The sequence below is a fragment of the Mesoplodon densirostris genome, chromosome 16, assembly GCF_025265405.1.
Source record: "Mesoplodon densirostris isolate mMesDen1 chromosome 16, mMesDen1 primary haplotype, whole genome shotgun sequence".
NCBI classification, from domain to species: domain Eukaryota; kingdom Metazoa; phylum Chordata; class Mammalia; order Artiodactyla; family Ziphiidae; genus Mesoplodon; species Mesoplodon densirostris.
In genome coordinates this window covers 62,172,124-62,244,212 of record NC_082676.1, presented here as the reverse complement: position 1 = coordinate 62,244,212, position 72,089 = coordinate 62,172,124, and positions in this window count along the sequence as shown.

The window sequence follows — 72,089 nt, the reverse complement described above, 5'->3', positions numbered from 1 at the left end:
TTATAGATTGTGGTTATATCTTACTATGGTTTTAATTTGCATTTCCCCAATGGCTAATGATGTTGAACATCTTAGGCTGTCTGTATATCCTCTTTGTGTGTCTGTTCACGTCTTCTGCCCGCTTTTTGATTGGGTTGCTATTTTTTTCCTTTTGAGTTTTGAGAGTTCTTTATATATCCTAGATATTATTCATTTGTCAGATACGTGGTTTGCAAATATTTTCTCCCAGTCTGTAAATTGTCTTCTGTTCCTCTTTATAAAATCCTTTGCAGAACAAAAGTTTTTAATTGTGATGAGATCCAATTTATCAATTTTTTTTCTGTTTGGGTCATGCTTTTATTTTTAAAGCTACAAAACTCTTTGCTAGCCCTAGATCACAAAGATTTTCTCCTATATTTCTCAAAACATTTTATACTTTAAAATTTTACACTTAAGTTTGTGATTCATTCTAAGTTAATTTTTATATAAGATGTGATGTTGAGGTTAAAGTTCCTCATCTTTTTCCCCCTACAGTGTTCAACTGCATTAGCGCCATTTGTCAAAAAATGTAGCTAATTTTTTGAACCTTTATGGTATGTTGATGCTGACCTAAGAAGCACTTTTAAGCATCATTTTATGTAATCCCCACAATTACCCTACAAAGTGGGAAATGTGTTCCAAATTTTATGGATGCAGACACTGAGTATCAGAGAGATTGTGTGACTTTTCTGAGGTCACACAGCCAGAGCCAAGCCTCAAATCTCTGCCTTGCTCCAGCCCAGCCCTTCACCACCTCTATTTCATTTTCTGAATGACTGTCTTTATACTTGTGCTCACCATATCATCACAGAAAATTCAGATTCACTTCAAATCAGTGCCTATCTTGGGACCTCTCTTCGGGCTGTAGTCAATCAAATTTTCAGGAGGTGCAAGTGTAATATAATATGGAATATCTGTTCATCATTTAACTCAGGGAAGTCTTTCCCCCCTCACTAATATCCATGATAAAGCATATGCAAATGTCTGTAATTGAACATAATTAAAATAATGAGAGTTGAAAGAATGTGATATTCAAAATAAATGCAATAGGAGCTTGGACATAGCCATTATCCTAATTCAAAGTGATTACTTTATGATTACATTATCAGGGCCTCTAATATTTCTGTCTTTAATATAATTTTATTTACTTTGGGGAGGCAGGTGCTCCCTGGTTGGGAAGGCTTCCTGTCCTAGGTCTGTTTACCAGCCACTCCACACTTGTTAGGGGAAGGCAGTGCCATTCTGACAAGAGCCACACGCCTTTGCCACCTTCCTGTCATCCTGCCCATGCATAACCCTGCACTGAGATGACTAAGAGAGTGCAGTGGTACCAGACAGCCTGGCATTCTGTGAACACATCTAAACCTGCCCAAGTGCGAGCAAGCTGGAGGAATCAAAAGCCACGGCTTACATCCCAGGGTGTGCCTGTCACGGTGCCGCCCTTGTACTTTTGTAGTCTGAGTGATTCAGAGAGATTGCCTCTCTCTGCTTTCTCTTGAGTGTTTTAGATAAAACTCAGGTGCATAGTCAGAGCTTACAGAGGCTTAGACATTGTCTAATGCAGCTCTTTCGTGGGTAAGAGTGCATAGTATAATACAGAGACCATCACTTTGACCGCTGCCGTGAACTCGCTGTGTGACCTTGGGTGAGTTACCTACCCTATCTGAGCTTCAGTTTATTTTCTTTAAATGGGAAGACGAAAACTTAGCTTACAGCATTTTTCCCTATGAAATGAGAGAATATTGTGAAGAATTCAGCATTGAACGATGCTTAACAAATGCTGGATGTTGAATGTCCTGGGAAACAGAGACAATTTTAAGTGTTTTATTCAAAGTTATTCACTGCAAGAAATGAGATTGGGGATGAGAAGGTGAGACCGTGGGCTTCTGGTTCAACACAGGTTCATTGACTTTGGGTGGGTGCCAGCAGGGTGGGGACTATGGGCAGAAGACTATTCCCATTCTTTTCTGTTCTTCTGCACCACCAACCCTTAGAAGACAGTGGCATCCAGAGATGAGTTTAAATTCTTTGGAGGCGAGGAAAATGATCTCACTCACTTGCCTTGCCTTCCTTGGGCTCGCTGACTTATGCTGGTCATGACAGTGCCCTCTGCTGAGTCATCCAGATAGAGGCTAGCACCCACATGACAGAACTCTATGAAAAGTGAGGGTAACCCCCCAACACACACCCAACACCCCTGCTTTAGAACAGATGGAGCCACTTAGAATGAGCCTGGGCTGAACCCACAGAAAGACAGTGGGATGTGGTGTGTCCTCCTTGGTGAATCTCCCCAGAACAGCTTGTATGAAGGTTTCCACTGGCCCCCATTGAAGGGAGTCAGCTGGCCTTGGACCATGATCATAATGGTATACACCATGGGCTGGGCACTGGAGTATTTCACATACATACTATGACCAAACTTAATCACATTTGAGGATCCCAAGCCCTTTTACTCCCAGTAACTGGATTCTGCTTCGACCTATTCAATTTATTCCCTTTCCTTGCTCTCCCAAGAGATTTCTTCTACAGGCAGACTGGTTCTTCAGGCTGCAGAATCAGAAGGAAAGAGAATAAGAGCACATGGGCTGCAGCTTTGGGGAGAGATAACTTGGAAATAGCTGCAGTATCTGAGGGAGGTGAGTGGGGGGTGGGGCTTGCAAAGAAGTCCTGGTTTTGGTTATGCCCCCATCAAGGTTCTCATAAACAAAAAGAAGAAACTGAGTTTATTTTGAAAGCATTCTTTGTGTTCTTGAACTTCCCCCTCCAGTTATTGAACTTGGACCATCTGAGACCTGATGGTCAGGTTACAATAACATTGTGTTATAGTGACCCTGAAACAATCCTTAGTGGTTAATTTTAATATTCCCAATTTACAGATGCGCACCAAGGCACTAGCTCAGGACCACACAGTCAGGAGGCAGATGCTTAGGGTTTGAATCCAGACCTCTCTGGTCTGATTGTGCCGCTTTCCTGCCCACTGATGAGCTGCAGCTCAAAGTCAGAGAGCAGAGCAGCATGTCCCAGGCTGGCAGCGCGTAGAAGGAATTAAACAGTGATCATCATTGCAGCGCTGTGCTGGACAATGGCAATTAGCCTCTAGTTTGTTTGGATTAATATCTCTGGAGACCTTTATGAAGTATTATTTATTGATAAGGAATGTGCAGAACAGCCCAATAGGAGTTGGGAGTTTTGCCCTCAGTGTTCTTGGAGGAGCATCTGTATGACATGAGCCTCTCTCGTGATCTCAGATGTACTGCTATTTGGTTTGGGAAATTACTGTGTAGTTTCTGGGTTTTCTTTTTCTTTTTTTTTTTTTTTTAAGGTTTGTAACTTCTATGGGGAAGTGTGCTTTGAGGGACGAGCTTGCCTTGGGAGCTGGACGGACCTGGACAAATTACAGCCCTGCCAATAATCAACACTGTTGCTTTGAGTAAATAAGGCTCTTAACCTCTTGGAGCTTTAGTTTCCATCTGGGGGCAGGTTTGGGAAATTCGATATGATGTATGTGAAGTTCCAACATCTGAGGTATGGAAGGCATTTAAAAACAACAATCATTATTGTCACAATTTAAAAAATTTAAACCCATGTTAACATGAATTGCCAAGCACAAGCACGCTGGCCCTGAATCAAGTAGTGAGAAAAAAAAAATACTGAGATTCAAAACAAAAATTGAAAATAAATTGCCCACTAAGTAGATATTCTGCACAGTAAGAGCTCAGGGTTGAGCTTAAATACACAGAGAGACGAACTGTAAAAATCCTTCAAATTGCAATCATTAGGAATGGGATCAGGTTGAATTTACCTTGACACAAAACATTAAAAACCCTTTTAAAAAGAAAAAAAAAAAAGGAGAGAGAGAGAGAGAAACAAGGAGAATAACTTCCGTCTTCAAAGAACAAAGAGTTTTCGAATTCTTTAGAAGGCTCTGTTTATGTGAAAAGGATGCAGCTGCAGCATGGTTTTCGACAGAGGGGAAAAAAAAGGTTAACATTGCTTAGGCAACTCTCTTCGACAAATCTCCTTCTGTAATTGACTCAAATTTTATCTGTTCATTAAAGTGAGATCACTAATGGGTAACCCTTTCGTGGCCATCACTAAGTACCATGTACCATGAAAACCGAGAAGCCTGAATTCCTTTGAACAGTAGCACACAACTTGAAGCTTTTCAGATGACCTTCCTGCAATTAGTGTGAACCACTAAGCCTTCATGCACGTGCCTGTGTGTGTGTGTGTTGGGGTTTTCACTGTAGTTTCTCTAGAAATTCAATGAGGATCTAAAATTCACTGTCAGGAGGCACTATGTAGACTCAACACAGCAGCAGACCTCCACTGACCTGTGTCAGTGTGAAGACACAGCTGCTCCAGGCAGGGCCTCTGGCTTTGAGCTGCTGTTCCCCTTTCTCTCGCCCCCAAGCTCACTCAGACCCACAAGGACCGTCCTGTCTAAACTGAAATGGATACAGAGCATGCCATGCCCACAAGGTTGAACCAGTGACCTTATGTCCTCTGGGTTCCTTTTCCTGTCCACTTACACATGATAAATAAGCAGAGGTATATGGATACAGGGATCTCAGAGTGAAAGTTACTCACTGGGCTTGGAGCCATATAAGCCCATCAGTTTCTCTTTCTTTCTGTAACACGTGAGTGAAAAACCTCAAGAGAGAAAATTCCTGTCTGCCTGCCTATCTGAAAAGGCTGTGTACGTACGTATATGTGTATGTGTGTGTGTGAGAGAGACAGAGACCCCCCCACCCCACGCACAGACTAATTTTAAGCCTATTTCTTTACAAAGCTCTCAGTAAATCCATCTGGGTCAAGGAGGCGGAAAACACAACCACGTCTGTAGGATTTGCTTCTTACCCAGCGAGCATGAGGCTGTGTTCATTGAAATGTTGGCTGTTATTCTATTTGACTTCGCTGATGTTCTTAGGTTGATATGTTTAAGATTAATGAGGCATTCGCTCTCAATCAAGGAGCCATAATCAAGAAATACCCATTTAGCTGCAGTGAGTTGTGTGGCTGCATTAATTAATATCATTTGACCTTTGTATTTTGGGTGGGATGATGTATCACTGCATTTTCCTGAGAGGTGCCATAAAATTGATAGCTCGAATATTGCTGCTCATATGGCTGAATGGTTCGTTTAAGTTAAATGCTGTGCTTGTAATTAATATAGGATAGGTGAGTCTGGGCAGATGATATATATTAATTCTTATTTAGTGAAGCAGACCCTGCTGGGTGGGAGATTCAGTGCTTGGTGGCCTCATCTGGAGCACTGTTGCTGAGCGGTTGGCTCTGGCAGGAAAATTCTCCTGAAGGTACCTCTTGAGGAGTCTTTTTCTAACTCAGGGACCATGTCTACACAAATATTTAAATATGCAACATGGAACAGAGCTATGGGGGCTTGTTGGACCCTCTACGTTAGTGTTTCTTCAATTATAATGGGTGTATTGCTCAAATGCAGGCTCCAGCTCATAACGTCTCAGATGGACTGAGATTTTTGCATTTCTCCAGGTGATGCTAATGCTGCTGGTCCAGGTACCCCAAAATTAGTCGCATGTTTCTAGGCCAGGGATTGGCACACCTTTTCTGTGAAGGTTCTGAGAGTAAATATTTTTGGCTTTGTAGGCTGTTCGGTCACTGTCACAATGACTCAACTCTCATCTCTGCCCTGGAGTGAGAAAATAGCCATAGATAATATGTACACAAATGGGCATGACAGTGTTTCAATAAAACTTTATTTATAAAAGCAAGTGGCTGGCTGGATATGGCCCTTGGGCAGGAGCATTCTGGCCCCTACTCTAGACCATAAGTTCCACATGAGCATGGCTATATTTTATTCACTACTATGTATCAGTGCCTAGCAAAGTGCTGGGTGCATGATGGGGAATGCAAAAACTAAGAATGGAGTGAGCAGTTTCCACATTCCACATTTGATGGCCAGAGCAGATCAAGCTGGCCCCCAGTATGAGTTATATCCATGGATTCAGGAGCCCAGAGCCCCAGGCTGAGACTCCTCTCTGCTCTCACTGGCTGTGGGTCAAGGTGGAGGGGAGGGAAGAGGATCTGCCCCCTTTCCAGAACCACTGGTTGATTTTACATGAGTTCCAAATATACTCCAATCTTCTCAAAGCACTTTATGGTACATCTCCATTTATATATTCTGTTTGCAGAAACTGGATCACAGATGCGCATATCACACTATAACCTGCTTTGAAAATTCAACGATGTTTTAAAAACGTCTTTCTACATCAATAAATATTCTTTACACCATTATTTTTATTGTCTGTACCACATTCCATACTTTATCTAACCAGTCTTCTATGGGAGGGCATTTATGTTTCCTTTTTTTCCAGTTGCAAACTGTTAATCATGGTTGCACATATGTCTTAGAGCCACATATTGTCCACATATTGTCTTAGAATAAATTCCCAAATAAGGAATTTGTGGAATGGCAAGCATTTTTAAGGTTTTTGATACCTTGAGACAAATTACCCAAAATTACAAATCTTAGACTCCTACCAGAAGTTCATGATAGTACCTGCTTTCATGAAAAATTTTGAGGAGGAACTTAGAAAAAAAAAAGATAAAATCTGTTTAAGGATGATTATTATGTCATGTGAAATAGGGAATGCAGAAATGTGTGGGGGAGGGAGACAAATCTTTGTGTGTGTGGATGAAAATAATCAATAATCTGCAATAGGAACAGAAAAGAGTTTTATGTGAGACAAACTGAGGACTATAGCCCAGAAGACAGCCTCTCAGATAACTCTGAGGAACTGCTCCAGAGAAGCAGGGTTTTCAGCACAGATTTATGTCTTGTCAGAACAAAGAACATCAACCAAGTCAGGGATAGATTCCTACAGGCTTTCGAAACAACAGATCAGAATGTACACAGAGAGGCAGTATGGCCTTGGCACCTGGGAAGCGAGTCTTATCACTGAGGGAGGACCAGCACTGGCGTCCCCGGGAGGGAGACATTTAATCTTTATTTTTAACTTGGACATTCTTTACTTTTGGTCAGTGCGCCCTTCTCTTTAATAATTAAAGCAGATGTACAACGTATGTTTGATAGGCCACAAACAGGCTGTTCTAGTTAGCATAACATTAAAGTTAATTCATGAATAAGCCAGAATAACTCCTCCATACCTCAAGATGTGAAAATTTATTTTATCATGGGTCTAACTGTTGCCCTGGAGCCTTGACTTTTTTTTTTTTTTTGCGGTACGCGGACCTCTCACTGTTGTGGCCTCTCCCGTTGCGGAGCACAGGCTCCAGACGTGCAGGCTCAGCGGCCATGGCTCACAGGCCCAGCCGCTCCGCGGCATGTGGGATCTTCCCAGACCGGTGCACGAACCCGTGTCCCCTGCATCGGCAGGCGGGCTCTCAACCACTGCGCCACCAGGGAAGCCCCGAGCCTTGACTTTTGAATTGAGTTCTCTGACATAGGAGGACAGTCAGAACTCAGATGCTCCAGGCTTCCTTACAAGCAAAGATTATGTTCAAGCTTGGTGGCCAGGCTTTACGCAGACAGAAGAAGAGGTCTTGGACTCTTACATCACACTGATTTATGCAGCATCATAACAAGAATGAAGTAGGATGGGGCTGGGTCAGTCTCGCCGTTTCATTACAAGGGAAGAGTCACTGCACTCACTGCAGAAATGGTCATCTTTGCAAGGGCTCTGGGATCTCTGCAGTCAGGGACTTTTCTCTGCATCCTGCATGGCACCCATTTATCATGGGATATAGACCCCACAGAAGCTGTGCTTCTTCTGAGTAGAAAACCATGAGAGCCAAGGTCAGGACACTTACTGCGGACAAGAGTTGGGATTCTTTAATGTCATATTCAGAATTGGCTTTGCAGCCAGGCTGGAGGAGTTTAGGGAGGTGTGAGGTTGGTGTATATTTTTCAATGAGCAGTGAGAGTTTTGGTGTGTGCAGTGGTGGAGGTTCCAGCGGGACACTGGAGGTGTCGTCGGACCCAAGTTTGTGTGCCGGAAGCACAACGAGGCCAAACAAACTGAAACGTCGGAGTTTGGAGCAGAGGAAGTTTTACTGCAGGGCTGAGTAAGGAGAACAGCTGGCTCGTACTCAGAGACCCAGACTCCCAGCTGGTTTGCGGGGGAAGCGTCTTTATGGGCAAAACTTGGGGGGAGGGCTGCAGGGTGTGTGACTTTCCTCTCATTGGTTGGTGGGGAGGTAACTGGGTGGTGACCCAGGAATCTCAATGATCAGTCTTCTGGTTCCAACCAGTCTGGGGTTGAGTGCTTGTGCTCAGCCTAAACTCACCATCCTCCACGTGGGTGGAGACCTTCCTTGCTGGAGAAGAACTCAGAGATCTGTGTCAGATTGTTATGCACACGCCCCAGGAAGACTGGGACCCACCCCCATGCTGCACTGTTGTTTCTTGATGCCTTTCCTTTGTTTCTGCATTCCCTCACTCCTCTAATTGGTAACTGTTTGAATCTGCCCTTTGCAACCCAGAGAAGGTCTAGGAGGCTGAAATCTTTTTCCCACAAACAAGAAATGGGGGACACGGAAAGGCTTTTGTGCTTGGGAGGCTACCACCGGGTCCTGCTGGGTTTCAATCCCCCCTTTTCTTTGATACTCCTCAATCTTGAGGGGAAGATTGACAAGCATGGGAATAGCATTTTTTTAAATTGGTGTATAGTTGCTTTACAATGTTGTGTTAGTTTCTGTTGGGCAAGGAAGTGAATCAGCTATGTGTATACATGTATCCCCTCCCATCCCCCGCATCCCATCCATCTAGGTCACCACAGAGCACCGAGCTGAGCTCCCTGTGCTGTACAGCAGGTTCCCACTAGCTAGCGTTTTGGATAGAGAGGTTAATCATAAACTCGGCAGAGTAACTCAGTTTTCGGGGGACTCCGTCTCAGTGGCACACTCAAATTGTATAACTTAAATGAGGGACTATTTACCAAAGCATGGATAGGGTGTGGGGAAGTCACACAGATTATTCTGTACCCTGGGCTGGTAATAGAGGGACAGTCATGGCCTCAAGGATTGAAGGAGCAGAAGAGGGAGCAGTTACTGGGCCTTTGCGCAGAGAGAACTGGGGGGTTTAATTGAGGGGTGCAGCCAGCTCACAGTTACCCTGCAGGGAGAGGGTCTGGGGAGTAAATATCCCTCCCTCCCTCCCTCCTTCCCCCTGCTGGTGCTCCCCACTGAAACCAGAGGAAACCAGAAACCCACCTGGAAACCAGAGGCGTTAGTTTGTCCAGATCAGCCTCTTGCCTGGGCACAGGGCACAGTGGAGACGGATGGAGCCTGGCACCCTCTGGGTAAACAGAAGGTAACCAGCTCAGTGTGGCAGCATGGATTATTGCATTTTACTCTGTTTTCTATCTAGGGCAATGCATTTTGGTGTAGACCTGAATATGAGAGCTTCATGAATTTGTAACCACATGATATGATTGGAGATATGATTTTAAAAACAATAACAGCAGCAACCCCAGAGTCTAATCAAATGCCAACTATGGGATACCAATATGGCAGTCTCATGACTGTAGCAGGTAAAGTGGCACATGCCTGCACTTGACCTGATAGATTTCTTCTAGGTTGCTTCAAGAGCTCCTTGAAGAATCACCAAATCTGTAGACTGACTGGACATTCAAATCATTTCTCCTGGGTCCCAGATGATAAATGAATTCTGCCAAGGAAAGCAAAATATTGATTTCATTTTTAAAGATGGAAGAGAAATGGTTTTCACATTCATCCCAAGGCAGCCCATCCAAGAGCAAAATGAGCCTTGTTCCTATCGAGTTTTCCCTTAAATCGAACTCAGTTTGCCAGAGCATCAGAGTCAATGTGTAAACCTGTTTTGTTTGGTCCTTGTGGTGTTTTATGTTGTTGTCCATTAATCTAGTTTAGTTTTCCTTTTTTGCTTTCTATGAATCGCTTGCTAACTTTTAAAAGGTTAGAATATGTGATATGAAATCTGAATTCCGACTTCTCTTGAGAAATATGAAAATTTGACAATATTGGGTTTTTATTCCCACTTAGGAAAAAAAAACAAACAACAGTGGTGCTAAGAATGGGTTTCCCTCCTTAGTTGGTGTTTCCCCGGCCGCTGCCAGTCAGCAGTCCTGAGCTGCGTTAGTAGGTGTGTGAGTTTTCAGTCTCTATAAACTCTGAAGTCCCTGCAGACAGGACAGAGTCTCAACCCACTTTTATTCTGTTCTGAGGAGAATTCATGGACATAAACTAGCTTCTCCAGATGTGGAAGCTTTTTCCTGGAGTGACTTACATTTCTTTGAAAGTCTCCAATATTCTCAACATCAGACCTCATTGCAATTTTTTTTTTAATTTAGGGGATATTGGAGTAAACTACACTGACGTTTACGTTTGCATTTCCCATTTTTAAAAAAAGGAAGAAAGTGAAGAATCATCAAAAGCAAATCAGTATAAATCAGATATAGGGCAGGGGCAGGGTTATCAGGGGGTCTACGTAGGCAGACTTGAATCTTGGGTGTTTAGGCTTCAGTGTATGTATCCAGGTCTGGTATCTTTTCAACAAGGTGATGGAATTCTCCTTCTTTGAGTGGAATGTATGTGGGTGCCCAACATGTAAAACAGATCAAAGCTGAGGGGTTTTCACTGAAACACAGTTGAGGGGAGGGTACGGGGCTGCCTTTCTCACCCTCCTCCACACTTCCATCCTGGGGGTGGAGGAGACCCACTGGTATCTCTATTGTACCCTGAAGTACAAAGATGCTGTCTTCCTATTCCAATGACCTTTCTGTTTGCAGCCCTAGAGAACTTGGTCAAATATCTGATTGTCCACAAGTAATATGCAAATAGTATTTTTCATATACTCCTTCTTGTCTGTCAGTGTCTTGCTTGGCACCTGTGTTAGATGTTACAATTATATAAAAATTCGTATATCATATTGCAGTCAGATTTTGACTACTTCAGATTTTGACTACTTCCAACTGACATCCCCTTGACTCCATAGGATTTTTTCTGGTTTTATGATCTATGAAACATCTCTCTAAGGAAGGCGCTGGCATATCTGAATTTCCCAGTCCAGAAGACCTGTGTGAGCAACATTTTGTGGAAAACGTTTATCCTGAATTATCTGAACTCCTCATCAATCACAGGCTGTCTTAGACCTCTGTCCAAGGAGCATGACAGAGTTCTTCAAGTGAAGAAGGAAGTTCAGGAATCATTGGCAATTCATTAGTCAGCTGCACACTCTGAATGGTGCTCTTTGTCTTCAATCCTTAGAGCTTGTGTCTAGCATCCTGCCAGCACTGCTCTTTCATTATTTACTCAGTTCCTCCCTCCTATTTTGTCTCTACCACAGGGCCTTTGAATATGCTTTTCTAACTGCCTGGAATGCTCCTTCATGCCTCTTCCCCAAACTAATCAAGTTTGCTTCTTCCTCTATCTCAGTTCAAACATCACTTCTGCAAGTGGAGCTTTCTCTGCTCTTAGACGAGGTCAAACTCTTCCCCATCGAAAGATCTCATAGCAATGTGTAAATATTTGCTTATTTCTAGGGTTATTTGATTTTTTTTTTAAAGCTCATGTTTCCTTGAAAATAGAACCTGAGATAACCCTTATGTGTTAAGGCTTTGTAGAAAGGCACAGTACCAGGGCAGCTGGAATGAAGGAAGAAGGAGGACAAGCACATGCAAAACAGTGTGTTACTGAGCTGCCCCCCGGCTTTGTAAGAAACCACAGTGAGCTGCCCCCTTATATGGGAGGTCTTCCAGGTTGGCTGTGTAGGAAAAACTTGTGGGAACAGAGAAGGATATGTCTGTTATTGTCTTTCCATCTCCTTCAACTGGTCAGATTTATTCTTTGGGAGAATTAACTCATCAACATTTAGGGCAGCTCTTGAGGCAAGATCCCATGCCTTGTACTGTGATACTTCTTCTGAACCTGAAAGTCGTGGGAGGAACCCTAGCCTTCATGAGTCTGGTTGGGTTAGACTTGGGTTATGAAATCACAGCAGGCATGATGAATACCAAAGCAACCCTCATCCAGAGGAGGCTGTAGCAGCCAGGGGTTGTTAGGAGATGAGGCATTGCAGTGAAGACTGACTTTCCTTTGAGGGAAGGGCCAAGTCCCGGGAGATAGGTTGGGCTGAACAAATCTAGGGAGTATAAGCACTGGGTCCTGTGCATGTGTGTCTCTGTCTTCCACTATCTTGTAAGCATTATGAGGGTAGGAACTACATTTGTTTTACTCTGGTTCAATGTTTTACATCCACCTCCTAGGACAGTGCCTAGAAATGGAGTTACTCAAATATCTGTTGAATGAACGGACAGGTGGATGGATAGATGAATAGATGGATGATGGATGGTAGATAGATGGATGAATAAGTACGTCAGCATTAAGTGAAATCTCCTGGTCTCTGTTCCTCCTAGAAATTACAGGTAAATTCTTGCCAGTGGCAGCCATATTTGACTGACCTGAGCGCCGTCTTTGCACATTATGAAAACCCTGTGCTCTGCCACATGCAAGTCTGGAGCTCTCCAGCTTCGGGGTGGGACCTGGAATTCTGAGACTCCCTAACAAGATACAGTGTCTGGATTGTCACTTTTCTCTGAGGATTTAAGTAAGTGTTAGTGGTATATACACACCAGGGTCTAGGTGAGCTGGAAACCATCTAGGTGTGGCGTGTGGAGCTCTGAAATATATTATTTCCTGAGTGCCTTCCATGGGCCAGGCATGGTGTTAAGTACCCTACACAAATTATTTTATTTAGTTCTTGGCCAATTGTACAAGGCAAACCCTCCTGAGTGATGCAACTAGGACTTGAACCCCGTTTTGTCTGAATCCTGAGTACACGCCCTTACCCCCTACACTGATATTTCCCACGCTATGCATGTGTGTGTTATTGAAAGTACACAAGGAGGGTTTTAGATATTACACAGACAAGATTATTCATTTTAGTGGTTATGTATTTGCTTAAATCTATAGTGGAACAATACTAGTAATTAATTTAGGTTAATGATGTTTGCATCTCAAAATACATTAATTTAAATAAAGAAATTTCCAATTTTAAGAAAAAAATATCTCATAGTGTAGCTGGTACAAATATGGCAAAAACCATGAGGGTGGCACTGTATGACTCAAGTTTGGGAAATATTGCCCTTTGCCAAATGACATATCCAAAGAGACCCAGAACCCCTAAGTCCCTCCTCAATCCCCTAGTTCTTTGCCCCCAAATTTACTGTAGGATTAGAAATTTTCCCTTCAAGCATGAAGGGTCTATAGCTCTTAAGCCATTGTCAACTGTTGCATCCTTTATATGTTTCTTTTTCATCCTAGGTTAGTAGGTTAATCAGCTATTAAGAACTAAGTGAGTTGTACACGAGAAAGGTGAGTTTTGACATGGAAAACAGAGGAAGAGGTCTCCATAGTTACATTAGTTAACAGGACTCATATTCAGCATGGGATGCACCTTTGCATTTTCAACTTTTTTGGTTCCCTTTTTTTTTATAACAGGAAGTCTTCTTTGCCCATGGGTTTGAATGCAAGGCTGAAGCAGGTTGAGATGTGATAGCATAATGTGACCTCCTCAGAGAGAAGAGGATTGCTAAGATGGGTTTCACTCTTTTGTTCCCCATCCTTCCAGGTTTTCAGAGAAGGCTCCATGCCTAGGACCTGATAGGCACTTAACAAAATGAATCAATCTATGTAAAGTTCTTGGAAGAGTGGCTGATGTGTCTGGAGCACCATATTTGTGTTTGCTATGACCTTAATGTTATTAGACTATCACATGGACTGAGTAGATCAGAGCAAGTGAGGTGGGAAAAGCACGGTATTCGGAGTCCAACAGGAGTTGTGTGCTGGGTGCCTGCGTTCCCTGCTGTACACACTCTCCATCCTCCCCCATCCTGCTCTGCCCTACGAGATCCCAGGCCCTTCACCTGTCATTTGGATTTGGCCATTGGGGTGTGCCCTGGCTAGAAGGGAAGGTCAAGGTATTTTTTCCCTGTGAGATTTCCTGTGCCCCTCACCCAAAGGTGCACCTGTTCTGAACATTTCTGTCCTCACCTCCCTCCCCTTGTTCCTTGTTCCTGGGGATAATGATGGCTGCGTTGACACTAGTCTAGAATTACTGCTCCACACCTGCCACGCCTTTGTTACCAGAAAGGACATCTCCCTGAATTGCCTCAATTGGAGTGTGCCATGTCTTTTCCACTGGGACCCTACCAAGTTCAAATCCTAGCCTCTGCTATTCACTAGATCTGGGGCCTTGGCTAGGTTCCTTAACCTCTCTTAGGTTCAGCATCTTCATCTGCAAAACAGATAAGCCAGGGTTGCAAGCTCAAATGTCAGGGACCAGGCAGGTGTCTCAAACGAGTGAGGTGGGTGTGTGCCTCACCTGAGACCTCTTCTTAGTTCCCAGCCTGGCTGTGCCAGAAAACAGGCATTTTGATTTGTCTAGAGAATCCAGAAATCCAGCTTTTGTGTGAAGTCTCCTGATTTTGAAACATTGGCGACTAAGTAAAATGTAAATTTTGGAATATCAGGCAGAACAAAATGTTGGTTAAGAGTGAATTGAGAAGATTGGGAACATCGACTCTGGAGCCTGACTGCCTGGCTTTGCCTGAAGGTTTGCTCTTCTGCTTACCAGCTGGGTGAACTTGGGCATTTCACTTAGCTTCTCTGAGCCTCAGTTCCCTTATCTGCAAAATGGGGATAATGTCATACCCATTTCATAGGTTTGTAATTAGGATTGAAAGAGTTAATATTTGAAAGTTTTTAGGAGACTGTCTGGTACACAGAAAGCACTACAGAAGTGCTTAAATAGAAATGAATAAATGTGATCTGCCTGATCCAGTGCTTTGGCACAGCGGGGTCTTTCAGTACACAGGAGCTTAAACAAATGAATGTCCAAGTGAGAATATAAACACACATTCCTCCAGCTTTTTGTGTGTTATTAAGTTAACATGAACTCAAAAAATAATGGAAGCTTTTAATTTTAGTTCTCCCTCCAGAATGGTCTATTTAATGCCACTTGCCTTGAGATAGTGTCTGACTTCAGAGGTCCTCATCAGGCTACACTGATACTCAGCCCGAAGATTGTTCTAATAAGCTTTATTGACTTGCTGAACCTCGGAGTTCTTTTTATTGACATGCAGTGTAAATCATTCCATCTGACATTTGAATGTCCTTTCTGAGAAACGTGTTAGACCTTACATGGGTACTGAGCTCCTGAGGATGTGTGCATTCCTTAGTCAAGCGTGCAATGGTTTAGACGAAGACATCACACACATAGCCTTGTTTTAAACTAAAATTGGATGGGGGGGAAGGGCCATGAAATTTTGTTTCGTTGAAAAAAATTGTTCTGAACTTTGAGAATGGTGTACCTTTTTATGTGAGCATAGCTATTGCTTCTGTCTCAAGAAATGGCCTCTTGGCTTTGTATAATTTCTAAATAATCGGTAGCGTGAGAGGTACAGGGAGTAATAGACGAGTTTGCCTTGCAGAGAGACTCACGTGACTTTGAGTTCGGAAACTTTTAAAATTTATTTTGCAAGGTGGGAGGAAACACACCCTGCGGCTGAAAATTTCTGATACAATAGCCATTTAAGGAACCATCATGCCTTCCAGGAACTCAGTTTCTTGGATGATGTTTCATAAGCCCATCTGGACACTCATTCCCTTCCCTCAGTTATTCTGCCAATGTTTAGTGAGCATCTGCTATGGGCAGGTTCCTGCTAGTGCTGGGAGTACATTGACAAATCCGACAGTGTCCCTGCCCCTGAGAAGCTCAGGCTCTACTTGGGAAGATATAAAATCGATCATTATAATACAAGGCATTAAATGTTACACTAGAGCAGGAGTTTTCAACTCTGGCACTGTTAACGTTTTGGGCTGGATTGTTCTTTGTTGTTTGTGCCTGTGCATTGGAGGGTGTTGAACAGCCTCCACCCACTAGATGTCAGAAGAACCCCCCCCTCCAGTGAGGACAACCCAAAATGTTACTAGACATTGCCAAACACCTCCTGGGAAACAACACTGCCCCTGTTGAGAACCACTATTAAATATAGATATTTACACAGTTTCTTGGGGAAGGAGCAACGGATTCAGCCAGGAGAAGTGGGGTAGGCTTTTCAAAAGGAGGACGGCATTTGAGCTGGGTCCTGAGACAGAAATATAGCTCAGTGGTCGGTGAAGTAGAAGTTCACCACTCCAGCAAAGGAGATACAGTGGTGTGACAAAACACAGACTATTTCAAGAACAATGTATCTTTCTTTGTGGGTAAAATTAGACTACATGGCAAATAAGGCTAGAAGGGCAGGCATGAGCCAGTTCCTGGAGAGTCTTATACGCCAAGCGAAGGTGTTCGGATTTTATCCAGTTGGTAATGGGGAGACAATGAGATTATTAATTAGATAAGTGGTGTGTTAATATTTGCATTGTATTACCGATCCAATTATTTGATGGTTCAGCACCTGGTAATAGCACACCTGTTTCCTTTGGGGGGGAACACCTGTCCACCATTCTGAGACTGAGTGATTCAGTTAGAATTGATCCCATACCCTGATTCCACAGATATGGCTAGCCAGAGTGCTGTATCCACCTGGTCATGTGATCGGTTCAGTGATGGACATCTGATCCCATCCAGAGCAATGGGGGCACACTCTAGGAATTTTTCTAGAGCCACCGAGGGGAAAATGGATACTCTCTTTCTGCTGGGGTTACTAGCGCAGTAGAATATTATATTCAAGTCTGGACTTTTTGGAGGGCATCTTGACCCAGCAATTGAAGAGCTCACTGAAGAGGCTGCCAACACACCATCATTTACAGAGGGTGGTGTCTAGGCAGAGTAGATAGAAAAACAGACAGTTAGGGAGCAGTTCAGAGGCAGAGGCAGGAAGATGGCCAGAAGTGTTGTGTTTCTGAAGCCAAAGAGAGTTGCCAAGAGGTGGTCAACACATCAGATGATGAAGAGACAGCAACCAAGATCAAGGATTGAACATGGCTGTGGCAGTGGGGGTGGAGGGTTATCGATTAAGAAGATCCTAAGACAATAGCTTCAGTGGAATGGTATGAACAGAAATACCAGATTACAGAAAGTCATTGGACGATGGAGAAAGGAAGTTATACCCAGGGATTGAAAGACTGCTTTCAGAAAGCTTGGCGATAGAGGTAGACCCAAACTAGTAGTACACTAGGTGAGGAAGAGTTGAGAGAGGAGGGTTAACGTAAGGCAGCTTTCGCGTGTTTATATCCTGAACGTTTGATGACAGAGCAGACAGAGGGATTAACGGGTGGAGAAAGATGGAAGCAAGGCAGGGCATTTAGCCTTGGCACTGAGAAGTGTGTTCAGATAAGTACTTACATTTTGCTTCAACATCTGTCCTGGGCTGTTCTGTTCTGTATTCTCTGTGAACTACTCTAGAAAAATGTGGTTGCTTTTATTGCCAAGTTGCTTAATTGCCTTACGGAATAATGGCAAGCAAGCTAGTCTTGGAGCTTTTGAACACGGAGAGGAATCAAAGCAAGAAGAGGTAGAGAAATCAAATAGACCGATGGCCTCTTTGCTGACAGTCTCTCAAGTTGGTTACCCCTCCGTCTGTCAGTCTATTAATGGTTGCTGACATCTGCGAAATACTTTTTAAACTAAAAATAGAGAGGGATGCAAGAAAACTCTACCTGCTCTCATAAAAGGCACATACGGTTTATGCTCTACTTCCTCTCCCCGCTTTTGTCCATTAATAAAAGAACTTCTCTTATAAACGCCAGGTCTAGAACATTCTTTGACAGTGATTTGAGGATTACTGCCACTTCACACTCTCTAAAAAAGACCCGCCAAAAAGGAATAATGGTAACTTACTCACTTTGTCTATCACCCCAAACTGCCAGTGCCTTTTCACCTGGTTGCGCTTTATCCTCACACCTGTGAATCAAGGAGGGCTTCGATATAAAGAAACTGGTTCAGCAAAGGTTTGATTCCTCCATGTTGCCTGCCTGGGACAACAACTGGAGCCTCCTGAAGCCTAATTTGTTTATTCTCCCTAATACAGGACATCACTGTTTCCTTGTCCTACTTAGGGCTCCAGAGACTCCAGAATGGTGCTTCCTGAGTGGTCCCATGAGTTCCCTGCAAAATACCTGTAGATTTTAATATATTCATGGTGCATAATCAGTGCTTCAGAATCCTAACAATAACCTCCTTTCTGTGAGTTTGAGAGCACGAAAAGCAATCGTATTTTCAAAGAGAAGGGAAATATCCATGCGCAAAGCCCTCGGATCCTTAAAAATATGTGAAACTCCCACTTGTCCCCACCTCCAACCCTGTTCACAAGTCATTCTGCTGCTGGATAAAACACATGGTGCTCACATCAGGTACTTGGAAGACCTATGATAGGAATGCATGGTGTGTGTGTGTGTGTGTGTGTGTGTATTTATGTATGTATGTATGTATGTGTGTGTGTGTAGGGAATTTAAAAATTGAGATTCCCTGGTCTCATCCCAGACTTCCTGAATCAGGATCTCTAGGATGGTGCCCAGGATTTGAATTTTGATATGTATTTCAGACAACTCTTTTTTTTTTTTTTTTTTACAAATTTATTTATTTTTGGCTGGGTTGGGTCTTCGTTGCTGCACGCGGGCTTTCTCTAGTTGCAGCGAGAGGGGGCTACTCTTCCTTACAGTGAGCGGGCTTCTCATTCAGTGGCATCTCTTGTTGCAGAGCATGGGCTGTAGGTGCGTGGGCTTCAATAGTTGTGGCATGCAGGCTCAGTAGTTGTGGCTCATGGGCTCTAGAGCACAGGCTCAGTAGTTGTGGAGCATGGGCTTAGTTGCTCCACGGCATGTGGGATCTTCCCAGACCAGGGCTCGAACCTGTGTCCCCTGCATTGGCAGGCGGATTCTTAACCACTGTGCCACCAGGGAAGCCCCAGACAGCTCTTATCTACACCACAGTTTGACATCCATAGGATATTTGGACCCTTGGTCAGTGGAGCTTCATAGATGATGAGAGATACAGGGGCTTTTCATTCCTACAGGACACGTCACTGACTGCTCCTGCGAAGCCAACATTTCTTCTTCTTTCTTCATGGGGACATTGAGCGTATAGAAGATGCTACCATTGCCCCACACCCCGTGACCCCAATCCCTAGGTGTTTACCATTCCATGCATGCATTCTGGACTTCCAAACACCAGCACCATTGCCTAAGGACTCTCCCTGACCACTAGACTCCACTCTACCTGTGCCCAGGAAAGGCTGGAGGTGGCATTGGATTACCACTCCTTCCCCACCCCCCTCCATGCACAACTAACCCTTAACCAATGACTGATGGGAATCAGTGTATAAATACTCAAGCTTCCTTGCCCCCTGGATGGGATAACTGTATGGGACATGTTCTGCCCTGGCTTCCAGAGTTTTAGTGGAATTAATTTCCAGTTTACTAACTTGGTTGACAACATGCTTACGGTTAGCTCCTGTCCCTTCTCGAGCTCTCTTCCCCACTCCCTTGCCACTGTTTCCAAGGTTCACCTCCCACATGCATACTTGCGCTCAAATATTTGTCTCAGGGTCTGCTTCTGGGGGAACCCAAAAGAGTGTCTACAGGTTAATACAGCGAGACATTTTGAACCAAGCCTAAAGTAACAGTGTGGGGAAAATCAGAGAAGGTATGGAAACATACTTTAAGGAAGAGAGTTCACTTTTGACCAGATACCCAACGTGTATCCTTTGGATGTTTATAGTCACTGCCAGAATCCCAAATTTTTAGCCGTTGACCCATATTAACCCATGTTTCCTCATGTTAACCACTATGTATTCTTGAAAGAGATTCCCAGTGATTTTTGGGGTAAATTTAGAGGTTTGTGCCTTTTAAGTGAAATATAAGGAATAAATAATAAATGTATAAATGGAGAGCATAGTAATGTATACTTTGACCATGATTTACAGATATTTTACTACTCAGAGCATCTATAACCCACCAGTAACCACTGCAAATGCATATTCTTCCTTGTAAGGTTGCATATTTCATCCTAAATGGCTTAAATATCTTTACTTATCCATTTGTAATAAAATGATGAAGACTTAAAGTAAGTGCATTTGAAAGAAATCGATTGTCAGTACTCTGGCTGCTAATACATGGAACAGTTTTTTCCCCCCTGAGGTGTTAGTACATTAAAGCAAAACTATGTTCTGATTATAAATTCATTAACTGTTTACACCTCATGACTACAACTTATTTTTTTCTTGAGAAGGATCACTTTCAACCTTCATGGTTGACTTTAGTAGAACTACTCAAAGCACAGTTTATTATTTTAAAAAATATTTTTAGTAGGACTTTAGAATATGTACATGATTTTATTGTCTTATTGGTCTTTGAACTTTCTATACCTAAAGAGAGGTTTTGAGATGCAGCAAAGGATGCCATAGCCCTGAATTCAAACTTGCAACAACTTAAAATGAGATTTTGAGCTTGTTAGGTTTATAAGCTTTGAAAATTTGCTTTTTTTTCTCTGAACCTCAGTGTCTATCTGTAAGATGGAAATAATAATACTACCTGCCTTATAGAGCTTCCCTCTGAGGTTAGATGTCATATCTGAGGCTTAGCATAAAGTTCTCAAAATTATTTTTAATTTTCCTCTTTTTTTCCCCTCAAGTCCTAAGCAGGTATATAATTACTTCTTATTACCTTATCTAGCAGGAGAATAAAACTGGTATCTAACTCCCAGTTCAACGTTTAATTGTGAATGAGTGATTTTGGCAAACACTTTTTGCTAATCACCACTCAGACTCAGGACTTACTGTTACTTTCAAAGCTGGAAAAAAAGGAGATTGTGGTCAGCACAGGTTGTCTTGATGGGTTATCAAGGATTGTGGTGCTTTTTTTCTCTTTATTACTTTGGGGCAGTTTGTGTGTTGGCTAGAACACTCAGTCACTATGAAGCGTCTAGAGGAATGAGCTAAAATACTTGGAACTGCGGAAAGCAACCCAAGATCACATTGCATTTCTTAAAGATGCTCCTGCTATAGAGTTGTTAGGCGGAAGTCACCACGCACTTTGAGCAGTTGCTGTGCCAGGCATGATGCCGAGGGGTTCCTCATGCATCATACCATTTACTTCTCATGACAACCTTGAGTCAGAGGAGTCCTCCTGAGCTGGGTTGGAATTCTAAACCAAGTACTTACTAGCTTGGTGACTGTGAGCAAATGCCTTCATCTCTTTGGACCCCAGTTTCCTCATCTGTAAAATGAGTATAATAATATAACCTGGTTCATGGAGTTGTTTTGAGAACCCAATGAGAATATGAGTGAAGGTATATAGTACGCAGTAGACCTGACTAGATGCTAATTGTTATTACTACATTACTAGTAGTAGTACTACTTCTACTAATACCATCAGCTTATTGATGAGGTTGCTTTTGACCAGTGGTTCTCACCTGGGGTAATTTTGCCCCTCCCCCCAGAGATTATGTGGAAATATCTAGAGACATTTTTGGGTTTCACAGCTTTGGGGAGCAGTCAAGTGTGCTGTTAGCATTGAGTGGAGGCCAAGGTGGAGGCCAAGGATGCTACTAAACATCCTACAGGGCACAGGTAGCTCCCCTTCCACTAAAGGATTATGTGGCCCAAAGTGTCAATAGTGCAAAGTTTGAGAAACCCTACTTTTAGGCCACATGTCAACTTAAACAGGATTTTGCAATAAGGGTTATATCATCACAGGGAACAGGGAATGCAGTGGTGGGGTAGTTTTGAATGTTTGCTGATTTAGCAGCTCTGTAACCTCAAAGATGTTATTGGTTCTTTATTCTTCCCTGCCCTGTCATTCTCTGGCTGGTCATAAGATATTTGTGGCAGATCCAGAAGTTATAGACACATAAGGCAACATCTGGAGGGATAAGAAAAAAAATCTTTTCCTGTGGCTTTCACTTGGGTCAAAATACTTTCCATAAGCATGTTAATCACCTTTTCCTGGATTAGATGACATGGACCCTAGGACAAGTCCTAAACCAGTCACATACAAGGAGGTCAGAATTACCATGCTTGAGGATGGGGATCAACTGCAGTGTCCTCTGTATTAATAGTAACTATTATTATATTAGTTATGTTACCATCATCGTCTTCACTATTATCATCCGCATCCCTATTTTACAAACAGGGAGTGGAAGATTAGTGATGTTTAAAAAATGTTGCTTGGTTCACATTGCTATTAAGTGGTAGATTCAAATTATGAAAACAAACTTACTCCAGAGCTTTATCCACTTACTTCTTAAAGATGTACTTTTAAAAGATATATGAAAGTAGATTTCTTAAAGATGTACCAAATGAATATAAACTAGCTTTCCCTAAACCAAAGACATAGCTTAGTCTCTACTTATTATTGGCCAAGCATTAGGAGTTCTTTGTTCACTTGATTATGACAACACTCAAAATATTTGTTTTCAAAATGCTTTTTATATAGGCAGGCTCCCTTTGGTGCTGCAGATCACTGAACCTCCTTTTTTTTTTTTTTTTTTTTTTGCGGTACGTGGGCCTCTCACTGCTGTGGCCTCTCCCATTGTGGAGCACAGGCTCTGGACACACAGACTCAGTGGCCATGGCTCACGGGCCCAGCCGCTCCGTGGCATGTGGGATCCTCCCGGACCGGGGCACAAACCCGTGTCGCCTGCATCGGCAGGTGGACTCTCAACCACTGCGCCACCAGGGAAGCCCTGAACCTCCCTTCTTATTTTTCTTATTCCAAGACCAATGGACTAGGCATCCCTACTTTCATGATCATAAATCACTGATATGATTGTAAGCCTACCTACATGGAGTATGAGCCCTAGTATGCAGAAAGACAAGATGCATCATAATTTATGCTTCATGAACTTGGCTCTGCCACAAAACAGACTTAGTTTTGAGTCCTGGCCTAACCATTCACCAACTCTGTGGGGCTGGCCAAGTCACTGAACCTCCTCCTCCTCCTTTTAAGCTTTGGTTTTCTCATCTATATAAAGGAAACCATAATAGTACTTATACTCAGAGTTGTATTGTGAGGATTAAATGAGATAATACAGCTAAAAAGCTTATATAGTAGATGCCACATGCTTGTTTTTTTTAAATTTAATTCAATTTAATTTTTTTATACAGCAGGTTCTTATTAGTTATCTATTTTATACATATTAGTGTATATATGTCAATGCCAATCTCCCAATTCATCCCATCCCCACCCTCACCCGGCTTTCCCCACTTGGGGAAAAGCTTGTTATCTTTACTGCTATTCTTATCATCGTGATTGTTCAAAGTGTTATTTTTTGTTACCGTTGCTATCTTCATCATTATTTGGGGGATGTAGGCAAGGGAAGAAAAGGGATGAGCCCAAGGAGAGGTGGAGAAACCATCATGTTTACTATTTCAAAGACATTTTAAAACAGAGTGTGAAAGTTTGTATCTTTTCAGAAGAGAATTCAACCCTGGACACTGGCTAGCTCATTCTCAGTATTAGATGCCTTGGTTAATATCAAGGCCCTGAACTACATGATAGATGGTGACTTAGTTCAACCAATCAGTAATTATATATTGAGTATCTGCCACGTGTCCAGTGACTGAGGGGGGAATAGAGAATATAAGGTGCAATCCATTCCCCTGTGGTCCTCAGACTGTTTTAATTAGTTCATTAGTTGACCAGACTGTGATAAAGCTTTCAGGTAAGCCTGAAGACTGAGAACTTGAGGGCAAGCAGGTCTTACATAGTATTGGGATTGTGAGAAGCACTATATTGAAACAGAGTCATTCATACATAAATTTGAGCTATACATCCTCTGTTCAGTGACTGCTGTGGAAAGGTGTCCTTTGGAAAGAGACCCAGAAGGATGCTTGGCTACTTCAGTTTGCTTTAGTTTGCTTTTTCCATCCTTTTCCTCTCCTAATATACCTCTGATCATCCCTAAAAGTCCTAGAAGACTTTGGAGTGACCTACTAATCCCCAGAATTTGCTAGATGTTTATACTGACCATCTGGAAAAGTTCTTAAACAAATATAAAATAATAAGGAGAAAAATGGTCATTGAAGTGAAGGCAGATGAAGTCCAGGCCATGACACTGGAACTATGGCAATGGTGGGTCTGGACAAGCCTTGGAGTCATCCTATCAAAAGCTGCCTTGGGGTAAAGCAAGCATACTTTTTGCTTCAATTCAGGGCTCTTTATGAGCTTCCCCCAGTTTACGGCTTCAGCTTCGTTGTTCACTGCCTTGCTTCCCCACCACCTTCCAGACCCTTGAACTTAGCATGATTCTATTAATATAGAACAGATTTGCTGCTCAAATCTGTTCAATACTGTTCAAATACTGTTCAATATTGAACAGTATAGCGTCCTTGAAGAGGCTCTACTCTGTTTGCCTTCAGACAGTCTTGTAAGCTGTGTTCTTCTCCAGGAATGTCCTTCACCCAACTCTTTGGGTAATTCCTATGTATCTCCTATGTTTAGAGGAGATCTACTCTAGAAACCTTTGTCTGGCCTTCCCCTTTCCACTCATGTCTGGTTGTATCCTCCCATTCAGTACTGGCCCAAATCTTTCAAAACCCTTGATATCACTTATATATGTGCCTGCTTATCATGTTAGACTATATATAAGCTTCTTTTTAAAAAATTTTATTTTATTGAAGTGTAGTTGATTTACAATGTGTTAATTTCTGCTGTACAGCAAAGTGATTCATTATACATACATATATATATTCTTTTTCATATTCCTTTCTATTATGGTTTATCACAGGATATTGGATATAGTTCTCTGTGCTATACACTAGGATGTTGTTGTTTATCCATCTTATATATAATAGTTTGCATCCGCTAATCCCAAACTCCCACCCCATCCCTCCCCAGCCCTCCCCCACACCTTGGCAACCACAAGTCTGTTCTCTATGTCTGTGAGTCTGTTTCTGTTTCATAGATAAGTTCATTTGTGTCTTATTTTAGATTCCATATATACGTGATATCATATGGTATTTGTCTTTCTCTTTCTGACTTCACTTAGTACAATGATCTCTAGGTCCATCCATGTTGCTGCAAATGGCGTTATTTCATTCTTTTTTATGGCTGAGTAGACTATAAGCTTCTTGTGTGCAGAGACTGCATCTAGTTTATAGACTAAATGGTTTATGACTAGCCTCTAGTAAAATACAGGTTTGATGGCTGAAAGGAAGGATTAAATGAATGGATGAGCAGGTTGATCTCTCAAATCATCTCCAAGAGGCTAGCCTGTTGAGACAGAAATCCCCACAATGGTTCACCAAACATTTAGTGAGCTTATTATGTGTTTGGTCCCATGGACTGGGAAAAACTCCCTGACATCAAGGAACTGTCAGTCTAATGGAAGTGAACATTTGCAATAGTCAGAGACAAATGATGTGATAAAGTTATGGAGAGGTGCTCAAGGAGTTCACAAGAGAGACACTGGTCGTATCTTGTGTGAGTGGGGTTTGGCAGGGAGAAGTAATGTCCAAATGGAGATCTAAAAGATAAACAGAAACTATCCAGGCAAAGAGAGTCTGTAGGAGCATTCCAAGTTGGAGGAACAGCATGTGCAAAGGATTGGAGACAAGCAAGGGAAGATCACCTCTGGATCATAGGGTCAATGTAAAATGAGAGACTGAGAATCCAGGAGTTTGTAACTCATGTAGAAGACTTTATCTTGGGGGACAATGAGGAGCCATGAGAAGATCTTAAATTTGAAAGTGAGATGATGAAATTTACACTCCAGGGAGATCTTCAGCATTTTGAGTAGGGTTAATAAACTCTCAGCCAAGCATGAGGCTACAATGTCATTCTTTCCCACTGGTTTTATGGAAGACACCATTTTGACATCTGCTTATATCACAAATTGCAAAATATCTTTCACGTCCAGTAGGAGGAGCCAAAAGCTCTATGTTCTTCCCCAGAGCTGGGCATTCCTTGGCCCTCCGCTGTCCTAGGAGCTGTTTACTTCAGCACCTCTCATTACTGAGAAGTGGATCAACGTGGAGGAATGACAGAAAAACTCTGCCTGGAATGTGAAAGATCATGATGAAAAAGAAACTAATACTTTCCAGATGAATAGCATAATAGCATGGTATATTGATCTTTACTCTAATTTTGTTTTAAACTGTAATGAATGTCTCCCCCACTCATATTAATCTTTCTTAAGCCATGTAGCCACACAGCACCAGTGAGTCATACCTGAGACTCATTGCTAATACACCTAAGCCTATCTCTACTCCAAAATAAATAAGAGTCGACTCAGACTGACCTTGATTTTGAGATGGTTGAATATGTTTTATTTCATTTCCAATGGAAAAGTATATAGTAAAAAATCATAAAAGCACCCAGCGATTCCCCATTCTAATGAAACAATAGCCAGTGTTTCTGCCTTGAATGATTGTATTCATTTTTTTCCCTTCTGGAATAAAAGTGAAGGAGCATGGAGAAACAATTCCTGTTGGTGAATTTGCACAAAACATTGTATTTCAACAGAACTTCCCATTAACTGCCATTTATTTCTTCTCTCATTATTGATAATTTGCTTTTAAATTGAGAATACCTCTTTTACAACCCATCTCATCTCCCTGCACGGCTAGACAATTATTTAAATTCGGTGGTTTTCCCATTGTAAACAGTTTCTGGGGGAAATGGTTATGATGTTACTAACCCAGATTTATGGCTTCATTGTGCTATCACTGAAGGATAAGAGACTAGTATAAAGAAAAAAAAGTTGTTTACATACAAATATATTATCAAAGAGAGTCCTCAGAAAGCATATAGTAAAACCAACCCAAACTGCAAAATCACCTACTGGGGCCAGTGAGAGAGACATCTTTCTGGATTTTGCAAAGTTATTTTTGTTACATGTTGTTTAAAAATTCCAGTTGTTGGCAGAAGTTCCTTTTTTAAATTTTATTCTAATATTAGAAGAAATCCTAGCCCGACAGGATTGCGGAGGAACTCTTTATGAGTCTGCTATTTGGTAGGCACTTAGGAAATACACGATACAAAGCAATACATGTAACATGGTCCCTACCTTTGGAAATCTTGCAGTTCTACTTGGAGGAGGAGCCATGGTACAAATGCAACAACAACAACAACAACAACAACAACAACAAAATCAAATGATAGGGTGGGGAAAATGAACATGAGCCTCAGAGCAAGGGCTCAAGGCTAGAATCTGGACTTGTCCAATCCCATCTGGCCCTCAGAAGGCAGTGTGGTGCAGTGGTACATCCCATGAAATTAGGTATTGCCCAGGAATCCTGGTTCTTTCCAGCTGTGTGACCTTGAGCAAATTATAACTTTCTGGACCTCAGACTTTCCTGTGTAACATAATCACCTAAAATGTTTATCTAGAAAAAAAAAGATGAATTTTTGGCGCAGTGAGTCCAGGGTGAGGCTCAAGAAAGAAGAAACATTGCTGCTTTAACCCCTGTAAGCCTCCATTTTCTGATCTGCAAAGTGGACAAAACTATAGTACCTACCTCATTTAGTTGTTGGGAAAGTTCAATGTAAATACTTCAAATAGCATCCGGTGAAAGTGAGTGCTAATTGAGTGGTAGGATTTACTGAGGGCTCACAGGGCTTCTGACTCTAAGGCAACTGCTGAGAGAGTAGTCTCTGGACCCCTCTAGAGTCAGCACCCCGTGCAGGATTAGGCAGCCAGTAAGAGGCCAGGGAGGGGTGGCCTAGGCCAGCACGCAACCGCTCCCTGCCTGGTGTCCCTCCGGCCTGGATAAGTTTTTGCATCTCGGATAGGGCTCCATCTCTGCCTGGCCTCAAGATTTCCCAGAGCAGAAGCGGATTGGGGCAAGACACCTCCTCCACGTAGCATTCCTCTAGGGGATTTGTCCAGGCTCCTTGAGGGGAGGGGGTGGAGGGGGGGCACTGGTGCTCAGTGAGTGAGTCCACTTTGGGACAAGGACTTGGTAATGCCAAAGACCTGGGCTCAACAGCCCCACTCCCAACTCTCACCCCTTCACCCCAGGAGACCGAGGCACTGGGTCGCGCGTCTGCCACCTCCAGTTGGATTCGGTGCTGCGCGCTTGACCGCGGTGGCGGCGCTGGTGAGGGGAAGGGGGAGGGGGCGCTCCCTAGAGCTCCGGATTATTTTTGGCTCCGCAGCCCCGGCTGCTCGCCGCCTGTGGCGCGCGCTCACACACACTCTCTCACACACACAGACACGCGCGCACACACATATGCACACATTTTCTCGCTCTCTCTCTCTTGCCCTCCTTTGTTTATTTTCTAATCCATATTTTTATTTGAAGATCTCCTCTTCACTCTCTCCCGCCCGCCTGCCGGCACTCTCGCGGGCCAACCGGGTGCACACCGCTCCCCTCCGTCACCCCAGCCCTCCTCCCGGCTCCCCGAGCGCGGGGTTTGAAGGTCACCTCCTTTCCAGTCCCCGTGCAAGCCGCGCCGCCACCGCCGCCTCCAGCCGGAGCCGGTGGCACAGGCTGCGCTGCCGTGAAGTGGTTCTCGCAGCCGCGGCGGCGGCAGCGGACCGAGCCCGGGGTCCGCGCCGGGTGGGGAAGCCCGAACTCGCGGAGGGGAATCCCTCTCGCTTCACCCCAGCCCCCGGCTGCACCCGCGGTGGGGCGGGGACGCTCTGCCAGCCCGCGAACGGCAGACGCGGCGGCCGCGACCAGACCCACGCGTGCGCCTCCCGGGCAGGAGGAGGAAGGAGCGGACAGCGGCGCGCCCCGCCCGTGCGTCCGGAGCGAGAGAACTCCGAGCCTCCCACCAGGCAGAGCGCGGAGGAGCGGACTGTGCACCCCGGGACCGAGGAACCTTGCGCTCCAGACCCTCCGGCAGTGGCCGTCCGGGCCCAGCGGTGCTGACTCGCACCGCGCGCAGCTGCGCCCAGCCTGCCGCCCAGGCAGGGGCGCCAGGGCGGGGCTGACCTGCCAGCAAAGTTGCGGACAGCGTGGTAGAAGCCAGCACCCGCTTTCGCCATCTCCAGCTCATGGTGAGTGTGGCTGAGGGTGCAGAGAGCGCAGGGAAATTGGAGGGTCTGGGGCCGAGCGGAAGGCGACCGGAGCCGGGTGCGGCGGGAGTTCTAGGTAAGTCCAGGCGGAGTCACCACCTCTTTGCCCCCCTGACCTGGCCAAAGGGTCCCACTGAGGGAAGAGCTGGCTTCTCGAGGGCTGGCTTCCTCTCAGAGCCAGGCCGGGCGCGCTGTACTGGGAACTTTTTCAGTGTGGTGGAGAGATCTCTCTGCACGTCCTCCCTGGGGGCTGAGAGCAGGAGCCCCTACCCCCTCATCCTTCCAGAAGCAAGCCCTTTCTCGGCCCAAAGCGCGTCTCTGGAGCGCCCAGGCTGCCTTGTCCGTCCTCCTGGGAGCGAGTCCCAGGTGCAGGGAACAGCGGGCGTCTGCCTGCGCACTTTGGTTAGGTTTCCTGGCAGACTGGAAGCGTGCACTCGGTGCGCCCCGGGGCGCTGCCTCTCCACCGCCCTTAACGAGGTCTGAGGGAGAAGGCACTTTGTGGCCTGGGAGGGCGTTTAGAAGCATCGAATCCTTTGTGGGAGGCGGGGAAGAGGAGGGTCGCTGAGCTGAAGGGAGAGTGTCTGTGTTTATGGGCACCGGAGGGACGCCCAAGATGCCACTGCATTTGACCCTGGGGGGAGGGGAAGGGGGCCAGCCTGGGAACTCAGGACTTGGAAACTCCGGCTGCGCCCCTTGGTTCCTTTGGTGCCTTAGCACACCTTCACCCTGGAGAGGAAACCCAGGTAGCAATTCTCGGCGCAGGCCAGGGGTCGCTTCTTGTCAGCTCCAGTTTCCCAACTCTCCAGGGTTAGAGGCGACGGAGGGGTTAGCGAGTCGCTGCTTCCACATCCCCGCGGCCCGGGGAACCATCAGGTTGGGATGCTCCTGGAGTCTTTAAGGGGTCAGCTCCGAGGGACCAGGCCAGCCCGGAAGCTGCCCGCGCGGAAAGGGCGGGGAAGACCCCGACCCGCCTGGTCCAGGAGCCGCCAACTCTATTCCCTGCTGCCAGGGAATGGGGGACTCATGGCTGCTGCCCGGACAAGCAAGGGCCGGGCTGCACCTGCCTGACTGGGAGCGTGTGGGGCGGGGCTGCTCAAGTGCTTGGAAATTCGAGTCTGGCAGTCCAGGGAATTGGTACCCACCGCGGGTCTTTTCAGTTGAACTTGGAAAGAAGTGCGGACGGTGTCATGGAATAGCTTTGTTTGAGCTGCAATACGATGCACCACAACTGGAGTTTTCTTTTATAATAATTATGAGTGTATATTTGTATTATTTTTTAAAATCCGGTGCGCCAAGAGGCCTGGCCTTTTCAGCACAAGTTTAGGACACGCCCCAGCCAGTGATCTCTCCCTGCCCCTGTCCTAGTTCAGCTACCCTCCGTTTCCCATTTATCTTTGTTACAAAGGAAAAAATAAAAGAGATGAGAGGGCCTGGATCCTTTCAATTCTTAAGTGACCACAGAGGGCCTGGCTGGAGCCATGGGCAGATTTATTTTTGGCCAAGGTCTTTTTTCTTCAGAGGCAAGGACCTGGGCCCATGAAGGGTAAAAGTGGCTCTGGCAGGGGTTCTAGGGCAAATAACGGGGCTGACTCCAGACCTTCATGCTTTCTGAGCTCATCTGGGAAGCACTGGGATCTGGGGGAATCCACTGGGTTTCCCCTAAGTTAACTCATGGCTGAGTTGGATTAGGAAGAAACTGGTATCATCCTTTACAGTTTTTGAGGGTAACATTAGCGTCCAGAGATAAGGCTGAGAGGAGTACAGGGCCCTTGGCTCTGCCACCTGCTAGCTGTGTGACCTTGGGCAAATGACTTCACTTCTCTGTGTCTCAGTTTATTCACCTGCCAGATGAAAGCTTTAGTGGTAGTATTGGCCACAGAGGGTTTGGGGGAGAATTAAATAAAGCAATAAGCACAGAACAGGGTCTGACACATGGCAAGTGCCTGGATGATGTTAGTTTTCTTTCTTTCTTTCTTTCTTTTTTTATCAAATAGATTACTCTCTATTTGGAGTCTTATGACACCTGGTGGGATAGGAAAGGCAGGCAGCTTCCCTTACATGTATGCCCTTTCTTTTAAACAACAGATCACAAATAGGGAGGTTAATCATAAAGGGAGATTTCTCAACAGAAACCTCATTCCTTCCAAGCCTGACCCCTCCTCGTGTTCTAAGGAGGATCAGCGACGCACCGCCCACTGGCTGAGAGGTGGGTTGGTGGCATTTGACAACATCTCAACAGGCACCTATACCCTGAAATTAAGTTTTTACTTAATTAAGTATTTAAGTTTTTACAGCAGGTGTGTAGTTTATTCTTCAATCAACAGAAGGCCTGCCTCTCCTTGGCCTCCTGGGACGAAAGTATCATCTTAGTAAACCTTACTTTCCTAAGAACACACCATCTTTATTGTCACCCTGTGGTCCCAGGGTTTTCCACTCAGAAACGAGCCAAAACATGGATCTGAGCAGATTTCTCCTCCTGGAATTGACCCACTCTGCCCTATTTTCTCTTCATGATAATTGATGCTATTTTTTTACCTACTTCTCTAATGTCTGAGCACAGGCCGCTGTGACATCCTCACGTCTCTGATGACTTTTTTTTTTTTAAACAAATTTAGCCTTTTCAGTTCAAGCCATACCAAATCATTATATTTTATAAAATTCCTTTCAGATAAGTCTTTTTTCTTTTTCTTTTTTTTTTTTTGCATTTAGGAAATTGGGTCTGTCCTGTATAAACATGTCTGACATTTCACCTTTGCAAAAATCAGACCATTTTATTTGCATCTTTTAAGCTGATGTGTGGAGCAATGAACACATTCCAAGAGGGAAATCGTATCTGACACAGAAAATACTTTGGGGACGCAGTGATTTCCCAGTGGTGTGTGTGAAGACTATTGAAATCCAAGTGCATTTGCTCTGAAGGACACAGGGCAGCTCATCTCGCTTTTCCCACCCAGCATAGCATGGGAGCCACGTAGTAAGCATGCTCCACAAAGTAATATCGAATGACTTTCCTAAAATCATCACTTGTCACGTTTCCTTTCCCCTATATTGCCCGAGACAAAACTTTGTTGTGCCAAAGACCTCAAACTTGGAGATGATGTTTTAATTTTTTTATTTTTAAAATATTCATTTATTTATTTGGTTGCACCGGGTCTCAGTTGAAGTAGGTGGGCTCCTTAGTTGCGGCTCCAGGGCTCCTTAGTTGCGGCAGACGTGCTCCTTAGTTGTGGCATGTGAACTCCTAGTTGCTGCACGCATGTGGGATCTCGTTCCCTGACCAGGGATCAAACCCGGGCCCCCTGCATTGGGAGTCTTATCCACTGAGCCACCAGGGAAGTCCTGGTGATATTTTTAAGAAGTTCTGAGGCTCTCCCTGATGCCTGCCTCCCATTATTTAAAACACTGCCTCGAGGCACCAGTCTTAAAATATTAAAACTTTAATTAAAGAATAAATGGTGAGGGAGCTTCAAAATGAGGGGCACCCAGCACCTTCAGATGACTTCAACAGAGAACATGGTTAGACTAGATTGTCGGGTCTGGGGGTTCTTATGAAAATGACCCATGGAGTTATAAGGAGAGACAACCATCCTCATGTTTTATATCTGTAGTTACTCTGAGCACCATCATTACTGTTGGCCTGTCATTGGTCATCAGACACAACAGGTGTGGGTGACGCTTGCCTGCTGCTATGTATGGGTGTGTCTGTACTGGAGGAAGGAGTAACTAACGTAGTAAATGTTTATCCAAATCATACCACACGTTAGCTATTCTGCTCAGGGAACAAGGCCAATGAGAACCTTGCCCTCTTGGAGCTTCTTTGGTTGTGGGGAGAGCCAGACAATAAGCAAGGGATGGAAAATTCATTTTTATGAAGATAATGACAAGGGTTACAAATATTATGATGTGACAATATGATAGTGGCTTGGAAGGACTTTCCAAGGAGGAGAGATTTGAGCTGAGATCTAATTGAAAGTAGTAGTTGATGTGTATCAAGCGATACATGCATCCCGTGAGCATTTATTGAGCACCCACTATGTGCCAAGCACTGTTCAAAGCACTTGCAATACACAGTGATCAGATGGAGCATTCCTTCTAGAATGTTCTTCTACATGAAGAGCATTTTAGAAAGAGGGGAACAGCAAGTGCAAAGACCCCGAGGCTGAAACAGGGATACCATTATATGGATGAAGTTGGGTCGTAGAGTTTTCTGAGACCTGATAAGGAGTCTGGCTCTTATTATTCCAGTGAAGCCATTTGGAAGGTTTAATGCAGAGACGTGCCATGTTATATTTATGGCTTACATGTTATGGGAAACACTGTCAGATGTTTCTGAGAAGGGTAAATAAAGAAGCGTGTCTTCCTGGCCAGCCGGCTTTTGTCTCAAAGTTCCGATTCATCTCCATAACCAAATTTGGTCTGTGGACTTCGCGGCACTGGCAGGGTAAGCCCTACAGCATCTAAGAAAATGAACGTTTTTTTCCCCCTTCTTTGGGGACTTAGAACAAAGTCTTACATTCAAGATGGGGGATCAGTTTATAGGGAAAAGGAACCCCAGGTTTCTCAGTAATACTCATTGTGTGTGGCTGGAACAGTAGCAGGTGTCTGTATGCATTACCTTACTTAGTTCTTTCTCTAGATGTCCCTTCAAAGAAGCAGCACCTCCTCCCCTGCCCCAGCACCCACACACACTCTTCCCAGTGGCTTGGCCACCTCACCATCTATCTGCAAAATGGGGACGTGAAAAGACTCCACCTCGAGTGTGCGAGTGGAATCGCTCATTACTCCCATATCCAGCATCTACTCTGTGCCAAGCACCCTACTAGATGCCAAGGATACCATGATGTCTAAACCAGGTGCATACAAGGTTTGGACACAGATCTCTGTTTCTGATCATCTATTCCAGAAGTTTCCTTTTCAGAGTGTGGCCATGTTTTTCTCCCATGAGTGCGTGTGATAATGGATATTGACAGGAAGAAGTGAGTTGCCTCCTGAGAGCCCTGAGTGCTCCTGGCATTGTCCATCTTTGGAGGCTCTCCTGGCCTTGGTAGGTGGTAATAAGTTGTGATGGAGCATTTGGACATCTGGACAGTTCAACTTTCTTTCCACATTTGACCCCCGCCCCGTCCCCAAGCCTGTCTCTCTTTATCCACAAGCCTGGAGCTCTGTCAGTGCTTGTTAGAGGAGCTGTGATAATAATGATAAGTTTATGGGGTTTTTTTGGCCAAGCTGCGAGACATGCTGGATCTTAGTTCCCAGACCAGGGATCGAACCCGGGGCCCCCTGCGGTGGACGCGTGGAGTCCTAACCACTGGACCGCCAGGGAATTCCCAGATTTTTGTATTTTGAGCACTTTCTGGACGATACAAGCTGCGCTGAGCACTCTGCCTGCGTGGCCGTGTGTCGAGCTGTGTTTTCCTGCCATGTGATCATCTTCCTCCTGCCCTCACCTCCACAGCTCACCTTGTTCACTCCCTGCTCATCCTTTAGGTTACAACTCAGGGGTCTCTTGCTTAGGGAGACCCTCTGTCTTTCCCGGTGTGGATCCCCTTCCTTGTGGTCATCCCAGGAGCGGCGTTGGATTTACTTGGTGGCTCTGTTTTATCTCTCTTACTCCACTGGAAGGTAAAGTCAGGTGGGCCACGCACGCGCCTGGTTTGGACATCATGATATCCCTGGCATCTAGCAGGGTGTTTGGCACAGAGTAGATGCTGGATGTGGGGGTAATGAGTGATTCTGTTGGATCGTTCTCACGTACTTCGAGGTGGAGTCTTTTCATGTCCCCATTTTGCAGATAGATGGTGAGGTGTAGGCGGGGTTAAGCAGTGTGTCTCAGGGCACCACATCAGCTAAGTGGCCCACCCAGGATTTTTAACCGGATGGTCTCAACGCGTAGTCCGAAATACTGATCACTGTGCTCACACTGCCTGTGTTGCTGTTTTGTAAGATGCTAGGGAGGGAGGAGGCAGTGCCGTGCAGTGGTTAGGGGGACTTTGCTGCTCAGCTTGAGGAGCTCTGAGCAGTGATGCTGAGTCTATAAGAGGCACAAAAAGAAAACAGGGCACCTATTTCTGTTTGTCACAACCGTTGGGTATCGTTGTGTATGAGTGGCCTGAGCAGGGGGTCTGCGCTGGTGTAACCTGGCTCTTGTTTTGCTCTTTCTCTCCTCAGAGCCTTCGGGCCCCTGGCTCTGGGCTCACACTCTGAGCGTGATTTTGCAGGGAGTGCAGAGGACATCCATCTAGCTGCAGGCATTTGGGGGCATCATCCCCTTCAGGCTAACACTGCTCTGATAACCACTCACGGTGCAGTTTGCGCACCGTGGCTCACTCCGTTGAAGCACTGTCCTCTGAATCAGCTCCCCTTTCATTTTTCCTGAGAACCAAAACTAGGCCTTTGCCAGCATAATAGATCAACTTGTGCCATCACCTTGCTTATTGCTAGGTCTGTCTTTCCTCAAGATGTTCCTTTTCTGTGAATTTTAGAATAGGGGAGTCAGAGATGAGAGTATGGATTTAGGTTTTCAAAATCATCTTCTTTGTGTCATCCTCAGTTCCCTAAGAGCTACCATTTGTAGGAAGCTCCTTTTGTGCCAGAAGCTCCTTTTGTGCCAGGGCACAGGGAAGAATGCTTTGCATGCAGTGTTGCATTAACTATTTACCACAAACTTTATTATCCCCATTTTGCAGATGGGAGTACTGAGGCCCAAAGACTAAGTTGCAGACTCAAGCAGTTACCTCCGAAGTCCTGGGCTTCTCTCTTCTACTCAGCGCTGAGAGGACATGCTGGGTATTGAGGGGCATAGCAGAGGGACCTTCACAAGAGGCTTGGGAGGAAGGAGGTGACACAGGGCGATGATTAGGATTTCAGAATCAGACTGTGTGGCTTCAATCCCAGCTCTGTCACATTCTAGCTCCATGCTCTTTGGTCTTACTTAACCTCTCTGAGACTCAGTCTTCCCGTTTGGAGATAATAATGATTCCTACGTTGCAGGATCAGTTTGATGATTAATCAGCCCTGTAAATTAGTTTAGCAAAGTACCTGGCACATAGCATGTGTTCACTAGTGGGGCTGGCTCTGATAATAGTGACAATTATTATTACCATTTAATAATAATTATATCATTATTGCTGTTGTTGTTACTAGAATTTCACAGTCCCTTGAGGTAGCAAACTGGCCCCAGAATGAGATTCTTACATTTTCATCTTGGCTGTAACAGAGATGATAAATTGAGAGTGAAGGAGGAAGGACCCAGCATGGCTGCAAGTGTATAGTTGAGGGAGTTGACAGACCTGAGTCTCTATATGGAGTTCTGCCTGCGGAGGACTGCTGACAGCAGCCATATGCATGGGCTCTGATTGATTGGCAGAGAAAAACACTAATATATTAGACTCGTTATGAAAAGTGACAGAGCAGGAATCCAGAGGCTGATTCAGCATCAGCAGCCCTGGCCAGATCCTGGTGGTGCTAGCTGGGTGTCTGTTTCCCGTGGGACAAGCCCTCCATCTCCATCCCGGGGTCATTGCTTGTGTTCTAGAGTGAGTCTCTTAAAGATGCCCTGGGCCTGACTGAGCCTTATTGGGTCTTTCTGAAGGGAAGCCTGGCCCGTGGCATGGCTCACTGTCAGGGCATCATGAAAAACACATCTTTTCCATGGGCAGCCTTAGAAAGCTGGGTCCAGGTCAGGCTGCGCAAAGGCTGATAAGAGAATGGAGATTGCACACACAGAAATTCTCAAAGGGGAGGAAGATATTCTCGTTTGCATGGGGTGGGAAATTTCAAAGATTTCCTAGGGGAGAATAAAGAGGGGGATTGATACCTCTCTTTAGAACCTGAAGCTCTTCATTGGGAGGGTTTATCATTTCTAATTGGAGGAGTTTGGTCAGTCTGAAATATAGCAGGTAGCATGCTGGCTAAATAAGGAGAAAAAAGCCTTGCCTTTCAAGATGATGGCAGGTTGACCTAAGCTAATGGAGTTATTTTGGAGTCAGAAAAGCTTTGAGAAGACCAAACTCCCTGAGAACCAAGGTGTGAGAAGACACAGGCTTTGGATCCAGGCATACCTAACTTTTGAGTCCAGACTCTGCACTTTCTAGCTGTGTGACCTCGGGCAAGTTATTGTACCTCTCTGAGCCTCTCTTTCCCTATCTATCAAAGGACAAATGATTCTGCCTGTCTCACCAAGGATTGATGCTCCAGAGTAAGGTAAGTTGAGTTAAAACATAGACTTCTGAGAATATTCCCTCCTCATCCATTTACTTACCTTGTAATATGCAGACAAGAACTTTTCACTAGGAGGCTCTTTGATACAAAAGTTTCTGTAGTTAATGTGCAGGTGGTTCTTGGAAAGATATTTTGTTTTCTAGTGAATTTTTGTTTGTTTTGCAGTAAAACTTGCATAGGTTTAGTCTGTGTGAACTTCCAGTAACCTTTGGAAATGCATATTGAGGACAAAGAATCATTCCCTACCACTCCATAAATTCAGTTCTCCTGAATTGAGGTTTGCCGCTTATAATGAGAGATATTATAAGAAAGCCATTTCATGCAATATTTGAAAAAATAGATACTATATATACACAGGAAAAGAATAGACCATTTAGACCAGAGTTTAAGAGTGGATACAGCTGAGTCTAACACTTGAAATGCAAAGAACAAAATATTTTTGAAAACAAATGAGGGGAACCAAGAAAGATAAAAAGTCATACTCCCTGCTGTTAATTGCTGTGCTCACTATCCTTGTGTTATCTCTGGTTTCAGGATCAGAAAAAGTTCATTCTTTCTGGAGATATTGATTGGTATTTATGTATCAGACATTCTAAGTGGAACAAATGATTGTGTTCCCTTTTCACAAAGCCTGCCAGGAAGCTCAGAGCCGATTTTACAGTCCAGTCTTGACGGTGTATAGGATTTGCCAGCATAGGTTTTACATATTAACCTCACTGTTGGCTCCATTTTACTTCTCTGCCTCTAATTTTCACCTTTTATTGTAATTTATGTTGCTTGTTTCATTATTTTTTAGAAAGAATTATCTTTGCAAGGTACCTAAAATAAATATACATAAGATAGGGCTTCCCTGGTGGCGCAGTGGTTGAGAGTCCGCCTGCCGATGCAGGGGACACGGGTTCGTGCCCCGATCCCGGAAGATCCCACATGCCGCGGAGCGGCTGGGCCCGCGAGCCATGGCCGCGGAGCCTGTGTGTCCGGAGCCTGTGCTCCGCAACGGGAGAGGCCACAGCAGTGAGAGGCCCGCGTACAGCAAAAAAAAAAAAAAAAAAAAAAAAAAAATATATATATATATATATATATATATATATATACATAAGATAGGTGGCAGTTGGGAGGCACAAATGAATGAGTTGCAGCCCTTTAAAATATCAGGAATTCCGGAAAACATGGTGGTACAGTGCAGCGCTAGGTATCCTGAGCTAGACCTGGAGTAAAGGAGTGTAATTTTGAGTCCCAGCAGTGCAAATGGACACCCTTATTTTCTCCCATTTTTTTCTTAGAAAAAATTTTAAATGACATGACATTTTAATGTTATGTCACTTTAAACGACATGTAGGATTGCTTTTCTGGGGTCATTCACTGCCTTTCTCATGCATTCGGTAAACATTTCAGACACGTGCTCCCTGTCAGGTGCTGTGTCAGGCTCTGTTGTATTTGGATGATACACTGACCAGTGACCAAGACCAGCAAGACCTCTGCCTCCTGAAGCTTATTCTCTAGTGGGAGAGACCAACATAAATCATGAAAACAAATAAATGGACCATATAATTGTCTATTATAATAAGTATTAAGATGGAAACAAAACGGGGCACTGATGCGCTAAAAAGGTAAAGGGCCATATAGGGTTGGAGGGTGTGGGGAGGTCTGTCCAAAAGGGGAGACTTTTAGGTGACATTTAAGCTGAGACCTGGAGAATGACAAGGACCGAGTTCTGCCAAGAGGGGAGATGGAGGGAGGGCAGGAGAGCATGGTGGCCGGAGACCCAGAGTACGGGGAGTGCTCTGCATGCCGTTAAACCTGCACGGTGGCCCCCGTGCCCGGAGCAGCATCAGCAAGTGAGTTGGTGTGGCCGGAGGAGCTGCAGAGGCCACAACACGCAGCCTGTTCTCGAGACCCCATGCTCTTTCTTTCTGAAGTGGGTGAGGTCTGTGCTGGAACCATTACTCACGGATGTGCAGCTGATGAGAGAACAGCTCTCAGGGTGAGAGAATGGCTGCGGGGAGCACCTTTGCGGGGAAAGGTGAGGTGTGTGCGTGTGGGTGGGTGTGCGCATGTGCACGGGTGTGTGATGATGCACGTGTGTGACGCAGGAGGAAGAGAGGGCAGGAAGGGTGACCAGATGGTGGTGTGATGGGCTCTGATTTCAGAACCCATGAGAATGCGGAACGGGGCAGCTGGGCCTTCTCTTATTTCATGTCCAGGGTGTCGCTCTGTTTGGTCCCCTACTCAGGTCGTCCCTGTTTTGTAGGTACATTCGGCGAGTGACAACATCTTAGGAGGTAGAGCCAGACCCCAATTCTGTGAATACACCTTCATAACGTCGGTAAAGAGAAAACAGAATTCCCTTCTTCACCTTAGACCACCCTTAACCACCGCTTCATTGGCTCCATGTCACTGTCAGACATTTAAAAATAATTGGGAAACGCTTTTGAGACTTCAGCATTTTGGAGTCCTTTTTCAAAGCCTGTTATTAGCACAGCAGCGCTACTTCTGCCTCTTGCATCAAGTCACCATTTTCAGTGTCCCCCCTTTCACTCGTGGTTTTGGTTTTGCTGCCTCTTTGGTCTGACGTCCCTCCCGTGCGAGTCTTGGAAACAGGAATGTTCCGTTTTATGTTCCTTGTTCTTCCGGCATAGGTAGAGGGTTGTTACCCTGTTTCCTCCTGTGTTCACCATTTCGAGACAAGGATTGGTGGAATTCCCATTTATAGAAACAAAATCAAGGGAAATAGCTCACAGAGTTTAATTTGTCTCCATCCTAACTCTTCTAGTTATTAAAAAAAAAAAAAAAAAAGGAAGTGAAATTATTCATTCCCTTGAGCTCCAGATTGCTTTACTGAAAGAAGGGAGGGAATTCACTCCAGGGGAAAGAGGCTCTTGGGCTTTCATTCCTTGATGATCTTCTCTTTACATAATTTTAGGGAGCATATTGGGGAATATTAATTCTGGTCGGCCACAAATGTGCCTCGGCTCAGAGAATAAATGGAGAGCAGTGTCTGGAACAAATGCTTGTCTTAAAAAAGTTTATGAAATGCCAGCAGATGTCACTGTGCCCTTGCCATTTTAGTTTTTTTCCCTTTTAACTTTTTTTAAAGCAACATTAATTATTTGCAGTAGTAAACACCCCCCCCACACACACACCCCCACACACACACCCCCCCACACCCACACACACACACACACCCACACCCACACCCACACCCACACACACACACACACACACACACACCCACCCCCAAACACAGGTATATCCTCCTACAGTCATTAATTAAGAGACAAGGAAGCAACTTTGTTTTTTTTTAAGGTCTGGGGAGGGACCAACAGAATTCATTTCATAAGGTGAATCCTCTAAATCACCTAACTGTGTAATATAGTTGTCTTTTCCTACAATAGTGGTTTCAGAATTAAAAGACTAGTATAAGTTTTATATTTTTTCTCCTTCCCTCTCAGCCATTGTTGGGAAGCTAATAATAGCCCAGGATCCAGCTCAGCTTCTTAGAACCAACTGGCTCCGCTAATTGATACAGCTCTTTATTTGAAAACTGGAGTTTGCAAAGAAGCCTGGGGGGAAAGCTGATCCGTAGTCTGAGTTATAATGCGAACCTCTCGCAATTTTCATTGTTGTCGTGAGCACAACAACGTGCGTGCTAATAGTCGGTTCCTCTTTTTGGGTTAAAAATTGGTGGCATCTATACAGGAAAAGATTCGACGAAAGTATTTAAAATTAATCATTTTAAGTGAGGGATGATTTGCCAGCATTTACAGAAGACAAGTACAAAAGTAGTAAGTTAGTTTCGAGGCAGAGAATGATGTATTTAACAAGGCATAGTTGACGCTTCGCTTTATTTATTTAATAGTTTAGATTAAAATGGCACAGTACTAAAAAAGATGCAAGAGTATGCTGAGAAAAATATATTTCTCTTCCACTTGCCTCCTAGCTTACCAGAGAAACTACTATCATGGTTTCTCACACATCCTTTCATAGATCTGTTTATGCACATATAGACATATAGACATTCACACTGATTCGAGGTAGCATAGAAAACGCATAGTTCCACTCTTTGCTTTTTTTTTAATTTAAGGATATATTGTAGGGATTATTTCATATCTATACAAAATCTCTCCATCTTCTTAATGGATATATAGTCTTCCATTGCACATATTTAAGTTATTTAATTAGTCTCCTTTTGGTGGATATTTATGTGATTTCTACTATTTTGCTATCACAGTGCAGCATGGAATATGTTTGACCACCACCATTTCCTCACATGTAGATCTATCTGTAGGAGAAATGCCTAGAGATGAAATTGCTGGGACAGAGCAGATGGGCCTTTCCTTTTTACAGACACCTGCAACTTAAGGATTTGGCTGGCATGTACCCTGGCATCTTGGTGGGTGACAGAGTTTCTATGAAGACGTATTGTAGTTCTGGTTTGGTGGCCACAGTGCAGACGTGGGGCCGTTGGACACTGTTTACCTGTTAGCATGTCTTGCATTTCTTGTCATTCCCGTCTTCTGCTAATACTTTCCATCTGCCAGGTACTTTGCCAAGAGCTTTCATTGCATTTTCATATTTTGTCCTGTGGAGTAGACCCTGCCGTCACCGCTGCTTCAGAGGAGGAAACATGTGGGCTGAGAAAGAGAGGTCAAGTGCTTTGCTTAGGGTCACAGGACTGGTTAGTGGTGGCCGGGGATTCACACTCAGAGCCCCGAGCTTAGCCATCATGCAGTGTGTTTTGAACAGCAGAGATCAATACTTTTGAGTTGCACCAGGGTTTAACCTGGGCACTCTTGCACTAGTGGCATTTAGATGTGATAGTTTCTGCTGTTGTGTGGGGCTGTCCTATGGGCTGTAGGATGTCTAGCAGCATCCCCGGTCTCCGCCTATTGGATGCCAGTAGTACCATTCTTTGGCTGGCAACCAGAGATGTCTCCAGATAACTGCCAGATGTCTCTGGAGAGGGCGTTGTTGCCCCTAGTTGGAAACCACTGGCTCAGGAACATAGTGCATGTGCTGTGGGGACATATATTGTCACATCAGAGACATGGATTTCACTTGTCCCTGCTTGGGGACACCCATTTGGCCCTGCCCAAAGGTGGGGCAGCTGGGCCCCCCTCCTATGAACACCCGTCCAGGAAGAAACAGGAAGGTGTGCTCAGGCCACTGTCATGCTCCCATCACAGTAATGCTCCCCAACACGACTTTGTCTTTTAAAATGTAGCTTAGAAACATCCATGAAAAATTGCCTGGTAAAACAGACTTATAAAAAATCATGTTCTCAAGTACAGCCCAGCTTATATATTATGCAGTCTTCCTCTTCGTGCATTTTCATTCTGTGCTCAGTAATGCTCTCCATCAAAATGGCAATCGTAAGGCCTGCATGACACCACCACCCTTTCCGTATACGTGATAGGCATTGAGAATCCATTCCTCCCCACCCCCCATCAGAGACACTTCCTGAGAATCCTCATTACATCACTTTTGGCATCTACTCTCAGCCAACTGGAATTACTATGTGAAATGAAATTTATTTGCCATCCCTATTACATGGTGCCTTTTTGGCTGAGAAGAAGGATTATGCCTCCCAAAGAGGCAGGCTTATCATGAGGTATTAGCTTATTTTTCAGTTACTCTGAGAAAAGTACTTGATAGATATGAAGAAATGTCTATTCTTAAGGCATCTGGAATGAATAGCCTATTTCATAACAATAATTGGGCACTTGGGAGTGTATCGATGTCCTAGGCATTTTACATATGCTCCATTCTTGCAGACTGTGGTTTGTATTGTAACATCCCTCTCTCCCCCACCAAAAATAACCCCCTCCCTTTAAAGGTCCATGAGGCAGCCAGCCAAGGGTGAAACGAAATGCTTTGTATAGAGTGGAACCGAGACAATTCCCTTAGCAAAGGACATTCAGAAACTGTGGGATATTATTGGAACTGTGTCACTTCTTAGCATGGGGCATGTGAGGAAACTTTAAAGAGGAAAGGAACTTGACCATCCAAGACTTCCAAAAGTCGATTCTGATTTCTAAAGGCCCTGAGGCAAGGTTGCTCTAGGATGGGAACATATGTCTAAAATTTTAAAGTGCTTTTAGGTGGTACCTTATAATCACCCCTTCCGGCATAATGTTTTATTTCCTTTTTGCTTTTTCTGAAGACATGGATGGGATTCCCAGAGAATTATTTGCATAGATTTAGTAATTTGACTAACCTACATGCAAATACCCACCACTGAAATCATTTTTAACTAGTCTCCTGTTTCGGATCCTAGGAAAACAGATAAAAATAGTCCTAGGGGGACTTCCCTGGTGGCTCAGTGGTTAAGAATCCGCCTACCAGTGCAGGGGACACGGGTTCGGTCCCTGGTCCTGGAAGATTCCCACATGCTGCGGAGCAACTAAGCCCGTGAGCCACAACTACTGAGCCCGTGTGCCACAACTACTGAAGCCCGTGTGCCTAGAGCCCGTGCTTTGCAACAAGAGAAGCCACCACAATGAGAAGCCCATGCACCATAATGAAGAGTAGCCCCCGCTCGCCGCAACTAGAGAAAGCCTGCGCTCAGCAATGAAGATCCAATGCAGCCAAAAATAAATAAATAAATAAATAAATATATATATATATATATATATATATAAAATTAGTCCTGAGAAGATGAAGCACTCGGTCAGAGGGCACCTGTCTCCTTTTTGGGATGGATGGTAATGTTTTCCTTTCTCTACTTTTTGGTGGCTTAGTCTCTGTGAGGTAGGGACAAAAAGACACATTATTGTCTTGTATTTCCTCTTCTAAGAAAGGAATTCCCACGTGGGTGTCACCAGTGGACCAGTGGACTTCAGGGGCTTACTGAAATTGTATTCAAAATTGTTAGAACAATTTTTTTTACTTGGGTGGAAAGTTCATAACTTTAAAAAAAAAATCAGATTCTCGAATAAATTATCAGCCAAAAATACAGTTAATGCTGAGGTGTTAACCAAAACAACCATAAGAATCACAATAACAATGTCATAAAATACTTAATTGAATACCCCTGGCCTCAATAACTTTGGTGATAACTGAAATCAGAAAGTTCTTCCTAAAAACTCTAGGAGTTAAAGTCACGTGCATGGGTGTTTACTGGAGAAGACTTGCAACCTTTCTTGTAAAGTTCTTGATAGCAAGACTTCTTAGTATGAGGTTGAATGATAGTCCTCAGTCAAGTCTAGTAATAATGTATGTTTATTTCTCAGTACTACTAACTCAGTAAAAACTACCATTGGTTATCCATTGATCATTTGTAAAAAAATGCAAGTCTGTAAATTGCACTTCAGTGATACATAATACTAATGAGAAAACTTGCATTTTGGCCTCTCAGCGGCCCATCATGAAGACTTTCTGGGCTTATATACTTGGGCATCACGAATCACTGCTCTAGGAGGTTAGAAAAGATGGGAGCAGAGGGCTTTCCCATGGGAATCTCCAGCCTACAGATATCCCCATTTTTATCAGAGTGGCTCTAAAAACCATGTTTTCTAAATTTTTTCATTTTATAAATTATCAACAGGCTTGAGATACACATGCACACACAAGCACACACCACACACATATATGTAGAGTCCACACACATACATGCACTTATTAATGTGTTAGACCCAAATCTATATTTATATACACTGGTCGTGGTGTATGTCAGTATACCTATCTGCCCAATTTTAGATTATCACTATTAAATACAATTTAGTGGTCTTTCAACACCTATTCATTGGCCAACCTGTTTTGAGAGAGGTCTGTTAGCTATTATCCATTTTAGGCAATATACATGTTGATGAGACACTTAGTAGGAACTTTTGGGACCCAGTATTTTATGAAGCAAAATAGATTAATTTAAATGCAACCCATTTTGTTTGCTTTAGAGCTTGGATTTTTGACTTGGATGAATTCCGCAGAAAAGCTAAGCAGAATTATCTGCCACCTGGGTTGGATTTTTGGTTATCCTCTGTATCTGAAATCACACCCAACCATCCCCATAGATTTGAATGGCTGTGATTTTCAACATGCACATGTTCTATTGGACCCTTGCCAAGTAGTATCTGATTTTCTGTGCCTACATTTCTATATGTGGACAAATAATATCACGTACCAGCCAGTGTTCTCTATTGTCTTCATGGATCCTGGTTTGCAAAAAAGTAAAAAAAAAAAAAATGCTGAATCCTGCAGAAAGTTTCCACTTCCCAGATCAAGATGTGTGCATAGCAGGGAGAAGAGACCAGATGGCCAGTGGGTTGAAATCAGCTGAGAACCAGCTGGGATGCATGAGAGGGCATTTCCTCCCCCACTTCCCTGGGAGCCTGGTCAGGGCAGGTCCTAGAGTGCTGAGCAGGACAAGGGACGTCAATGTCAAGACCTCTGTCTGGCTTGAAGGACCCCTGGACAAATAGGAGTTGGATTGGAAGCCCTCAGAGGAGCTGAGGACAGCTGTTAGTTTCCTGCTTGTTTGGAAAAAAAAAAAAAAAAAAAAGCATGCCAGCATGACAGAAGGTTTAAGGGTAAAATGCTGATGAACAGGAAATACCCATATTTCCCTGTGTTAGCAGTGGCTTGGAGACTGAAGTTCTATGAGGGCACATAATTTGGGTGGTTTTAGATCCCAAAGGAAGGATTTTTTTCCATGTGAAGTAAAACCTTTCTTTAACACCGAATAATTAAGCATTTCTTAGACTGCTAACTTCAGCCACTGTGATTCCTAACCCCTGGGCTGACACTGGGCTTGTTCAGTTGTTTTGAGGAAAGCTACACACTCTTCAAATTCTCTCATCTCTAATTAATTATTTAAAAGTATTTCTATAGCTATTCCTTTTTTGGTGAATGTATTAGTTATCTATTGGTGCAGAACAAATTAACCCAAAACTTAGCAGTTTAAAACAATAAGCATGCACTATCGCACACAGTTTCTGCAGGTCAGGATTCTGGGAGCTGGGTGGTTCTGATTCAGGGTCTCCTAGGAGGTTTTGGTCAAGATGTTGGTGGAGTCTGTCATTATCTGAAGGAGCAACTGGGACTGAAGGATCTGTTTCCAGGTTCACTCATGTTTACTAGCAGGTCTTAGTACCCTGATGACTTGTGGAAAAGAGGCTTCATTTCCTTTTCATGTGTGCAGCTTTGTAGAGTTGCTTACAACCTGGTGGCTTTCTTCCCCTAGAGCAAGAGAGGTGGGGGGGGGGTGTGCAGGGAGAGAGAGAGAAAGAGAGCAAGAGAAAGTCCCAATGACTTTTGTTTGGGGTACACTTTCCCCTATTATTAACACCCTGCATTAGTGTTGTACATTGGTCACAACTGATGAACCAATATTGATATATTTTTATTAACTAAAGTCCATAATTTACATTATGGACTCTGTGTTGCACTCTTTGTGTTCACTCTTTGTGTTGCACAATTCTATAGTTTTTTTCCAATTTTTTAATTATGGTAAGGCACACATAACATAAATTTTACTATCTTAACCATTTTGAGATATACAGTTCAGAGATATTAAGTCTATTCATATTGTTGTGAAACCATCACCACCATCTGTATCCATAGCTCTTTTCATCTGGCAAAACTGAAACTCTATACCCATTAAAACACTAACTTCCTGTCTCTCCTCCCCGAGACCAGGCAACCACACTTCTCTTTTCTGTCGCTGTGATTTTTGACTACTCTGCGCACCTCATGTAAGTGGCATCATACAGTATTTGTCTTTCTTTGACTGGCTTATTTCACTTAGCACAACATTCTCAAGGTTTATCCATGTGTTGTAGTGTGTGTTAGGTTTGTTTTTTTTAAGGCTGAATAATATTCCATTGTACGTACATGCGACACTTATCCATTCATCCATTGATAGACACTTGAGTTGCTACTCAAGTACATTTTAGCAACTGTGACAATTCTATTGAATTGATAAATGCATACTGTCATGCATCAGATACTACAGAGATTAGTTTCACTGCCCTAAAAGTCCCCTGTGCTTCATCCTGTGCCACCCACCCTCCAAACTCCTGGAAACCACGTTTTACTGTTTTGCCTTTTCCAGAATGCTCTATAGTTGGAAGCATACAGTATACACCCCTATAGTTTTTATGACCTGGTCTTAATGTCACACAACATTATGTCTGCCTTATTCTATTTGTTGGAAGCCAGTCCAGCCCACAGTCAAAGGGAGGGTAATTAATCTTCACCATTTAAAGTGGGGAATATCACAAAATTTGTAGACAGGTTTCTAAGCCACCACAGTTAAGAAGCTGAGACTGGAAGTGCCAGCATTTATTGAGCATCTGCTGTGTGCTGGGCACCATCTTAGTGTTTTGATGCACTGTCCATCTAACCCTTGCATGAATGCCGTGAGGTCTCTGTCCTATTTCTCATCTCAGTTTTTTTTTTTAATAGATCTCTATTGGAGTATAATTGCTTCATAATACCGTTTTAGTTTCTGTTGCACAGCAAAGTGAATCAGCCATATGCATACATATGTCCCCATATCCCCTCCCTCTTGAGCCTCCCTTGCATCCTCCCTATCCCACCCCTCTAGGTCATCACAAAGCACTGAGCTGATCTCCCTGTGCTATGTTGCTGCTTACCACTAGCTAACTATTTTACATTCGGTGGTGTATGTATGTCGATTCTACCCTCACTTCGCCCCAGCTTCCCCTTCCCACCCTGTGTCCTCAAGTCCATTCTCTATGTCTACATCTTTATTCCTGTCCTGCAACTATGTTCATCAGTACCATGTTTTTTCCTTTAGATTCCATATATATGCGGTAGCATATGGTATTTTTCGCTTTCTGACTTACTTCACTCTGTATGACAGACTCTAGGTCCATCCACCTCACTACAAATAACTCAACTTCATTTCTTCTTATGGCTGAGTAATATTCCATTGTATACATGTGCCACATCTTCTTTATCTATTCATCTGTTGATGGACGTTTAGGTTGGTTCCATGCCCTGGCTATTGTAAATAGTGCTGCAGTGAACATTGTGGTACGTCTCTTTTTGAATTATGGTTTTCTCAGGGTATATGCCCAGTAGTGAGATTCCTGGGTCATATGGTAGTTCTATTTTTAGTTTTTTAAGGAACCTCCATACTGTTTTCCATAGAGCTTGTATCAATTTACATTCCCACCAACAGTGCAAGAGGGTTCCCTTTTCATCACACCCTTTCCAGCATTTATTGTTTCTAGATTTCTTAATAATGGCCATTCTGAATGGTGTGAGGTGATACCTCATTGCAGTTAAAAAATTTTTTTTAACTTTTTTTTTATATAGCAGGTTCTTAGTTATCCATTTTATACATATTAGTGTATATATGTCAATCCCAATCTCCCAATTCATCACACAACCCCCCACCCCCTGCCACTTTCCCCCCTTGGTGTCCATACGTTTGTTCTCTACATCTGTGTCTCTATTTCTGCCCTGCATACCGGTTCATCTGTACCATTTATCTAGGGTCCACATACATGCGTTAATATACGATAATTGTTTTTCTCTTTCTGACTTACTTCACTCTGTATGACAGTCTCTAGATCCATCCACGTCTCTACAAATGACCCAGTTTCGTTCCTTTTTATGGCTGAGTAATATTCCATTGTATATATATACCACATCTTCTTTATCCATTCGTCTGTTGATGGGCATTTAGGTTGCTGCCATGATCTGGCTATTGTAAGTAGTGCTGAAATGAACGTTGAGGTGCATGTGTCTTTTTGAATTATGGTTTTCTCTGGGTATATGCCCAGGAGTGGGATTGCTGGGTCATATGGTAATTCTATTTTTTAGTTTTTAAAGGAAGCTCCATACTGTTCTCCATAGTGCTTGTATCAATTTACATTCCCACCAACAATGCAGGAGTGTTCCCTTTTCTTCACACCCTCTCCAGTATTTGTTGTGTGTAGATTTTCTGATGATGTCCATTCTAATTGGTGTGAGGTGATACCTCATTGTAGTTTTGATTTGCATTTCTCTACTATTAGTGTTGTTGAGCAGCCTTCATGTGCTTCTTGGCCATCTGTATGTCTTCTTTGGAGAAATGTCCAATTAGGTCTTCTGCCCATTTATTGATTGGGTTGTTTGTTTTTTTAATATTGAGCTGCATGAGCTATTTATATATTTTGGAGATGAATCCTTTGTCCGTTGATTTGTTTGCAAATATTTTCTCCCATTCTGAGGGTTGTCTTTTCATCTTGTTTGTAGTTTACTTTGCTTTGCAAAACCTTTTAAGTTTCATTAGGTCCCATTTGTTTATTTTTGTTTTTATTTCCATTACTTCTAGGAGATGGATCAAAGAACTTCTTGCTGTGATTTATGTCAAAGGGTGTTCTTCCTATGTTTTCTTCTAAGAGTTTTATAGTGTCCAGTCTTACATTTAAGTCTCTAAACCATTTGTGTTTCTTTTTGTGTATGGTGTTAGGGAGTGTTCTAATTTCATTCTTTTACATGTAGCTGTCCAGTTTTCCCAGCACCACGTATTGAAGAGACTGTCTTTTCTCCATTTTGTATCCTTGCCTCCTTGTCATAGATTATTTGACCATATGTGCATGGGTTTATCTCTAGACTTTCTATCCTGTTCCATTGATATATATTTCTGTTTTTGTGCCAGTACCATATTGTCTTGATTACTGTAGCTTTGCAGTATAGTCTGAAGTCAGGGTGTCTGCTTCCTCCATCTCCATTTTTTTCCCTCAAGACTGCTTTGGCTATTCGGGGTCTTTTGTGTCTCCATACAAATATTAAGATTTTTTGTTCTAGTTCTGTAAAAAATTCCATTGGTAAGTTGATAGGGATTGAGGTGAATCTGTAGATTACTTTGGGTAGTATAGTCATTTTCACAATATTTATTCTTCCAATCCAAGATCATGGTATATCTCTCCATCTGTTTGTGTCATCTTTAATTTCTTTCATCAGTGTCTTATAGTTTTCTGCATACAGGTCTTTTGTCTCCCTAGGTAGGTTTATTCCTAGATATTTTATTCTTTTTGTTGCAGGGGTAAATGGGAGTGTTTCCTTAATTTCTCTTTCATATTGTTCACCATTAGTGTACAGGAATGCAAGAGATTTCTGTGCATTAATTTTGTATCCTGCAAGTTTACCACATTAATTGATCAGCTCTAGCAGTTTTCTGGTGGCATCTTTAGGATTCTCTATGTATAGTATCATGTCATCTGCAAACAGTGACAGTTTTACTTCTTATTTTCCAATTTGTATTTCTTTTATTTCTTTTTCTTCTCTGATTGCCTTGGCTAGGACTTCCAAAACTGTGTTGAATAATAGTGGCTAGAGTGGACATCCTTGTCTTGTTCCTGATCTTAGAGGAAATGCTTTCCGATTTTCACCATTGAGAATGATGCTTGCTGTGGGTTTGTCATATATGGCGTTTATTATGTTGAGGTAAGTTCCCTCTATGCCTACTTTCTGGAGGGTTTTTATCATAAATGGGTGTTGAGTTTTGTCAGAAGCTTTTTCTGCATCTATTGAGATGATCATATGGTTTTTATTCCTCAGTTTGTTAATATGGTGTATCCCATTGATTGATTTGCGTATACTGAAGAATACTTGCATCCCTGGGATAAATCCCACTTGATCATGGTGTATGATGCTTTTAATGTGTTTTTGGATTCTGTTTGCTAGTATTTTGTTGAGGATTTTTGCATCTATATTCATCCATGATATTGTTCTGTAATTTTCTTTTTTTGTAGTATCTTTGTCTGGTTTTGGTATCAGGGTGATGGTGGCCTCATAGAATGAGGTTGGGAGTGTTCCTTCCTCTGCAGTTGTTTGGAAGAGTTTGAGTAGGATGGGTGTTAACTCTTCTCTAAATGTTTGGTAGAAATCACCTGTGAAGCCATCTGGTCCTGGACTTTTGTTTTTTGGAAGATTTTTTTTTTTTTTTTTTTTGCGGTATGCGGGCCTCTCACTGTTGTGGCCACTCCCGTTGCAGAGCACAGGCTCCGTATGCGCAGGCTCAGCGGCCATGGCTCACGGGCCCAGCCGCTCCGCGGCATGTGGGATCTTCCCAGACCGGGGCACGAACCCGTATCCCCTGCATCGGCAGGCGGACTCTCAACCACTGCGCCACCAGGGAAGCCCCTTTTGGAAGATTTTTAATCGCAGTTTCAATTTCATTACTTGTGATTGGTCTGTTCATATTTTCTCTTTCTTTCTGGTTCAGTCTGGGAAGGTTATACCTTTCTAAGAATTTGTCCGTTTCTTCCAGGTTGTCCATTTTATTGGCATAGAGTTGTTTGTAGTAGTCTCTTAGGATGCTTTGTATTTCTGTGGTGTCTGCTGTAACTTCTCTTTTTTCATTTCTAATTTTATTGATTTGAGTCCTCTCCCTCTTTTTCTTGATGAGTCTGGCTAATGATTTATTAATTTTGTTTATCTTCTCAAAGAACCAGCCTTTAGTTTTATTGAACTTTGCTATTGTTTCCTTTGTTTCTATTTCATTTATTTCTGCTCTTCTCTTTATGATTTCTTTACTTCTACTAACTTCAGGTTTTGTTTGTTCTTCTTTCTGTAGTTCCTTTAGGTATAAGTTTAGATTATTTTAGATTTTTCTTGTTTCTTGAGGTAGGCTTGTAGTACTGTAAACTTCCCTCTTAGAACTGCTTTTGCTGCATCCCTTAGGTTTTGGATCGTCGGATTTTCCTTGTCATTTGTCTCTAGGTTTTTTTGATTTCCTCTTTGATTTCTTCAGTTATCTCTTCGTTATTTAATAATGTATTGTTTAGCCTCCATGTGTTTGCGTTCTTTATGTTTTTTTCCCTGTAACTGATTTCTAATCTCATTGCATTGTGGTCAGAAAAGATGACTGATATGATTTCAGTTTTCTTAAATTTACTGAGGCTTGATTTGTGACCCAAGATGTGATCTATCCTGAGAATGTTCCGTGTGCACTTGAGAAGAAAGTGTAATCTGCTGTTTTGGTATGGGATGTCCTATAAATATCAATTAAATCTATCTGGTCTGTTGTGTCATTTAAAGCTTGTGTTTCCTCATTAATTTTCTGTTTGGATGATCTGTCCATTTGTGTAAGTGAGGTGTTAACGTCCCCCACCATTATTGTGTTACTGTCGATTTCCTCTGTTACAGCTGTTAGCAGTTGCCTTATGTATTGAGGTGCTCCTATATTGGGTGCATATATATTTATAATTGTTATATCTTCTTCTTAAATTGATCCCTTGATCATTACATAGTGTCCTTCCTTGTCTCTTGCAACATCCTTTTTTTAAAGTCTATTTTATCTGATATGAGTGTTACTACTCCAGCTTTCTTTTGATTTCCATTTGCATGGAATACCTTTTTCCATCTCCTCACTTTCAGTCTGTATGTGTCTCTAGGTCTGAAGTGGGTCTCTTGTAGACAACATATATATGGGTCTTGTTTTTGTATCCGTTCAGCAAGCCTGTGTCTTTTGGTTGGAGCATTTCATCCATTCACGTTTAAGGTAATTATTGATATGTATGTTTGTATTACCATTTTCTTAATTGTTATGGGTTTGTTTTTTGTAGGTCCTTTTCTTCTCTTGTGTTTCCCACTTAGAGAAGTTCCTTTAGCATTTGTTGTAGAGCTGGTTTGGTGGTGCTGAATTCTCTTAGCTTTTGCTTGTCTGTAAAGCTTTTGATTTCTCTGTGGAATCTGAATGAGATCCTCACTGGGTAGAGTAATCTTGGTTGTAGTTTCTTCCCTTTCATCACTTTAAGTATATCATGGCACTCCCTTCTGGCTTGTAGAGTTTCTGCTGAGAAATCAGTTGTTAACCTTATGGGGGTTCCCTTGTATGTTATTTGTCATTTTTCCCTTGTTGCTTTGAATAATTTTTCCTTGTCTTTAATTTTTGTCAGTTTGATTACTATGTGTCTTGGCGTCTTTCTCCTTGAGTTTATCCTGCCTGGGACTCTCTGCGCTTCCTGGACTTGGGTGGCTATTTCCTTTCCCATGTTAGGAAAGGAAATGTTTTCGACTATAATCTCTTCAAATATTTTCTCTGGTCCTTTCTCTCTCTCTTCTCCTTCTGGGACCCCTATAATGTGAATGTTATTGAGTTTAATATTGTCCTAGAGGTCTCTTAGGCTGTCTTCATTTCTTTTCATTCTTTTTTCTTTATTCTGTTCCATGGCAGTGAATTCCACCATTCTGTCTTCCAGGTCACTTATCTGTTCTTTTGCCTCAGTTATTCTGCTATTGATTCCTTCTAGTGTATTTTTCGTTTCATGTATTGTATTGTTCATCTCTGTTTGCTTGTTCTTTAATTCTTCTAGGCGTTCTTTAATTCTTCTTGGTCTTTGTTAAATATTCCTTGCATCTTCTCGATCTTTGCCTCCATTCTTTTCCCAAGGTCCTGGATCTTCTTCACTATCAGTATTCTGAGTTCTTTTTCTGGGAGGTTGCCTATCTCCACTTCATTTCTTTGTTTTTCTGGGGTTTTATCTTGTTCCTTCATCTGGACATAGCCCTCTGCCTTTTCATCTTATCTATCTTTCTGTGAATGTGGTTTTTGTTCCACAGGCTACAGGATTGTAATTCTTCTTGCTTCTGCTGTCTGCCCCTCCCTTGCTGCTTTTAATATTTTTTCTTTGTATTTAATTTTTGATCGTTTGATTAATATGTGTCTTGGTGTGTTTTTCCTAGGGTTTTTCCTGTATGGGATTCTCTGTGCTTCCTGGACTTGGGTGACTATTTCCTTTCCCATGTTAGGGAAGTTTTTGGCTATAATCTCATCAAATATTTTCTTAGACCCTTTCTTTTTCTTTTCTTCTTCTGGCACCCTTATCATTCGAATTTTGGTACGTTTTGTGTTGTCCCAGAGGTCTCTGAGATTGTCTTCAATTCTTTTCATTGTTTTTCTTTTTTCTGCTCTTTGGCAGTTATTTCCACCATTTTGTCTTCCAGCTCACTTATTCGTTCTTCTGCCTCAGTTATTCTGTTATTGATTCCTTCTAGTGTATTTTTCATTTCATTTATTGTGTTGTTCATCTCTGTTTGTTTGTTCTTTAGTTCTTCTAGATCTTAGTTAAACATCTCTTGTATTTTCTCAATCTGTGCCTCCATTCTATTTCTGAGGTTCTGGATCATCTTTATTATCATTACTCTGAATTCTTTTCCAGGTAGATTGCTTATTTCCTCTTCATTTATTTGGTCTTGTAGGTTTTTACCTTACTCCTTCATCTGTGACGTATTTTTTTGCCGTCTCATTATTAAATTTTTTTATGAGTGGGATTGTGTTCTTGTCTTACTGTTTGTTTGGCCTGAAGCTTCCAACACTGGAGTTTGTAGGCTGTTGGGTAGAGCTTGGTTTTGATACTGAGATGAGGACCTCCATGAGACCTCACTCCGACAAATATTCCCCGGGGTCTCTGTTAGTCCAGTGGTTCAGACTCGGAGCTCCCACTGCAGAGCTTTGCCTGACCCCCGGCTTATGAACCAAGATCCCCCAAGCCACATGAGGTGGCAAAAAAAAGGAAAGAAAAAAGAAAAAAGAAAAAAAAGAGAACATTAACCAAGTAAAAAATAAAATTAGACTAGGAAACTAACAGATATGTTAGAAAGAATATAAAAATAAAAATGCAGATGAATCAACAAGCGGGAGGTACGTTGGTACCACAATAGTAAAAAAGAGGAGGAGGGAAAAGAAAGAAAGAAAAAAAAGGCGGGGGAATGCCTTGGCTGTGGAGGGTGGGACCTATGCAAGGGTGAGGTCTCTGGGCAATGGGTGGGGCCTATACTCAGAACCCACAGGGCTGGAAAAGGCCCTGGGGGCTCTGCGGGGTTGGGCTTAGCCTCAAGGAACAGAAGGGGCCCACGCGTGCCCCTCACCCTTGGTCTGAGAGGGCGGGGGACCTCACCTGGGAGCCCAGGCTTCCTGGGCTCGAGTGGGCAGGGCAAACACCCTCCTTTCCTCTTTCCTCCTTTCCTCTCATGCTCCTCTGGTCCTGGAGGATCCCTCCTACCTGCCACTCCTGTTCTCCCCTTGGCCTCCCTCCTATGCCCCCAGGACCAATGTGGCTAGTGGAGGTGGGGGGCCTTGGAGGGCAGAGGATCGGCCTGGGAGCTTAGTAGACTCCCTGGGCCTGAGTGAGAGGGGAAATGCCCTCCACTCCTCTCCCCTCCTCCTGGAGGGTCCCTCCCACCTGCCTCTCCTGATCTCCCCAGCCTCAGGGGCGCCAATCCTGTCTGGCCTCCACTTCTCCTACCCTCTTAGCCCCCCAACATCCTACTGGTTCACTTGGGGTTTCCTCCCATTTCCTTGGCCATCAGGGTCCCCCACCATCAGCCGGCAGTCACCCTGTTTGTGGGGAGACACTAACTTGGCATCTTCCCACACCACCATCTTGACGGCGCTCATCTCAGTTTTTCAGATGATAGGACTGTGACGCTCCCGGGTGACACATCTTTTTTTTAAATTAATTAATTTTTGGTTGCGTTGGGTCTTCATTGCTATGTGTGGGCTTTCCCTAGTTGCAGCAAGTGGGGGCTACTCTTTGTTGTGGTACGCAGGCTTCTCATTGCGGTGGCTTCTCTTGTTGTAGAGCACGGCCTCTAGGCACACAGGCTTCAGTAGTTGCAGCATGCGGGCTAAGTAGTTGTGGGTTGCGGGCTCTTGAGTGCAGGGTTAGTAGTTGTGGCACACGGGCCTAGTTGCTCCGTGGCATGTGGGATCTTCCCGGACCAGGGATCTAACCCATGTCCTCTGCATTGGCAGGTGGATTCTTACAGGTTGCACATCTTATAAGTGGCAAAGCTGGGCCTCACACTCAGGTCTGCCTGAAACCAAAGACTGCATGTTGAAATTATATCACACTGCCTTGCAGTGAACTCTTAGTCTAGGGAGGTTCTGGATCCAAGGCTTAGATTTAGGGGACAAAGCTTGACCACTAAAGACAGAAGATGCCAGGGGGGTGATGCCAAGGCATCTTCAGTTGCCTCTCAAAAGGCTGCATTACTTTTTGGAGACTCTAGGGGCCAATCCCTTTCCTTGCTTTCTCTACCTTCTAGAGGCTGCCTATATTCCTTGGCTTGTGGCCCCTTCCTCCATCTTCCAAGCCAGCAACGTTGTATCTGACTCTCTTCTGCCTCCCTCTTCCACCTTTAAGGATCCTCGTGATCACACTGGGCCCACCCAGACAATTCAGAATAATTAGCAACCTTAATTCAACTGCAAACTTGATTCACTTAATGCACAAACTTAATTTACAGGTTTTCACAGATTCCTGGAATTAGGAGGTGGACATCTTTGAAGGGGGCCATTATTCTGTCTACCACGTCCATCTGCTCTTTTCCCAGAAAGCTGATAAATAAGAACTACACTCCTGGCTCCTTTGCCCTTGGATTTTCGTTTGACTTCTGCTTATGGGGAGTTGTGACCAGAGGTTGGAGGGAGGGAGTTGAGTGCAGTCAAGGCATTTTTTTTGTCTTGGTGCCCTCATGAGGGCTGGAGGTCACACTTCCCATCCCCGAGCTGCCCCCTTTCCTTCTGGGGACCCATAACGGTTCCTTGCCCATACCCCCTTTGGCCTGGGTGTGGTAACAGCCATGCTGCTTCTAATTGGGGGTTACTGAACATCCTGCTTGGTTTCCCTCCACTCTGCCCACACCTTTGAAAATAGTACCTCTGTAAGTAAAATCTCCTTAAATAATCTGAGTTTGAGTATGCCATCTGTTTCCCATGGAGAACTTGACTGATACAGTGGCTAAGGATATTCATATTTAAAGTAAAAAAAAAATGGTGTCTTAAATTAGGGCAAGCTGAATCTTTCAAAGCATGATACTTAACCCCTTGACAGAGATATTGACATGGAGCAGAACTCTGGGGTGGCATGTTGCTTTCAGAAACCAAATTAAATTTCCATATCGAGGCAGTGCTTTTTGATTACCTAACCAAGAACCTTCTTAGAAGGTTGAATGTCCCTGCTTTGAATGTCTCTCTTGGTGTCTATGTTACAAAAGGTAAAGAGCTCAAGAATCTCCCCCAATTGTGGTGGGTTATTATCCCTGTCTTAGAAGATCAGATTCAAATTAAAAAAATCTTTTTTTGATATCCCAACAATTCCACAGGTGAACTAATGAGCTAATTACAGATAGCAGTTTCAAAACATTGCATTCCACAAGTAAACAGCATCTGCCTTTGATTAAGGTGTGAAATTTTAAAACGGTGTGAAGTTATGGGTAATATCTGAAGATGTTCATGTACTTCAGATGGTTTCCTTTTTTTATTATGGAGAAATATTATGAAAAACCTTTATGTGTGTTTTCCTATGAGAACCATGAAAACTAAGTAACACATCCCAAGACCCTCTCTTGGTGTATATCACAAGCCCTAAGTTGCCCCTCTCTTCTGGGGCATAGCCTGAGCCTGCTCCATGGTTCACAGAGCTGGGGTTTTGTCACTGTTCCTCAGGTATGTGCATCATGCATTGTTTTAGTTTTGTAATAACAGTCCCTCTGCAGACACAGACACAGAGTTTGTAAAATTTTGAGATGTTTGTCTTTATGCTCTATCAGTGGTTCTAACTATTCATTGCACATTAAAGTACTTGAGAGAGCTTTAAAAGTACCAATGGTGCCCAGACAGTGGCCCCAGAGACTCAGATTTAATTGGTCTGGGATGGAGCTTCTCATCAGGGCTCATAGCAATGGAACAAAAATGAGGCTTCTCAAATTTTGATGGGTGTGCAAATCACCCGAGAATCTTGTTAAAATGCAGATGCTGATTCAGTAAGTCTGGGGTGGGGCCTGCCTGAGATTCTGATATTATAATAAACGCCTGAGTAATGCTAATGCTGCTGGTTCACGGAACATCCTTTGAGTAAGGAGTTAGAGCATTTGGGTGGTGACGGATCACTTCTTAGGATGGCTGAGTGTTAATGTTTGGGTCGTTGGTGGCTTGAATCAAGGCTCAGAGCGTTCTCTAAGGGCAGGAAATTGTAGTTTAATTTGGGTTTTAGGGTTATAGACTCAGTGGAGTCTTCAGTAGAAAAACACAGCCACCCCTTTTCACATCCATCCATCCATCCATCCACCCACCCACCCATCCATCCATCCATCTATCCATCCATTCATTTGTTCATTCAGTGAGTATGCATTAGACATCAGTCATATACCAGGCATCTTTTAGGTGCTAAAGATGGATCAATGACAAAGATAAATGCGGTTCTTGCCCTTGTATATTCCAGTGAAGGGAGTGGCAAGAGATACTTCAGGAGTAAATATGAGTCAAAAAGAGAAGTACAGGTTATGATATGCACTATGAAGTAAGTAAAGCCTGATGTGTTCGGGAGTTACCCTTTCATGGAGGGTGTCGGTATGGAGTTTGGTTTGCTACCACAGGTAGCAAGTTTCTCTGAAGAGATGGCATTTTGGCTAAGACATGAAGGATGAGAATAAGGCATGCAAAGACTCCGGGGAATACCATTCCAGGAAGAGAGAAGAGCAGAGGCAAAGACCTTGAGGTAGAAATGAGGTTGATTTATTGGGGATCAGAAAGGGGTCAGTGTATCCTTGGTGTAGTGAGTGAGGGAGTGAATTACATGAAGAGGTAGGGATGGGACAGATCCTGCAGGGGATTGCACGCGAGGGTAAGGACTTTGAGTTGTTCCCTAGGTACAAGGGAAACCATTTGATGGTTCTAAGCAAGGAAGAAATATATCCTGATTTATGTGTTAAAATGATCACTTTGGTCGCTATGTGACAGATGTATTTGAGGAGAGGGTATCAAAAGCAGACACAGGGAAACCAGTTAGTGGACTCAGAGTAATGAGTGATGATGGTGACCGGTCCTAGACAAATGGCAATAGGTTTGGATATAATTTGTTGGTAACACTGACAGATGGAAGGGTGGAAAGAAGGGTGACTCCCAGCAAGTGGGTAAATGGTAGTGACTCGACCATGGAGAAGACTAACAGAAGAACCAATCTGTAGGACGTGTCAAGGCTCCAGAGCTCCATTTTGGACAAGTTTGAGATGCCCAGGAAACTTTCAAGTACAGTTTCAAGAACAGAGTTTATACTCAAGTCTAGAGATCAGGGAAGAAGCCAGGTGTAAAGATAGGATTTTGGGGGGGGCTATCCACACATCATCACATTAAAGGTCACCTTATTGGATGAATTTTCAAGGAGAGAGGATGTAGCTGGAGAAGTGTTGATGCCAAGGAAATATCATGGATCTGAAGAAAGATTGGCCCCATGTTAGGGAGAACAACAGTTGGATCCTTCTTGAAACCCAGATTTCCCAAACCTTAGCCTAATGGTAGCCTTTACTGCGATTTCAATAATGACTAGTATGTAAACTTTCAGTAAACATTATTTCCCAGACATAGAACATCTGGCCAAAGCCAATATAATTTGAAATGATGTGGGCTTGATCTAGATGTCTCTCTCAGAGGGACACATTGTGAAGAAACAGACATTATGTTGGATTATTATGGAGGGTGGGAGAAATAAACTTGTTGGTTCCTTGGCCAGATGTCTAAGTGTATGGTAAATGGAGTTAATGGACGTTGGGGAAGAGAAACACATGGGCAGTGTTGGCAGCATCCCTTCAGCAAAGCCAGGCAAGGTTGCTGATGAAGGACGCCCGCTGCTGGGAATGGCACTGAAGATGTATTCTTGGACCCAGGGAGAAAACACAGAGGACACATTATCATATGGCATGATTACTTGGCTAATGAGCCTTGAGGGGCCGGAAAATTGACTACAAAACAAATTAAACCAGCACCTGACGTTCTGATGTTCTTTATAAACAAGTGATAATGTCAGTGTGTGTGTATGTGTGTGTGTGTGTGTGTGTGTGTGAGTGTGTTTCCTTGTATCAGCCCACTTATTTTAACCAACCCCACACAAATATTCAGAATTAGATTGACCAACTCCCTCTTCCCCGGTGATTCATGGGCATGGTACCATGCCTAAAGATGTGATTTGGCTTTTAGATATATCCTTTCTCTGTGGTTGTTCTTGGCAGATGATGAAAGATGAAATTTCTCTGAAAAGCTCATTCCTTTGAATCGTGTTCCCGAGGAAAGAGGCCAGATGCCACATGACCAAAGCTTTAGAAAACTCCAGGATTTTTGGTGATGGGCATGCAAATCCTGGCTATCTTCCATCTGCAGCAAGGGCAGAACCAGCAGGCAACAGATGGAAATACAGAGAAAGAAAAGGAAGTTAGGGGTGAGGGATAACTTTCTCACAGATGGGATTATTTAATCCCAAAATGGAATGGTTTAGGGTGAGTGAAATCACCTTATATGGAGCATTGTAATGGTAGGGGCTACTTACTCAGTCTTTATGGGTTGACTCTTTGCCAAGTTCAGACTTCAAGAGTTTTGCATCCATTATCTCATTTAACTCCACAACAACCACAGAAGGGTGTTCACTATTTTTGTCCCTTTTAAAATATATAAATAAATAAACGTCTTAGAGTCAAAGCAATTTTCCAAGGGTTTCACAGTTTGCGATTGGAACTCAGCCAGTGACACTTCAAAGCCCCATTTGCTGTATGACAGAGGAATTGCTCATTTAATCAAGAGAGAAAAAAATGCTACAGAGAAACAAAGGCCAAGGTCTTTGTAGGATTTTAAAATAGTTTTAATTTAAAATAAATATAGCCATTTATATTATGGTTAATATGTGCCGGGAGTTTGACCATACAATTGCCTTATAGAATCTGGTTGCATTTTTACAACAGCTTTGCGGGAGAAGTATTATTATTTTCATTTTGTATCTGAGGAAGTTGGCTCAAGGAAGCTGAGGTCAGGCGAGGTCGGGCAAGGTCAGGCACCTAAACTTGGCTGAGGTGGGGTTTGAATTCTGATCTCTGGCTATTATTTGTTCCTTTAAATATTACTCAGTACTGTGTAAGTGGGAAGGCTCTTATTTTCATATCCCAGGCCCAGTGGAATGTATAGCCTGAGTTCTATGTACTTTTTGAAGTTCACTGATGTTTTGGAAATAGAAATACAAATATAAAGTCTAACTTACAGTAAAATTTTCTAGATATCTTAGATTTCTTTCAAATGATCAATGCCTCTGAATTATCTGTAGCCTCTGCTGCTTATTTGCCCTTAAGAATGTCTAATCTCTGCCAGATACAAGTAACCTACCAAATCGTGACTTCTTCTATTCTGCCACAGAAATTTCATTATTTCCTGTTCCCAGTAATAACGCAGGACACACATTTCTGGATTAAAGTGTGCGCCTTCCCAAATGATGCACCCTGGAAAGGTTATTATTAATAAAAGTAGCATTAAAACACCACAAATAACTCTGTAACCTTGCTTAATAAATTCCCTGCAGAAAATTTTATTTGCAGTAAACTCTTAAAATTCAGCTCATTTTTAATATATGGTGACCTTCATGACCCTGTCATTCATTACATACCAGTGACCTTTCCAAAGTTGAGAAAGGTAGTTGCAACAGCTTTGGGGTATTAATACCTATAAGAGGTAGATATGGTTTTCATTCTTTCCTACTGATAATTAATTCATGTACTTGAACGGCATCACATTATTTCTCTTATGACACAGTCTGTGATGGTTTCATAAGGGCACGGACTATAAATGGTTATCTTGGCTAAAGTGGGTTTCCATCGTTTTTAGACACCGAGTTCTATAGCTTTACTTAGGGGAAGGCTAGACTTGGAACAAACAGTGCCAGGCTTCTGGGTCCTTAATCACCACTTTTTAATCATCATCACCTTACATCACCTTCTTTGGATTTTTTTTAAAAAAGAAACTTTGTATTATTGCAAAAGTTAAAGCATATAGAGAAGCTGAGAGAATAGCATAAAGAACCACCGTATAGCTATCATTCGGATTCAATAATTATCAAGGTGTAGCTAATCTTGTTTTTTCCTATGTCCTTGATCACTCTCCCTCCCCAGTCTCATGTTACTTTAAAGCAAGTGTCAAGCACCCTGTCATTGTTTCCATAAGTATTTCAGTTTGCATTTCTAAAGGATAAGAAGTCTTTTGCTTTTCTTTTTAAATTTTTAATTTAATTTTTATTTTATTTAACATGAGGTCTACCCTCTTAATAAAATTTTAAGTGTACAATACAGTGTTGTTAGCTTATAGGCACAATGTACTACAGAGTTCTCTAGAATTTGTCCTGCTTAACTAAAACTTTCTATCTGTTAAATAGCCACACCCCATGGCTCCCTCCTCACAGCCCCTGGCAACCACCTTTATACTCTGCTTTTGTGAGTTTGACTATTTTAGATACTTCATGTAAGTGGAATCATGCGGTATTTGTACCTCTCTGTTTGGCTTATTTCACTTTGCATAATGTCCTCCAGGTTCACCCATGTTGTCACATGTGGTAGGGTTTCCTTCTTTTTAATGCTGAATAATATTCTATTTTATGCATATACCACACTGTCTGTATCCATTTATCCATGGATAGATATTTAGTTTGTTTCCGTAACTTGGCTATTGTGAATAATGCTGCAATGAACATGAGAGTGCGTGAGAGATACTGATAAAACTCTTGGATAAATACCCAGAAGTGATATTGCTGGATCATATGGTAGTTCAATTTTTAATTTTTTGAGGAACCTCCATACTGTTTTCTATAGTGGTGCACCATTTTACATTCTCACCAACAATGTACAGGATTTCCAGTTTCTCCACATCTTTGCCAACAGTTATCTTTGTGTGTGCTTTTTGGATAATGGCCATCTTTTATCTAACATAACCATAGAACTCTTTTTCTAATATAACCATAATACCTGCAAAAAAATTCAGTGATTATTAAATCATTGTTTAAGTGTCCATTTTTCTCAGAAGTATCATTTTTTTCATAGTCTGTTCATTTGAAATAGGATCCAAATAGGTCCCACACATAGTGATGGGCTGATATGTCTTTAAAAGGCTCTTTTAATCTGCTTTAAGGACCTTTTATCAGTCTGACTCCAACATTTTTGTTTATTTTTACAATTTCTTTGTGGTTGTTGTTGACATTGTGAAACAAACAGGCAATTTTTCATGCAGTGTTTCCCACAGTCTGGTGTTTGCTGGTTGCATCCTGGATGTAGTTTCACATGGTCCTTGGTCCTTTGTATTTCAAGTTGTAAATGGTTCCAAGAGTCTTGATTAGCTACAAGTTCCGTTTCTTTAGTAGTCTGCTCTTCCAAGAGGAGGCCTGTAATATCAAGTTATCTCCCTTTTTGTGATGCTGTAACCATTGGTGCTCAACATCTAGACCCATGAATTCTTTAGGGGTTGCAAAATGGTGATGCTCTAATTTTATCCTTCCTTCTACATGGATTTATTGGAATACCTCTTAAAAATAAATTCTCCAATCTACTTTCAGGATCTTCAGGGATACAGCTTATATGGAAAATACAGGAAAACATTTGATTTTCCTTTTTTGTTTTCAAATTAATGAATTGGTTAATTTACATACTCCAGTGGTGACCATGTTTTTTTGTACGATTATAAACTCAAGGACTAAAGTTATTATCTTTATTGATACTCAGATTATTCAACCTTTGACCCATATGGGAGTCTCTTCAAGTTGCCTCGTGGGTCCTTTTGACATGACTCTGCTTGTCTGCTTGTCTTTGACGGCTTTCTTGCTCTCTAGCGTGACATGATATTCCAGATCCATGTAGCACATGTCCTGTCCCAGGCCTGGGATAATCCATTTCCCCAAAGAGTTCTAGCCCCTAACAGTATTTCAGGATCATAATCTAGGTGTGCCCTATGGATCTTAAAAGAATGTCATCATCTCTTCCTCAAACACCTATTTTCTCCTGTTCCCTTCATTTTGATTGACAGAACCCCCGTCCATTAGGTGAGATTGTTCATTGAAAGTTCTTAGAAGCACAGTGTGAGTGCTTCATCAGTATTCCTTGATCTTGTTGCTGTTGTTATTATTCACAGTAATGTTTACATGTAGAAATATTTGTTTATGCCTCTGTTAACAATCATACATCCCAGCAATTTTACCAGGGTCTAGCTTTTCCTCTAAATTGGAAGCTTCTTCAAGGTAAGGGTCTCATCTTAGCAATGTTTATTTTTTCGTACTTGAGGCTGATGGCTGCCTTGCACACAGTAGGCCCTCAGTCATTGTTTACACATTTTAATGCCATGGATATAGTGGGAACTATACAAGAGCTCATGATGGAATTCCTTGCATCCTGGTTGGAAACGGTAAACAAATAATATCACCTGGTACCCAAAGGTGTTGAAGAGCAGGAAGTGCAAAGAGAGAGTCTGAAAGAGCAGAAAGCGGGCAGAATGGGTCCAAACCATTGGGAGTGTCTGGCCTGAAGAAGAGCTTGGATAAAGAAAAGCAGGGGGTCCCTATAAGAAGGGAAAAGGGTAAGAACATAAGCATAGACATGAGAGGAGGCTGTACCCTCAGTGTCTGAATTTAAACAAAGAATGAAAATAATTAGTTGAATATTAGTGAATCAAATAAAGAAAACTCAAATGCAAATAAACATGGTCTTAGGAAACAAGAATATTTGTCACAGTTTTATCTTTGGGGGGAAAATCATGTATTAAACAGATAGTTAAATTCACCACTATACCCCAGATAAAGTTAAATCAACAAAACATTATTCTGCCTATGAGCTGTCCCTACACAGACAGGAGGTCTTCAGGTCTTAGGTGGTGTTTTGCAGGGTCTTTGTCTGTGCCTTGCTTGTATGTTCAAGATGACACCCCTTGGTCAAGGTTGTAACTCAGGAAACATGCTGAAATCTCAGGCTCCTCCTCAGCTCATCAAAGTTGTGGTTCATATTTTGTTGTGTATTGATCTGCTTATTAGGAAACAGAATATAAAATGCTGGGAGGGGACAGGGAAGAATTATAATAATTATATGTAAATATATATAATGTACATATGATTTACATGTTATATATAACTTATGTATTGTATAATTTATATTTAAATATGTAAATTTATATTAAATATATGAATAGTATTATAATGCTCTAATAGTGGCTGGCGTGTTTGGAGCCCTCATCATGTACCAAGCATTGGTATAAACATATTGCTTTGAATCCCATACGACCCCTACTGTCAGGTTTCCTGCTTTTCCCACTTGACAGACAGACACCGGCTTTGAGAGTTAATGTGATGTGTTCCCCGTCAAATGAGGACTCAGATGAGGTCTGTTCCCCGAATGGTGAAGCTGACATCTTGACCATCCTGCAGATCAGATCTATAAATGTGCAAACTGGAGAAAAGGATCACGATTTTTTGTTGCTTGTTTAGAACTAGACAGTATAATGAAAATTCTTAAATCTTACGCTCCCATGGGCCCTTGAAGTTTATTATGTTTCTGAGCATGAAAGTCACAGATTTGCATGTATCTCCGCCTGAGAGTCATCAGAGGACGTTAGTCTACTGCTGTCTACTGGCTACTGTTTTACATTTAGCCAGTGGCTACTGTTGACTATTTCAAATATTTGATTTTTTGTTAATATTTACCAGCATAGACTGTAGAATCGTGTTAGAGAAGGCTGTTCTTTGGCAGAGGCTTCTGTGTGAGGATGGCGTTTCCTAAGGAATCTTTTCTAGGGCACAGAACTTAGCCTGCAGATCTTCTTTGGCATTTGAGAATGAGTAAAGGTTTTCTACTGTCTGACTGAGTCTTTACGAATCATTTGTTGTTAGTTTTCTCAAGAAGCAATCTGTCTATTGTACTTTCAGTGCATTTGTGTTAAGTGACTCTTACCTGCTAATCTCTGAGGAAACAGAGTTGAACATGGTACAGTTCTGACTCTCATGGGAGTCTGCGGTCTAGGAAGGAAGGCAGACAGTAAAGAAAAGGAAATGATGGTCTCAGGGTTCAGGGCTCCAGGAGAGGGGTTCAGGCAGCTCAAAGGCTGAGATGGGGAGAGGCCCACATGAACACAGCCCAGCAAGAGAGGTACATAGGATCCTAGTTGATTGTAGAAAACTTGGAAAACAGAGAAGTACCCAGATAAGTGGTACTCAGAATCCTGCAACCCTCATTGCTGTGTTGCTGTGGATATCTTGCCTGATGCTTGATTTTCCCAATCCTCTCTGGGTGCACATTTAGTTTCTTTTCCCTAAGGTATGAAATAGCTCCCTAATTTTGAAAATTCTTCTTTTATCTACTTGGTGACAAGAATGTATTTCATCCCTTTTCACTCAGTGAAGGTTCTTGGAGCAAAATGGGCAGTTTTGGTTGTGCTAGTCAAATTTAAGTAAGGCTGATTGGCTGCCCAAAAGGAAATGCTGGTACCTGCATCTTGTTTTTACGTGAGGTCTCCCAGGTATTCATCAGTGTCTCTAATCTCTTTCACAGCGTCTTACGTAAGGCTTTCCATGTTGTGGGCAAAGTAAAAGAGTGAGGTTTAGGAATGAGGCAAGGAAGTATGAGATACATGCACCCCTATGTTCATAGCAGCACTATTCACAGTAGCCAAGACATGAAAACAACCTAAATGTCCATCGACAGATGAAAGGGTAAAGAAGATGTGGTGTGTGTGTGTGTGTGTGTGTATATATATATATATATATATATATATATATATATATATATATATATATATACACACACACACACACACACACACACACATACATACAGTGGAATACTACTCAGCCATAAAAAAAGAATTAAATAATGCCATTTGCAGCAACATGGATGGACGTAGAGATTATCATACTAAGTGAAGTAAGTCAGACAGAGAAAGACAAATACCATATGATATCACTTATATGTGGGAATCTAAAATATGGCTCAAATGAACCTATCTACAAAACAGAGACAGACTTACAGACATAGAGAACAGACTTGTGGCTTCCAAGGGGTGGGGGAGAAAGAGGGATGGAGTGGGAGTTTGGGGTTAGGAGATGCAAACTATTATATACAGAATGGATAAACAACAAGGTCTTAATGTATAGCACAGGGAACTGTATTCAATATCCTGTGATAAACCATAATGGAAAAGAATATGAAAGAAAGAATGTCTGTATGTGTATAACTGAGTCACTTTGCTGTATAGCAGAGATGGGCACAACATTGTAAATCAACTATACTTCAATTAAAAAAATAAAGTTAAGTGTTGGAATTTGGGAAGCAAAAGATTTGGGAGTTTGAATGAATCAGCAAAGAGGGGACCTGATTCTTTTTTTCTTTTTTTTTTTTTTTGTGGTGCACGGGCCTCTCCCTGTTGTGACCTCTCCCGTTGCAGAGCACAGGCTCCGGACGCGCAGGCTCAGCGACCATGACTCATGGGCCCAGCCGCTCCGCGGCATGTGGGATCTTCCCAGACCGGGGCACGAACCCGTGTCCCCTGCATTGGCAGGCGGACTCTCCACCACTGCGCCACCAGGGAAGCCCTTTTTTTTTCTTTTTTTTTCTCTCTCTCTCTCTTTCTCTTCTCTCCTCTCCCCTCCCATCTCCTCTCCCCTCCTCTTCTTGTTCCTCTTCCTCTCCTGCTCCCGTCGTCTCTGTCTCTTGGTCTCTCCTCTGTATTTCCTCCCCTTGCCACACTCCCACCCTCCTCAACCCATTTGTATTTGAATAAACGTCCCTGTTGTGGTCCCATTAGGACATCACAAGAAAAGGAAAATAAAAATCTCCTGATCTATCTATGCATGAATTGCCCGGCCCCACCCCCTTCTCCTCCATCCCAACTCCAGCAGCCACTACAGGGAGAGAAGGGTCCTGACCAAATCAATGAAAATGATCCTTTGGAGCCTCTGTTTGCAGGTCTTCGTTGTGATAAGCATTCAGGATACCTGAAAAAAATTGTCCGTGAGAGGTACATTATGAAATCACATCTCCTGTTATCCTGTTGACGGTTAACATGGACCACCAGCGATAAATATTTGAGACAGTGGTTGGCTGAACATCTCATAAAGAGTTAAGATTTTTTTTTTAGACCCTGAACGTGAGCTGCATATAGAAAGAGGCTGAGTACAGATTCGTCACCAAAGTACTGACGTGGCAACTGACTAAACTCCCACTTTATGGTACCTTTCCTCTAAAGGGGAAAGTAAGTTGGTGTTTGTAAATGCCCTGGTGACAAGAATCTCTTTTTTGCCCTGAAGAAAGAGATCCATGTATAACTGAATTTTCCCAGACAACACAGAAGGGGGGGAAAGCAATAAATCAAGTGAGTTTTTATGATCCCTATAAGCAAAAACATACTTCAGTTATGATGGATTGTGTTAGAGAGAAAATTAGATTGCATGGAGGCTGTGTACTAATGTTGATATTTACAGTGTTTAAATGTATCGCCTGCCTCCTCTAAATGCAGCTTATTCATTGGCTTTATTTTATGAAGGAAATATCAGAATAATGAGCTGGTTTTTTTCCCCCTGTCTTCATAGTTTAATATCATGCAACTGTTTATTAATAAGCTCCAACCCCTAAAGAATTCTCCTAATCCTATTCTAATATCAGACTAAATTTAATAAGGTTCATTCTTCTCCCTACTGCATATGCCTCATCCATTCATTTATTCAACTAATATTTATTGAGGGTCTCCCATGGTGACAGGTGCTGGGCTGGGCTTGGGGAATAAAATGCTGAAACAAGACAGGCTTGGTCTCTGCCTGCACACCGGGACAGACCAAAAGGGAAAAACAGAGCAGAGGTGCCCAGCCAAGAATGGGACCAGGCATTTTTTAAAATAAATTTATTTATTTTATTTATTTATTATTTTTTGGCTGCGTTGGGTCTTCGTTGCTGTGTGCGGGCTTTATCTAGTTGCGGCGAGCGGGGCCTACTCTTCGTTGTGGTGTGAGGGCTTCTCATTGCAGTGGCTTCTCGTTGCGGAGCATGGGCTCTAGACGCACGGGCTTCGGTAGTTGTGGCTCACGGGCTTCAGTAGTTGTGGCTCGTGGGCTTCAGTAGCTGTGGCTCGTGGGCTCTAGAGTGCAGGCTCAGTAGTTGTGGTACATAGGCTTAGTTGCTCCGTGGCATGTGGGAATCTTCCCGGACCAGGGCTCAAACCCGTGTCCCCGGCATTGGCAGGCAGATTCTTAAACACTGTGCCACGAGGGAAGCCCATGGGGCCAGGCATTTAAGGATGTATATTGTTTCTCTAATTTAACAACTTTGAGATTTAGGGAGAGATCAGGGTTTAGAATATTTGAAAAAAAAAAAGGAGGCATATTTGGACTGGAAGTATTGTCTCCTGGAACTGTGAAGGGGAAATGTCTTGCAATTTTCTCATTTTGCCAAGCCCCCTTGGCATTGTTGAATTTTACGAGGGTTTGCTGCGTTCCTTTGAGGCAGACCTAGCTTTATTCAGGTTACCAGAAGTAGGCAAGGGCTCAATTGAATTCCAGATACAGGACAAGATGTCTTGCTGATGGTGAGGTCAAAGATGAGGGAAAATCTTCAGAGAAAATGAAAGCCTGAAGCCTTCGCTTCAGATGAAGGCCTGACCCGGGTTTCTACACTTGAAAAGATGCCGGATTTCAAAGGGGCAGTGCCGGAGGAGTGAAAGGCAGACATGTGGGAAAGCTTGTGAAAAGAGAGCTTTTGTCTGAAGTCGAGTTTTTGAGGACTTGATGGGGATGGGGGTGGAACGGAAAAATGCAAGTACATGCTTTTTAATCACAGACCTTCTCATTAAAATGATTTCCTATCAGCAATGTGAGTGTTTATTGGTTTTTCACTGATCCCTTCCTTCCCCTCTCCCTCCCTCCCTCCTTGTAGATCTGGATGTGCTAAAGACCCAGCCTTTGCCAGCTTCTTGCATTGAACTCTCTCTTAGACTGTGCTATTGTTTACGCTAATTAGATCTCTAAAGATCCATCTTTTTGAAGTTATGGTGTTCTTAATGACACCAAGCAGCATTTTCCAGAAAATATTGAGATCAATCTTGTATGTCCATCCATCCATCCATCCATCCATCCATCCATCCATCCATCCATCCATCCATCCTTAATGTTTATATTAAGGGCAGCTGCACTGTTTTGCTTAATTGTTTCACCTCAGCCTTCCTATCAGTGAAAGAAGAACAACTCTTTCAGACCCTAGAACTGGGGAACCAAGAAAAAATAATGACTGTAAACAAATTTCGCATCTTTGCAAAAGCAAACACCACGTGGACTGCTAATTATTATGCTGCTTCCTCTTTTAATCGTCTTCCTATAAAAGTCATAATTTGCACATATAGGGGTCAGGAGTTTTCAGAAGGGAGGGTGGAGGAGGTGAATAAGTCATCTGGACATGGAGTGAAAGTTTTAATTTTCCCCTGGACTCAAGATGCTGGTTGGAAAACAAGGTGGCTGTAAAGGAAGAGCCAGTACAAAAGGAGATGAGTAATAAAGGATCAATAAAGAATTCTAATAAAGCATCTTCCCTCCACAGTGGCAGTTATAAAAATGAATCAAATCTTGGAGCATTGAAAAGGGATACATGGCATGAAAAGATGAGTGTATCTTATCCATGGGACTGGGGTAGGGTGATTTCTATAGAGAAGGCCTGATTAAAATCTCTTTGATATTATTTGATTCTTTTTAATGTTCTGTTTACTCAGCACTTTAAAAATTTTTTTACATTTTTAAGAGAAAATGAGTGCTTTAAAAGAGAAATTCGAAATTCACTTTTGCTTTTGGGGTGGAGAGTTTGTGTTTAAGTTGTGTTTAAGGTTCTCTGGGTAAATAGATATATTTTTGACATGGGAGGTTATTCAAACTGTACATCTCTGGGTTTTATGTATTATGGTTCTTTCTTCTCTCTACTTTGTTTCACTTTTAGAAGCTGGAACAGGGCCTCCACCATCTGTTTCTCTATTTCAGCCAAATTCACCATTCAGATAATGTACATTTCACAACTTAAGCCCACTTAGAGATCACTTTTCACCACTTAAAGAGCATTTAGCCATGATTCCAGGAATAGAAAGGATATCCTGAGACCCATAATGACTTGATGGGAGAATAAAGGATCATTTGTTATGCAGCAAGTATAAAATTGTTAACAACTTCCCTCTATGTTTACAGATGAAGGACATTTTGGCTCTGGAAGGGGGGAGGATTCTCCAGATTTCTGACATAAATGATTGGATGCTGTACTTTCCCACTCTATTTGTTGTCTTAGAAACAAATATAGGACACAATGTTTAAAGAAGTAAGTCATTGGCACTGGTTGGACCTAAAATTAGGATTAGGGTTTTTTTACATATAGCAAGAATGGAAAATTTTGTATTGAATTTGGGCTCTCAAATTCTTCTCTTCTCAGTCTCAATTTGGCTAAGAGGATGTGCCCAGTTTCTTCATCTGTAAAATGGTGATAATAACAGCAAATATCTGGTAGTATTGAAGTGAGAATTAAATGACTTAGTAGATGTAAAATACTTAGAACAATGCCTAGCACATAGGGAATGTTCTGTAAGTGTTAGCTGTTATTTTTGGCTATTATTATACCATTGAATGAAGCTCACTGTAAGAACCTCCTAAGACCTGCTCCTTTTAATTCTTTAGCTTGACCTTTTGCAAAGTGTCTCTTCAAATGAAGCCTCTAAGTTAACAGTTCAATATACTTTGATGCTTGTTTCATGTTTTGCTTATGGCATTGTAAACAGACTTCCTCCACATGGTTTTGTTGCTAGGCAGTACAGAATCAGCATCCATATTACCCATCATTTGGCTGCAAGTAACTTAAACCCATTCTTATTATCTTAAGACAAGAACATATCTTGGAAAGATTCAGAGCTTTCTTCCATAACCTAAGGACACAGAGTTCAATCACAGAACCCGAGGGGAGACAGTTTAAACAGTTTCTCATGAAGAGCTGAAAACAGAAAAAGACAGTAGAAGGTCGGTCACACTGTCTTTTCAGGGCTACCTTGGATCTATACTTTCATCTCCTCTCTGTAGATTTTTTTTCCCCTGCGTATGCCACATGGACAAGCGTGGTCACTCTGAATCTTATCCCACCCTGCCCACAAGACTGATAA